The sequence below is a fragment of the Callospermophilus lateralis genome, chromosome X (assembly GCF_048772815.1).
Source record: "Callospermophilus lateralis isolate mCalLat2 chromosome X, mCalLat2.hap1, whole genome shotgun sequence".
Classification (NCBI taxonomy): Eukaryota; Metazoa; Chordata; class Mammalia; order Rodentia; family Sciuridae; genus Callospermophilus; species Callospermophilus lateralis.
The window spans coordinates 11,877,969-11,950,057 of record NC_135325.1 but is presented as its reverse complement, the minus strand read 5'-3'; the positions used below and the strand labels follow the sequence as shown (position 1 = coordinate 11,950,057).

The window sequence follows — 72,089 nt, the reverse complement described above, 5'->3', positions numbered from 1 at the left end:
TTATTATTATTATTTTTTTTCACAGTGCAGTGCATTTTAATTTTTATTATACATATGAGCACAGTTTTTCATATCTCTGTATATAAAGTATGTTCATGCCAATTTATGCCTTTATACATGTACTTCTTTTTTTGCATTACAATTCTTAATACACATATATACCACAATTTTTCATATCTCTGCCATTTTTTATTTTGTGACAAGGTCTTTCTAAGTGCTGAGGCTAGCCTGGAAGTTATTGTTATTATACATGGCTAGGGTCATGAGCCAACTTCCCCAGATCTACCCTTATCATACTTTTCTTCACAGCAAGTCTGGGGTACAAAACTGTACCTGATGGTGGGGAAGGACACAACTAACTGCAGTCTGATAATAGCTATTTGGGAAATGTTTGCTAGCCATCACTTGCTAGCCGTATTGACTTGGGAAAGTTACTCAATGTCTCTAAATCATGATTTCCTTATCTACAAAATGGAAATAATAGGAATACTGATCTCCTATGGTTTTTGTAAGGATTAAATAAATTAATTCATCAATAAGTGCTCAGTAAACAATACTTTCTCTACTACTATTTCCTCATTTGTTCAACATATCTTTATTACGTATTTGCAACACATTAAGCAATGAGCTAAGCACTGAACATATGGTAGTTATCACTGTTGCTATTTAGTTATTTGGTCAATTCATATTGTCTAATTATGGTGTATTAGATACTGTGCCAGGAATCATGGTAGACCTTTAGAGACTGGGTAAACTCTTTGGTTCTACCAGCAGGGTTCTCTTCTCCCTCCTGAGTTCTTCTAACCTCTTCAGTGAAACCTTCTCTTTGGGCTGGGGGTATAACTCAGTAATAAAGTGCTTGCCTAGTATGTGGGAGGTCATGGGTTCAATCCCTAGCACCAACCAACCAACCAACCAACAAAACCCCCAAACCCGACAACAACAACAACAAAATCGTCTTCAATGAAAGAGATCACTGTTAGATGCCTTCCTACACCATGCCAAATTCTGGCTGACTAAAAGCTGGAAGGGAGGTTTTCAAAATTTGAGAATACTTTGCCCCCACATAGGTAAGTTGGAGATAAGCTGCTCATGATGGGGGCGTATTAATTTTTCTTCCTTTCAAAAAAACCTTTTCTAATATGAAAGAAAGTTTTGTAGAAGTACTAGGGGAAAATTCTGCTGTATGGAAAAATATAGATGCAATATAGATCAAATGGTCCACTGCAAACTTACCATCAGAAAGGAGAAAAGGCTAGGGGACTTGTCTTTTTCCAGTGCATAGGGGTAAACCCAGATCTTGGGCTTCTTCTATCGTTGGCCTTCAACAAGGCATCAGTCATCCAGTTCTTTCTTGATGAGAGTCTAGGAAGTAGGAAAAGGGTGAGGATTTCCTTGGGCTTTAATCCTGCAAGTAAGTTGAAGAGAGAAGGAAATAAAGAGGCTTTTTATGGTCTTCCTTCAGAGAGGGTAAGCTTCAAAAACTCAGGTCTTTCCCACTACCAGTACTCATGCTGTCTCATGCATTATAATGCTACAGAGTTATTGTCTCTTTCTCTACTAAATGCCCTTTTCTGTTAACTGAACAGTAGGAGGCAGCAGAAAACATCTTCCGGGTTTGTTTATTTGTTTGTTTGTTTTGGTACTGGGGATTGAAATCAGAGGTGTTTTACCACTTAGCTACCCTGAGCTACAACCCTAACCCTTTTTATTTTTTTTTATTTTGAGGCAGGGTCTCTCTAAGTTGCCCAGGTGGGCCAGAAACTTGTGATCCTCCCTCTTGCCTCAGTCTCCAGAGTAGCTGGAATTATGAGTGTGTACTCCTGTGCCTGGATGAAAACAATGCTTTATAGCAGTAAGAAAAATAAGTTACTTTAAAAATTTGTTTTTAGTTGTTGATAGAACTTTATTTTATTTATTTATATGTGCAGAGAATCAAACCCAGTGCCTCAAACATGCTAGGCATAACCCCAGCCTGTGAAGTTACTTTTAATTTTAAAACATCTTGAAGAGTTTAGTTTAATGCCCAGATAATAGATCAATACATTAAATTTAGAATTCTATTGAAGGTGGCTTTTGAGGTTGACATAACAGATGATGTTTTCCCATATAATAAATCATCCTTGTGTCACTGTGATGGAGCCAATTTTCAATTGGATGGACCATGGATATGATTTATAACATGGATCCTTTTGTTTCCATATCATTCTCTTATGGAATGTTTTTTAAACCCAGGTCAGCTGGAATTTGAATGCTATATTTAAACCAAACTAGCCCTTGAAGATGGAAGCATTGCTTACCATTCTTCTCTCTCCATTATTAGTCTGCTCAAAATCTTGTTTCTATTACCCAACAAAATAAATAAATATTGAGAACTAACTATGTGCCCAGAAGTAAAGTTTAGAAAATAATTCCTATCTTCAAGAAGCTTATAATATCAACGGAGTACTAAAATAAACACAATTATTGAAGAGGGCTGGGGCTGTAGCTCAGTGGCAGAATTCTTGCCTAGCATGTGTGAGGCACTGGGTTCTATTCTTAGCACTACATAAAAAAATAAATAAAATAAAGGCATGCTGTCCATTTACAACTATAAAGAATTTTAAAAAATTACCGAAGAAATAACACAAAGAAAAGAATAATTAAATGAATTTTCAGGTACAGACTTTGTGAAATAGAAATTTAGAGAAAATATAAGCTAATTATAAGCTAATAATGATTATAGGAATCAGGAAATCCTCTTAGAGATAGAGTTTTAGTTGAGCCCTGAAAATCCATGAAGTAAGGAAGGTAATCAATAAAGGGAGCACAGCATGACCAGATTAGAGAGAAAAAAACAGGATGTTCAGAGCCTTGGTTTCCTCATCTGTGAAATGATTCAGGAAGCCAGATATGAGCCCTTCTGTGGCAGGGAGTGTTGTTCTGTATTTATTTATTTACTTTTTTGTGGTATTGGGGATTGAAATAAGGGGGGCTCTACCGCTGAGCTATATTCTTAGCCCTTTTTATTCTTTATTTTGAGATAGGGTCTCGCTAAGTTGCCCATAGTGGCCTCAAACTTGCAATCCTCCTGCCTCAGCCTCCCAAATCACTGGGGTTACAGGTATGTACCACTATACCTGGCTGTTTTCACTCTTTCTTTTATGTATGTATGTAAGTGTTGGGGATGGAACCCAGGGCCTTGTGCATATTAGGCAAATACTTTACTACTGAGCTGCATGCCCCATCTGCTTTTACTCTTAGAACTCTAGTGTCTAGCAGAATTTCTCACCCAAAATGGGCACTTGATATGTGTGTTTTGGCTTGTACAAACATGGTATATGGAAGAGATAGTTTGAGAACTATGTTACCAGGAGACAAAGTTCTTGTCAGAAAGCAATAAATCTCCCTTTGTGAATTGGGATTCATCTCAGAACTATCCTGAGTAAGGCATGCTAAGTTCTAGAGTGTGGAACTAAGTTCTCTGAGTGAAGCAGACTTCTCTTCTTATGGAGCTCACTTCCACTGAGAACACAAAGCTCTAGTTGCCTCCAACACAAGATTCATCTGTGTTGGCAGTGATAGTGACATTGCATAGGAGATAGACAACTGAACCATGTGTACCTTTAATGAAAGTGACAGATTTTAATTAGGCTGGTATCTAGGGGTATGATAATGTGAGATATAGAGACAAATAATGTTTTTGAAAACTTTCCTGGTTTATTTATAAAGGGTTTAGTTATGAAACTGGAAAATTCAATTTAGATAATTTGGTTTCATTTTCCCTAAGGGAAGAAATTTAGCAAATATCGTCATCTTCTCTCTATGTCTTTCCAGGCCACTATCCTGCCTCCTCACCAAGACTCCTCCCATACTTTACTGGTAGAAAGAATTATTTGCTGCTGCTTCCGAGATCATATTGCACATGTCACTGGAACAGTTATTACAATGCATTCAGTTCCATTTCTGTTTTTTTCTCTCCAGATGATGAATTCCTAGAAGTTAGGAACTCTTCCTGTTTTTTTTTTTTTTTTATGTTCACCTGTCTTAATCTTTTCTAATTGTCAAGCATAAGAGAGACAGAAATGCACTAAGTATAAATAAGGAACTTATCAATGTGTTATGAATTGAGAAGACACTTAAGAAGTAAGGCTTTTCATATAAAAACTAGATTTCTGGCTTCTCTTGAAACATTGGCAGTTCTGACTCACTGGGCACAACTTCCCGCACAGCTGGGAACCAACACCTGCTACCTGCTATCCACATGGCCTAAAGCTTAGCTCACTTTCCTCATCTGTGTAATCCCCACCTCCATCCTCCCCTTACCCTCATCCACACACCTACTGCCTGAGAAGTGCTCAAAGTGATGCCCTGAAGTTGGTCCAATATCCCCTCTCTCTTTGGCTAACATGCCCAGGGACCTGTTCCATGAACTGAACCTGTTTGATATGTGTAGGCTCAGCACCCAGCATAGTACCTAGCACATAGGTGCTCAATAAATGAGTTCAATGGAATTGAATAATACATTGGTTTTCTTGATTATTTTTAAAGAAGTGAAGATAGAGTTCATTAGAAAAATTCTTAAATTCATTAACTTTGTTTTCTGTAGCTCAGATTATAAGAGCCTCTTGGTCAAATAAAAACCATCAATAAAACTGGCAGATGATTCTGAAAAGAAGCTAAGAAAAGAGGGACGAGGAAGGAAGTTGACTCCTTGTGGGAGAGGATAATAATTTGAAAAAAAATGGAGAACTAAAGACATTTGGAGCTCGAGGTGTAGCTTAGTGGTAGAGTGCTTGCCTAGCATGCACAAAGTCCTGGGTTTGATTCCCAGCCCCACAACGCACAAAAAAGACAGAATTGACTGAATTTCAATAATACCAGGTCTTGCCAGCTGGACCGGCTGTCAACTAAGAAACCACACAAACACAGAAATACCTTTTTCAGGGGTCAGGGACGGGGCGTGGAGACCTCAGCTTCCACCCTGGAGGGCAAGGGGAGCAAGGAAGGCAAGAGGCAAGAGAGCGAGCACATCCTAAACCCCTATTTTTATTTAGGGGAAAGACTTTAGATAGGAAATTCCACCCAAATAAGGCAAGGGATTGTGTTACAGCAAGCACAGCGGGTGTAGCCCAGTCCCATTGGGTGATATCCAACTCCAGAGCTGTACTTCCTTGCTGAGGGAAGGTGAGGCCCACCTGTCTAGCACTGTATGCGATGCCAGTTCCACACCCTCATTACTCAAGGCTAAGGGGCATGCCCAGCTCCTGTTCAGGATGGCCCCTGACAATCAGGATAGAATCATAATTCTGAGGAAAACAAACTCAAGGTATGCAAACCTAAAATGTTGAGAAGTAGTATTTCTGAAGCAAAGTTCTAGGAGTCACTGGGAAGATTTACCTGGTGCTAGAAAATACACTAGTGATTATCTAGTTGAATACTCTTATATGGATATATAAATTGTAGCACAGATTCAAGTTTTAAATACAGTTTGCAATTATGGTGTTGAGGTAAAAATATAAAATAACTTCTTTCTAATATGACATATTGGTTAGGACTTGGAAACCAGGCATGGCAACATATTAAAGTTATAGATGAGAAGAATGACTCAAAATCATGTACATGAATATTCATAGCAGTGTTGATAATAGCTCAAAAGTGGAAACAACTTAAGTGTCTATTAACTAATGAATGGATTAAAAAATGCAATATATCCATACTATGGAATATTGTTCAACTATAAAAAAATGAGGGGCTAGGGATACAGCTCAGTTGGTAGAGTGCTTGCCTTGTATGCATGAGGCCCTGGGTTCAATCCCCAGCACCACCAAAAAAAAAAAATGAGGTAACAACACATGCTAAATATGGAAGACCCTGGCAAACATTATCTGAAAGAACAACCATGAAAGTTCACACATATTGTATAATTTGCCACCACACCCAGCTAATCCTGTAATATTTATTTTGGGGGCTTAACTACATTAGCCATCCATTGAAATATAAAAATTCAACAAGAACCCCCCTTTTAAAAATAAAAACTATTAAGAGTCTCTTTTGGTGGGTATTTGTAAAATTTTTTAAAGTTTTCAATGGACCTTTATTTTATTTATTTTATGCAGTGCTGAGAATTGAACCCAGTGCCTCACACATGCTTGGTAAGCACTCTACCACTGGGCTACAACCCTAGCCACTAGTGGTGTTCTTTTATGAGTTTGCTGAAGCCAAATGTAACCACTCCTACCACCTTGGAAAATACATTGCTTTTAACCAAAAGGCCTTACCCCTTGTGCTTTGGGACTAATACACTCCTTGGCAATGGAGGGTTCCAGCTTTGGTGCTTTCAACTGTTAGTATTTACCTTGTTTCCTGACTTCTTCTTGCCCAGTGCTTATATATCTAAGCCCTGGATTAAGACAGAAATGGACATGAAGGGCTAAGGCTAAGACTCTGGCAGGAGGTGACACATGGAGTTGCAGTCCCTTCCCTGATGAAATCCAATAAATTCTAGTGTGTGCAGGGATAGGGGTGGGGGAGTCAGATAAATCTTTTAACTGAATTGGAAGGCTATCACTCAAAATGAGCTCTTGTCTCTTGACTAACTCCATCTCTTGGCTCCTGGCCTCACTGGTCAGCCCAACATGTGAATAAGGGCCAAGCTTAGAGTGGGTCAAGTGAATCATTCACTTCAGTTACAAAATGTAAGGGGGGTATGCACACAATAAAATGGTAAGATAAATAATATTTCAGTGCAAATTTTTTTAAATCAAATTTTGTATTCAAGGCATATATGTTGCTCACCTTACCCTATTTCCAGCCCTACTTGACCAACTGCCTCTTTGTGAGGTCAGCTGTAGCCTGGGCTTCAGATATCAGAACAATCAGGGTTGGGTCTCTCAAGTGACAAGGAAGGTGAGGAGTTAAGCATGAAATAGAGGATTGGCATGGGAGGGTATAGAACAATCTGCCCTGTTCTGTACTTGTGTTGAAACATTTACCCAATGTTTGTTATTGTTCTCATTACATCGGCAGGCATATCTTCCCCCCAGACACATGGAATAGAGTCAGCCAGTATCTTATTCTTGTGTGTGTGGAATAAATGTCGATAACAGCCTTTGTGGACTGTTACCTGGGTTTAGGGCTGAAAACCACACTGTAATTGAAGAAATTAGCAATATTTAGCAATATTTAGCCTGAAGTCAAGAAGATGGAGGGGAAGCCCAGTACTGTGGCACATGACGTAATCCCAGGACTCCAGAGGCTGAGGCCAGAGGATTGCAAATTCAAGGCCAACCTCAGCAATTTAGTGAGATCTTTTCTCAAAATGAAAAATTTAAAAAAAAGGACAGGAAATTTAGTTTAGTGGTAAAGTACCCCTGGGTTCAATCCCCAGGACAAAAAAAGAAGGAAAAGTAACAAGGCAAGGATTAAAAAACAAATAAACAAACCATAAAGAGCTGTACAATAGAGTGGAATTAGACTTGTTCTGTGTCATGTCAAGGGCAGCTACCAGGAAGCAAATATAAAAAATATTTTTTTGGTACTAGGGATTGAACCCTGGGGTGCTTAACCACTGAGCCACATCCCCAGCCCTTTTTTTAAAATTTTGAGACAGGGTCTCATTATTGCTGAGGCTGGCTTTGAACTCATGTTCCTCCTGTCTCAGCCTCCAAAGTTGCTGGGATTATAGGCATGTGCCACCATGCCTGGCCCAGGAAGAAATATTAACTCTATATTAAGAGAATGCCCTTAAAGAAAGGGGAATATCTGGGAAAAGGTTGCAAAAGGGTACTTCTACTTCATGGGACAGGCTTGAGGAAACTGATTTTTAAGAGTCCTTGCCAATTCCAAGATTCTATTTTTTTTCTTCCTAGAATGGCTGCCAGGAAGCATTTGACTCTTACTATCTTACCACAAGTATTTAGGTTACTTCCATAAAAATTAGCACTCTTGAGTCAGAAGGGAGACCAAGACTGACTCAAGAGTGCTAATGTCTGTCTGTTCCCTAAATCACAAACAAAATTTACCTAACTGATTAATGTAAGAAGTTTGGTTACCTTGTATATCTTCTTGTACTATGTCTTTCTTTTCTGAAAGACCACAGTTTGATTTACTAATCAGAAAACAGATCCTGTTGTCTCATAACGTGTACTCAGTCATGCAAATTGCTGTTTTGTACATTCACAGTCTTTTTGAGACAGCAAATGGGGCTGAAAAAATGTCTTGGCTGGGTTTTCGGCGCCTTGGATTTTATTTCTGGCTCTGCCACTATAGTCCAATGCAAGTCTTTTAACTTCCTTAAGTCAGAGTTTCTTTGTAAAAGTTTTGTTAAAAAATATATATGACATGAGGCCCTGGGTTCAGTCCCCAACACCACCACCAAAATAAAACAAAAAACTCCAAAAAACCCCAAACCAAACCAAAACCAAAGCAAACAATTATATTATACATATAAGAAGAGGAGAGAAAGGAATAAGATAGTTTTCTAAATTCCTTACTGCTCTGAAATTTACTGTTTATATCATTGTTGAGCTGAGTCAAGCAGTGAGGTTTCATTTCATGTTTTTTTTTGGTACCAGGGATTGAACTCAGGGGTATTCAGCTACTGAGCCACATCCCAAGCCCTATTTTATATTTTGAGACAGGGTCTCACTGAGTTGCTTAGTGCCTCACTGTTGCTGAGGGTGACTTTTTTTTTTTATTGGTTGTTCAAAACATTACAAAGCTCTTGACATATTTCACACATTAGATTCAAGTGGGTTATGAACTCCCATTTTTACCCCAACTGAGGATGACTTTGAACTTGCAATCCTCCTGCCTCAGTCTCCAAAGCTGCTGGGATTACAGGCATGTGCCACCACGCTTGGTTGAGTTTTCATGTCTTGATCCCTCTTCTCTCCCACTTCCACCCCCAAACAAATAATGATGGACAGTGTGGGTCAGATGAGCAGGAAGCACAGCATGGAGCCTCAGCAAACCACATTTAAATGAACTGAACCATAGTCTCCTACATTGTTGGATAAAACTGCTTATGGGACAATATTTCAGTCATGGTTGTTTATACATAAATTGCTTACTCTCTGTCCTTTTCCTCAACTGGCAATTTGCATGTTGTCTCAGAGACTGGCCCCCAAGCATGGGGCTTCAATGTATTACACATGTTACAATTGCAGTTAGAGTTTAGGGATGCTTATAGCTCCAAACTTTGACAATAAACTTTTTTTAAAAAAATGTTTATTTGTTTTAATTAGTTATACATGATAGTAGAATGCATTTATGCACTTTGATATATCATACATAGATGGGATATAATTTCTCATTTTTCTGAGTGTACATATTGGTCATGCAGTCACATATATACATACAGTAATAATGTCTGTTTCATTCTACTATCTTTCCTATCCCCACATCCCCTCCCCTTCTCTCCCATCACTTCCCTCTACCTAATCTAAGGTAACAGTATTCTTCCCTAGTGTCCCTCCCCGCCTTATTGTGAATTAGCATCCGCATATTAGAGAAAACATTCGGCCTTTGGTTTTGTGGGATTGGCTTATTTTGCTTAGCATGATATTCTCCAATTCCAACCATTTACTGGCAAATGCCATAATTTTACTCTTCTTAAAGCTGAGTAATATTCCATTGACTATATATACCACATTTTCTTTATCCATTCATCTATTGAGGGACACCTAGGTTGGTTCCATAGTCTAGCTATTGTGAATTGAGCTGCTATAAACATTGACGTGGCTGCATCATAAGACTTATTTATACATGTTTGAGAATGCTGACTTGAATATGGGTCAACCTGAATTGACTGCATGGCTTTCCTTTAGGCTAATTTTAGTGGATAGGGGATATTTTGGGGCAACTTATGGCCTACTGTATTAGTCAGGATTCTGCAGTGAAACATAATCAATAAGATATCTGTATCTATGATTTTGTTCTTTTAATCATGGTTCATGATACTAAATGGGGGCAATCATGTTAGTTTAGCTGCTTTTAAACGAACAGAAATGGTGACAATACATTTCAGAAGGACTTTGAGAATAGTGACAGTACATTTCAGAAGGACTTTGAGACCAACTTCCAAGATGTTTCATTCACATAGCTGTTGGCAGGAGGCCTCAATTGCTTGTCACATGGGCCTCTCCATAGAGCTACTTGAATATACAAATGGAATGGCAACTGGCTTGCCTCCTAGTGTGCAATCCAAGAGAGCAAGGAGGAAACTGCAATATATTTTATGATTTAGTAGTGGAATCCACAAGCCTTCACTTGTACCATATTCTATTTACTAGAAGTGAGTCATTAGGTCCAGCTGATATTCAGGGAGAGGGAAATTAAGCTCCACCTTTTGAAAGAAGTGTCAAAGAAATTGTGAACATATTTAAAATCCATTACAATGAGAAATGGAGGGTAGTTAACAGACATCTGAATAGTAAGTGTGCAATCAGAGGGATTCTTTGGTAGCTTACAGACATTCTTTCTCTCTTGCAGTAGGAGAGGAAACCCAGCTGAGCAGCAAACCCAGGAAACCAGGAATAAACCGCAGATCTGATAGTTGCATCATCAAGCTTTAACAATGATTGAATGTTCAACAGAGACTTGTCTGTAATGCTGAGGTTAGGTCTCTAGTTAGGAAAACCTGAGACCCTAAAACATGAGATGATAATATTAGGGTGGGTGCCCATAAGGACTTAATTCTGCAAATCCTCTGAATTTTTAGAGCCCATAGAGGTGGGCCACCCTACCCCATTAAGATCTAGTCCTTGCTGCTTGTGGGAACACACTATCAGGGCCTCTTCTCCCTCAGGCAGCAGCTTCTCCCCCTTTCAAGGCTGCCCCTACATTTCTTCCTAGCTGCTAGACTTAACACTAGAGTTAAATTCCAGTGTAACCCATTTGGAGATGCGAAAGACTTGATAAAGGGAAAACAGATTTCACAAAGGAACTATAAGAATTAACTAGTATGCACTAGCATAAGCTAGAGTGTACCTGTGGGGTTGGATATTGAAGATGCTTGGTGACTGGAGCATAAGACTGCATAAACAAGACTTCTCTGACTTGGGAGTATTCTTTTGGAGTATAGCATTTAACACTCTGGCAGGTTCCCCATGGGATAGAACAAATACTGCATAGGGCCCTTAAAAGCCTTGTGAGGCAGGTGGAAGCATAGTTCAGAGGTAGAGCACTTATCTAGAATGTGCAAGGTTCTGGGTTTGATCCCCAACAACACACACACACACATACATACACACATATACATACACATATATACACACATGGCTTAGAGATAATGTTGGCTCATGCCAAGCAAAGTGGAAATTCCTGAGTTGCTACAGTGGATGGTAGAAGAAGGGATTAAAAGGCTGAGGAAATCAACATGCTATGATGGGTACATTTTGTGAGGCCAAAAGTTCTACTAGAGGATTATATCTCATAGGAGAACCCAGAGGACATATAATTCATTAAAGCCATAGGAATGTGCTGGCGAGAGGAACAGTAGTGGATGAGAATCAGTTGCAACCCCAAGACTGACTGCAGTGATGGGGACTGTAGTAGGTCCTACTAACCTCCTTCTTCTGAGTTTCTCTTAAGGAAGAGAGAATCATAAGAATCATAGAGGAGTTGTTCTCTGAACATGTATGCAGAATCAGATCTGCCCAGTGCAAGGGGTGATCTGCAGCAGCCATGGAGGTGTCCCATTTGGACATCCCTACAGAAGAGAACCTGCCACAAGGGGTAGAGTTAGTTGATGGCCTTCAGGATCTGCCTCAGCATTTGAGCTGAGGACACATGTTTCTCAGACATCTCCTAAACAAAGAATGGGCATGGCAGTGGTGTAAGTGTTCATCATTTCTGGTCTTTGCAGGATTCTTCTGCATCTTAGAAAACCCATTTTGGAATTTGCCAGAATTCTGAACCTTCAGAGGCTACAGAGGTAGCCCATTCCACCCTGTTAAAATTACAGGGCCACCTATGTACCAAGCTCCCTATTTGATGGGCTGAGACTTTCTCAGAGCTGCTCTGCAGTCAGAGTCTTTCCCCACCCACATATCTTTCCTAGAACATCTTCTTTCTCAGGTTTCAGTCTTGTACATGAATTAAAGGATTACATTGCTGCTCCTTCTCCCTCTCTTCTTTATGTTTCACAGGTGTCACCCCAGTAAACCTCTCACATTCCTTACTCTGTCTTCCTGGAGAACCCATTCTTGAAGTTTGGGAGTAAGTATGGAACATTGGGCAGTGAGAAAAATCTGATCAATGTCTTGGCAGAAAACAATTCATCCCAGATGGTTCAAGTGAGGAGGTTTTAAAAATAGCACTATTTACAAAGGTATGATTAGGGTTAAGGGAACAAACAAGGGATGACAAGGCACCCGAAGACTTTAACAGCTGGAATCCACTACCCCAAAGGTTGAAGGGAAAAGAGGAGGAAGCTGTGGAAATTCTACCAGAAGTCTGAGGGACTGGAGCCATAATGGAGGGGTCAACTGCATCAGTGGAGATTGGAAAGACTGCTAATGTTTGAGTTTTATTTTTGAAATGCCAGTTTTTACCGGGGATGTGAATATATATGTGTTTTTTAAAAATATTTTTATTAGTTATTGATGGACACTTATTTATTTATTTGTTTATATGTAGTGCTGAGAATCAAACCCAGAGCCTCACACATGCTAGGCAAGTGCTCTACCACTCAGCCCCTACCCCAGCCCAGTGAATATATGTGTGTTTTTATATATTTATAGAATTTTTTTCTGTGGGTATGTTAGGCAGGATAATGTATCCTTAAAGACATCCCCATCCTAATCCCAGAACTCATCAATATCTTAGGTTACATGACACAGGGGGAATTAAGGTTACAGATGGTATTAAGATTGCCAATCAGTTGACCTTAAGCTAAGGAGATTATCCTGGTGGGTCCAATGTAATCCCAAGACTTCTTAAAAGTTGTAGAGAGAAGTCAGAAAGTGACTTTGAAGATGGTGAAAGAGTTAATGAACCAAGGAGTGCAGGCAACCTCCAGATATGACAAAGGACAAAGAATGGATTATTTCCTAGAGCCTCCTGGAAGCAACAGCCTATTGACATCTTGATTTTAGCTTGGTAAGACTTGTGTTAGGCTCCTGAACTATAGAACAGTAAGATAATCAGTTTGTGTTGTTTTAAGCCACTGTATTTGTGATCATTTGTTACAGCAACAATAGAAAACTAGCACTTATTATGCATGAGAAAAACATTGCCCATATCATACTGTTTAGAGTCAGCTCTTGCTGTATCACAAGTGCTTTCCATATTTCTCTATTAGAGTGTTATGGTTTAGATATGAAGTGTCCCCTAAAAGCTCATATGTAAGAAAATCCATGAGCATTCAGAGGTGAAATGATTAGATAATGATAGCTGTAATCTTATCAGTGGACTAATTCCCTGATATAGATGAACTGGGTAGTAAATGTAGGGTGTGGCTGGAGGATATAGGCCACTGGTACATGCCTTTGGGTTTTGTATTTTGTCCCTGGTGAGTGGAGTTCTCTCTCTGCTTCCTCGTTGCCATTTCTGGGCTGCTTTTCTCCATCACACCCTTCTGTCATGATGTTCTGCCTCATCTCAGGCCCAGAGCTATGGAGTTGGCTGTCTATGGACGGAGACCTTTGAAACCTTGAGCCAAAATAAACTTTTTTAAAATATATTTTTTTGTTGTAGATGTACACAATTTGTCTTTATTTTTAATGTGGTGCCAGGGATTGAACCCAGTGTCTCACACATGCTAGGCAAGTGCCCTACCCCTGAGCCACAACTCCAGCCCTGCCAAAATAAAGTTTTCCTCCTTTACATTATTCTTGTCTTGTCTTTTGGTTATAGCTATGAAAAACCTGACTAAAACATAGAGTTAATGTCATTACATTATATTGATTTGTTTCTATGTTCCTCCCTCATTTAGGCTTTATGATTTTCCTGGTCTAGCACTCTGCCTTATCCATTCTTGTATTCTTAGTCTGTCAAATGTCACTGAATCTTTGTGTGGTTTTTGTAGTGAAGGTGTCAGTGGGATGCATATGGGTAGGACACACAATGGTATTGGCATCAGCATTCAGGAAAGAAAGCTCAAGGAACTAGTAGAGATTGAATCTGGCTGAATTTAGTTCTCTGTGACATGAGCTAGGTGAACTGGATTTGGAATACAGAGAATCAGCAGATCACCTTTGGGCATGGAGAGGTAATACCACAAGTACCTTGGTCTTGGTGGGGCTTTTGGTGCAGGAATGATTCAAGAGAATTCTTAGCCTCACAGATAAGCTCCATCGACAGTGAACCTCCTTCTAATTCCCTCCTATCCACTCCCTCACTTATCACCCTTAGTATTTCTTAGCACTTACAGTACCAGAATGGAACCCATGTATATCTGTTAGAAGTGGAGGAGCTCCAACTATAACACATTCAATTTGGGCTATCCATGAATGACACCCTCTAGTTTCCCAACACTAGATACCATATGCCCACTTAATAGCAGACTCAAGCTCTGGCAGGCTTTGTCTGAGACGTTTATTCTAGTACAATACAAAAGATTGAGTTCTCCTTACCCCCCTCAGTACTGGGATTAAACCCAGGGGTGCTTTACCACTGAACTGTATACCCTTAGCACTTTTTATTTTGAGACAGAAACTCACTATGTTGCCAACACTGTCCTCAAATTTATGATCCTTCTCTTTCAACCTCCCAAGTTGCTGGGATTACCTGCATGTGCTGCCATGCCCAGCTCAGTATATATCCCTTGTGATAATTTTTTGTAGCAGTGATAGAAACTAATTTCTATCTCTATGCCTGTTATCTATGCCTAATCTGTATCTACCTTCTCAGAGAAGTCTTGCAAGAACTTCCAGGGACATATGAGGGAGAAAGAGAAACCAAACAATACACAGGGAATCAAGAATTGTGGATAATTGCAAGAACAGGAGTCAAGGAAGAAATGTCACATTGAAGAGACTTTTGAATTGTAAAATAAGGATCTTTTCTCCCTCCAGGCTTGCTTTCTGTATCTCCCAGATAAGGCCAAGCAGAAGCGGTGCAGTGCCTTATACAAGGTATTAGTAAATTACCTATATAAATAGAACAAAGCAGCCTAACAATCCCATGAATATTAAATATAAAGATTATCCAGATAGACTGAGGTCAAAGTTACCACCCTGATTTCATGCAGCCCCATCTCCAAACAGCATAAAATTCATATTTACTCCAAAGATCATGTTAAATTCAAACTGTCAGCATTATTTTAGCATCTGTAAAGTATACAAGTCTTTACTGTAAAGTATGTTTCAAAAGTTCTCTGGAAATAAATCCACACAGCTATAGCAATTGATATTCCACAAAGAAGCAAAAAAACACAATGGGGCAAGGATAATCTCTTCAATAATGGTGTTGGGAAGACTACATATCTTCATAAGAAGAATAAAATTGGGGCTGCGGTTGTGGCTCAATGGTAGAGCACTTGCTTCTCACACATGAGGCACTGGGTTCGGTCCTCAGCACCATATAAAAATAAATAAATAAAATAAAGATATTGTGTCCATCTACAACTAAAGAATATTTTAAAAAATAAGAATAAAATTATACCCTTATCTCAACTCAAAATGATTAAAAACTTAAGATCCAAAACTGTGAAGCTACTAGAAGAAAACACAAGGGAAAAGCTCTATGACAATGATTTGTCTACTGACTTTTCAGATATGACTAAAAAAAGCAAAAATAGATAAATAAGATTATGTGAGGCTAAAAAGCTTCTTCACAACAAAGGAAACAACAGAATGAAGAGTCAACCTACAGAGTGGGAAAAATAGTATTTGTAAACTACAGATCTGATAAGGGTATAATATCCAAAATATATCAGGACCTCAAACAACACAATAGCAAGAAGACAAGTAACCTGATTTAAAAATGGGAAAAGTACCTGTGTTGACATTTCTCAAAAGAAGACATACAAATAGCCAACACATTCATGAAAAAAATTCTCAATGCTGGCTTAGTGTGGTGGCACACACCTGTAACCCCAGCTACTCAGTAGACTGAGGCAGAAGGATTACAAGTTTGAAGCCAGCCCTGGAAACTTACACCCTTCTTGAAATAAAATAAAAAATAAGAAATAACCAGTCATGTAGCTCAGTGGTACAGTGTTTGCCTAGTATGTATGAGGCCCTTGGGTTTAATTTCCAGTACTACAAAATCAAAAACAAAACAAAACCCAAAACCCCTCAAGATCAGTAATATCATATAATGCAAAATAAAACCACAATGAGATATCATCTCACACCTGTTAAAATGGCTATTGTGAAAAAAGACATGTTCCAGTCCCATGGGACAAGTGGCATCTGGGACAGCAGCAAGCAGCCTATGGCATTCTCCCATAGTCACTATGAGTTTACTGTCTTCAATCCCAAATCTTTTCTCATTGGATTAACAGGAAAACCAGTGATGATGATACCTATATCTGTAGATGGCTACGTAAACGTATGTGTATATGCAGCTTGCAAATACAGAATACATAGATGGGATGTTGTTTGGATATCTGAGTAAATTTTTAATAATATGTAATGATGCTCTTGATATCAGAAGTGTTGAAGAAGTTGAGGAAATAAGAGAATAACATCTTTTGTGGGGGATTTTTAAAGAGTATATTTCTAGATTATAAAGATTTGCTTTTCAACTTAAAAGAAGACAAAGGGTAACAAGTGTTATACACTGCTGATGAGAATGGAAATTAGTACAATCATTGTGGAAAACAGTAAGGAGTTTTCTCAAAAAAATTAAAAATAGAACTTCCATATGACCCAGAAATCCCACTCTTTGGTATATATATATTCAGAGGCAATGAAATCAGTGTGTTGAAGAGACATCTGTACTCCTATGTTTATTGTAGCATCATTTACAATAACAAAGATGTGGAATAAACTTAACTGGCCATCAATGGATGAATGGAGAAAGAAAATGCCATTCCATTTGAAAAAAACTCCAAACATTTGGAATAAAATGAAGAAGCTGGAGGACATTATGTTAAATGAAATAAGTCAGGCAAAGCAAGACAAACACTGCATAATCTTATCTTTTTTTTTTTTTGTACTGGGAATTGAACTCAGGGGGCTCTTAATCACTAAGCCACAACCCCAGCCCTTTTTATTTTTTAGTTTGAGACAGGGTTTCACTAAGTTGCTTAGAGCCTTGCTAAGTCCCTGAGGCTGGCTTTGAACTTGGATCCTCCTGCCTCAGCCTCCCAAGCTGCTGGGATTACAAGTGTGAACCACCATGCCTTTTTTTAGTTGTTGATAGACCTTTATTTTATTTATTTATATGTGGTGCTGAGAATCAAACCCAGTACCTCACATGCCAGGCAAGTGCGCTACTGCTGAGCCCCAGCTCCAGCCCCCTGGCTATAATTTTTTAGAGAAATTGGATTAAGTAAGAGGGAGGTTGGGCGTGATTAGGAAAAGACTGATTGGAAGGTTAAGCATGAGTAGAGGAGCATGAAATTTTACTGTTTAAACCCTATATTATCGAAACATCTTTATTGCAGTTGATACCCTGAAATGAAGATGTCCTATCCTAAGGAGATACCTGATCTCCATGTCACTCATAATATTACATTTTAAATGTTTGCCATTTTTTAAAAAAACATTTTTAGTTGTAGATGGACACAATACCTTTACTTTATTTATTTATTTTTATGTGGTGCTGAGGATTGAACCCAGAGCCTCACGCAAGGCAAGTGCTCTGCCACTGAGCTACAACCCCAGCCCAAATGTTTGCCATTTTTAAGCATGAGAAAATTGTTAGAGGAAAAAGAGAGCATTTCTAAAGGCAAGAACCTTTCTATGCTTGGATTTGATGAGCAATCATAAAAATGGGACTCGGGAAAGGTAGAAATGAAAAACACCCATGTTTATAAATTTCCTAGTGTTACAATTTTTTTAGTTGTGGATGGACACAATGCCTTTTTAAAAATTTATTTAATATATTTTTAGTTATACATGAACACAATACCTTTATTTTATGTGGTGCTGAGGATCAAACCCAGTGCTTCACAGGTGCTAGGCAAGTGCTATACCACTGAGTCACAACCCCAGTCCCTATGATTTGGGTCTTAAAAAACCCTCCACAACTCCTGCATTGAAGGTTTGGTCCTCAATTGATGGCACTATTGGAAGGTGGTGGAAAATTTAGAGGTGGGGCCTAGTTGGAGGAAGTAGGTCATTGGGGATGAGACTTGAAGAATATTTTGGGACCCTAGACCTTCCCCTCTCTCACTTCCCTGCTGCCATGAGGTGAGCAGGTTTGCTCCACCATGCACTCACTGTCATAATATTCAACCTCACCCCAGGTCCAAAGCAATAGGACCAAAGGCTTCAGCCTCTGAAACTGTGAGCCAAAATAAATCTTTCCTCCTTTTAAGTTGTTTATCTTAGCTATTTTGTCAACAGCAGCAGAAAGCTGACTAACACATATGAGCTGGATTTTGCTTCTGTTAGAGTGAGAGGGTATATATACTTTCACGTGTCTATTGGTCTTTCCATTTTTTTCTTTAATGTTTATGGGGAAAATACTTTTCAACTGTTTCCTCCTTTCCATCCTACTTTATTCTGGAACTCTTTCTGGTTCTATATGAAGGGTTATGGAAAATAATATTCCTACAAGACAGCTCCCCGGGAAAAACAGAGGGACAGTATGACTCAGGAGGCGGGAGGGGAAATTAACTAAACATTAAACATCTCCCAGTACATCATTTCCCAGTAACAATGGGCCCCGAGGGAAAAAGCCAACTTTAAAGCCACTTTCATCCCTTCCTGGGTTTATCCCTTCCTGGGGTTCATCACCAGTATCTCCACCGAAAGCAAACATTCACCCCTTCCCAAGCACATTGGGTCCTGAAGGGAGGAGGCAAATACTGAAACACTGGGCCCTGGACTTCTACCCTTTCCTATTGCCAATGAGTCCTGGAAGGAGAAAAGCAAATGGTGAAGCTCTAGGTAACAATGGGTCTCAGATGACGGAAGATAAGCAGTGAACACTGAGTTGTGAACTTTTCCCAGTGACAATGAGTTTCAAACTTTTTTACAACTGCCTTCCTGAGTTAAAATTTTAACCTGCACAACTAGGTCCCTGACTGTCCGAATGGCATGTCCACAGTCTACAATGATTAATTCATCCTCATTGTAAACTATAAAACCCAGACTCTTTATATAACCTGCAGGCCATTTCCATACCCAGAAAATGAATCCTCCTGTGCCTAATTGGTTGACTTCACTGCAGAATAAAGAAAAGTTTGCTGATCTGAGTCTGCTTCCTGCCTTGGTCATTTGTGCATCGTGCTTACACTATGTAATTCAGGAAATAAGCTAATATTTAAAAAGTAGTTTCCCTATCTTATGAAATTATAGTATAAATCAGTTTGCCTGAAAATTGGTGACATAGTTTTTCAAGAACATTCTCTACCTAAAATCAGATATTCAGAATTACATATGGTTCAGCAGGCCAAAGAGAGATGGTTATTGATATTTTTCACTCATAATATTACTTGGTAAGAACCTAAATAAACCCTCTTCCTTTACTTGCTCTTAGCTGATTTAAAAATTACTAATTTTGGAAATCACACAGCTGGGCAATGCTCTGATGTGTGGGTTATGATGCTAAAAGTTGCCTAGGTTACCCTTCAGGGAACTGAAGGCTGCTTTTGCTGAAAACATTGACTCATCACTTGGGCCTATAGATGTCTGATGGGTGATTGGAATGAGATTAAATCACTTGGGGTCTCTCTCTCTCTCTCTCTCTCTCTCTCTCTCTCTCTCTCTCTCTCTCTCTCTCTCCCCATATTATGACTGTCTCCTTTTTTCCTTTGGGTCAGATTCTATTTCAAATCTAAAGACCCTACCCACTATGGTAAGAAACACCAAACCATGAAGGGAGTGAAAGGAGGTGGCACCTGAGTTCCTGAAAGATCGCTGCTTATTCTCCCTCAAACCATGGATATTCCTCCCTTTTGTTAGCCTCTCTCCTCCACTATTCCTATCCTATGTCTGTAACCTCCCGACTCCCTGGAGTAGAGAAGCTGATTTTTGAGCTAATTTACCACTTCTCCATTATTTGACCACTGAATAAAGCCTTCCTTTCTCCCCAACACTTGTCTCTCAGACATTTTTTTTTTCCTGTGGGATGAACTTCTGGACCTGGGTTCAGTAATGACAATACATCAGTGAACTGATGATGTATTATTAAGTTTTGTTCTACTTGTAATAATGAAACTAATAATATCTTTTATATCTGTCAGTGTATGATTAGGTGCTTTTAATTTTAATTATGCAGTATGCAGTTGATACCATCTATTTCCCTGAGACCACAAAAAATAGAACTAATGGGACATAACAGGAAAACAAAAAGGTGGGTTGGAGAATCTGTTACATAAGAATGGTGACTAGTCTTACCATTACATGATTACATGTTTTCTGGTCTGATTTTGTGTCCACTTTGCTTTCCATCCTTGCTATCCAAAATGCGATGTGGCATATATGCTTAACAACAACAACACACAAAAATTAGGTTTGCTAAGCCATTTAAAGAATTAAAAAATATTTTTAGTTGTAGGTGGCCACAATACCTTTATTTTATTTATTTGTACATGGTGCTGAGGATCGAACCCAGGGCCTCACACATGCTAGGCGAGTGCTCTACCACTGAGCCACAATCCCAGCCCCCATTTAAAGAATTTTATGCATGCTGCAAATTGAGATACAGATGCATGGATGAATGCTGAGCTGACTGGGTTTAGTGGGGCATCTGTGAGGTTAAAAATATGGTGGGATAAAAGATAAGATAATTTCCCCCCTCCAAATAACATCTGACTACTATGGGGTTGGTTGCTCATAACTCCTTTTCTAAGAAAGTGCTCCATATCTCCATCTCTATGGTTACTTATGGAAATAGCCACATTAGTAGATTGTGATCCAGTACTTGCCATGGGACTGGGAAAGAGGGTTCCTGGTAAATCAACAAGACCTTGCCCTGCTGCCACAATTGACAATCTAGGAGTGGGTGCCTGATCTCAATAAATATCTTCTCAGGAGTTTTTGTACTTGGGATGCAGAAATTTGGGTCAATTTCTATGCATATGGCTGTGTTTTGAGATGTTAAATTCGGAAGCCTCTTCTGCCATGTGGAGGAAGCCATTATACAGGGAGAAAAAGGAAAGAAGCCAGTATGCAAAGGAAAGCAAAGATAAACAAAGGAGAGAAGGCATTTTCATGGCATCAAGTCCTGGTTCCAATGGTCCCAGATGAAATCAATGCTGTTTATATACTGATGAGAATGTGTCTGGCTATATATTGGAAGTTGATGGAAGGTGACTTAATTTCTCAAAAATCATGAGCTGTCCTTACCTATTATGCCATATATGTAATCTAAAAAAATCTCTTAAATTTAATTTTCCCCCTGAGTTTTCTATTTGTTCAACCAAAAATTCAAGTTAAAAAAGAACAAAAGAGTATTATTCAATGTAGTATTATTGCCCTGTGTGCTAAATGTGGCAGAGTAAATGTGGAACCAACCGAGATGTCCTCCAATAGATTAATTGATAAAGAAACTGTGGTATGTATACACAATGGAATATTACTCAGCATTAAAAGAAAATAAAATTATGGCATTTTCAGGTAAATGGATGGAGTTGGAGAATAAAGTAAGCCGATCCCAAAAAGCAAAGGCCAAATATTCTCTCTGATAAGTGCATGGTGATCCATAATGGAGGGGCTGGGGAGAATGGAGGAACTTGGATTGGGTCAAGGGGAGGGAGGGAAGGGGAGGGAAAATGGTGTTAGGAAAGATGGTGGAATGAGACAAATGTCATTACCCTAGGTACATGTATGCCTACACATGTGGTTCGACTCTACATTGTGTACAACCAGAGAAATGAAAAGTTGTGCTCCATTTGTGTACAATGAATGGAAAAGCTTTCAGCTGTCATTCATAACTGATTAGAACCAATAAAAAATAAATTAAAAGAAGAAATATAGCTGACACAAAGCAAAACAAAACAATCACTGAAACGGTATAGAGAATATGTACAGAAATGAGGGGAGATTTCTGAAGGTCCAAAGGTGAATGTTCTGGATGACACTGATAAAAAAGCAGGGAAGCTTAGGAAAAGAGGAAAGTGAACGCCAAAGACTATAGTCCATTTATAAGTCATAAAATAATCAAAAACAGCTAGCTTAATTCAAATAATATTTTTATTAAGTATGGGATATTCTGAAGAATTATATATGACCCCTGCCTCCTAGAAAATTAGTATCTTTAAAAGCAAAGGAATACTTACATATATTCTCATTACCTTGTTTTATTTCCTTTTTAGATGCTTTACCACGTTTGAAATTGTTATTGCTGACTTGTTTGCTGATTTTTCTTTCCTGAAACATAAGCCCCCTAATGGCAGTGATTATTTTCATTTTTTTGCATCCCTAATATCTACAATAGTGCCTGGCACTAGGCAAACAGATAAATAAAAATTCATTGAATGAAATGTAAATTCAGGTCCTAGGGTAAAATCATCTGAACTCACTGGCCTTGTAATTCTGGATTAGCCAAGATATCCAACATTCAAACACTAAGGGGCAGACTGAGAAGAAAAAAAATTCCCTCATTAGATCACTTTTGGTTATGTTAGCATCAACTGCGGCAATTTCATACATTTCAAAGCCCAGGCTGCTTCCATGACCAAAATCAGAATCTCCAGAGGGTGGGTCTCAGCCATCAGTACATAGTCGGAAAGCTGCTCAGGAGATTCCAACGTGCAGCCAAGGGCAAGAACCTCAGACTAGGAGCGGAGGCACCAGGGCCAGGGATAGGGAGAATTCTGCAGGTCAGGCCCCGCCCCGCCTTGCCTCGGTGTCACGCTTCGGCAGTACTTCGTGGTTCATTCACTCAACAAGGGCGGGAAGAGGCCTGTCCTTGGGTTAGCAATACGCCCGGCGCAGCTGATTGCGTGGAAGCTCTGTAGAGGCGGGCTCCAGCTTTCCACCAATGAATGGACAGAGGGGCTGCCAGGCACAGCGTGGTGGTCCCGCCCCCACGCCGCGCGGCCCCGCCCCCGGCCTGTCATCGCTGCCCCGCGCAGCCTAGAGTACAGAGACTCCCACTGCCGTTTTCACTCGTGCTCGCGCGCCCGGACTCTCGCACTTCTGTTACTTCAGTAGTCAGTCCTCTGCCGATCAGTACGCGGGGCTTGGTTCTTGGCCAAGCAGCCAAGCATGATGAGGCGGGCAGCATTGCGGTAGGTAACAGGACGTGGGAGAGCTGTCAGGGCGCTGGCTGAGAGTGCCCACGCCCTTTCTTGGAGCTCTGAAAGGACCTGGGCGGAAGAAGCGGGCCGAGGCGGGTGGAACCTATGTTGTGGCATTTGGGCCTGGAGGGAAAGGGTGCCTGTTCACCGCCACTCCGCCCAGAAACAGACCTATTGGCCTGGGGTTGGGGCACACCCGCCCAACTTTAGTGATATCTGGTGAGGAATTTTGATATTAAAAGCCAAACCATACTTTTAGGGGAGGAAGTTGGGAGTTCCCTGAAATTTCTTTCTGATTGCTCATCAGGGGTGTGGTTGGAAACTGTTTTGGGGTAGCCCCTTGTCAGAAAACCAGTATCTGGAGTTCCACCTTACCTTGCCAGCCCTTTACTCATCTTTGTTTTTAGGCTTTAAGCGCTTGGCACACTTAGAATCCGAGTGTATCATAAAGTAAGCCAAGATTGCAGGGTACATTTTGGCTCTCAGGACATTAGACTGTGTGAATAGAGCCCCAATGCGGGTTGGAACTACACCTTTAATCAGCAGAAGGGCCCTCATAAGTGTGGTGCTTTGACTGGACCACTTGGGCAAGGAAAATGAATGCCTTTTAGTATATGTCATTTTCCCTGCTGGCACAGTTAAGGACTGAGGGCTTTAGACTCTGGGGGCATTTCTGGCTCTCTCCATCCAACCCACCCTTCCAGGTTCTTTCTGCTTGACTGAGTTCCAGGGGACTTACACCTGCTCTAGTTTTTGAAGTCATTCTGGGACAATGATCCACATTAGTTCTGACTGATAATGATCTCATCAGTTCTTCGGGGGGGCGGGGGTCCTGGATCTCTCTCACTGTTCTTGGGAACCTTGCTGTTAGTTTAAAGGGATGGATGGTATATCTTTCTACCTCTCTCTTTCTCTCATAACACTTAGAAAAAATAAAAGCCTTTTCTATACCATTTGAAGACAGGTTGAAAATTATTACAACAAGGGCCACAGCTGACTTAACGTTTGCATTAGATACGCTATGAAAGACTTCTGCAAACTCCACAATTTTGTCCATGTGTCTTCCCTTGAATTCCTCTCCTCCAGTTTGGAAGTCTTTCTGTGCACTGAACTTCCATAACCCTGAATTCCTTTCTTGTGAGTTCTGTTGAAATGTAAGCAGGTACTTTGTCAGAGTCTAGTGAGAAAAAGAGCTCATAAATGAATACAAACTGAAATGGTTAGGTTGTGTGCAACCTGTGTAGTTTCTATTTTTTTTAGATTCATAGAAGAGTCACTTGACTTTGTTTAGTCTCTAAATTGATGTATTTCCTTAGAGTAGAGGGCCTTTTAATGGCATTGCTTATATTGCACTGAAAATTCTTCCTTGCCAGCCACTCTGAACTTGGGACCCAAGATGGAGCTAAGCTGTGACTTCTTAGGCAAGTCAAGGAGAGGTTGAGATTCTTGGTCTTCTTTCTTTGGAAAAGTTCCATCATGGGTTTCTGGTGCCCAAGTGTTTCAAAGGTCTCATGACCTTTTCTTCTTTTAGAAGAAAATGACTCCTGTGGGGTTTTCAGGGGATAAGCCAGTGACCCTGAGGAATTGAGATGTGGGATATTAATCCATTCTCCCACCTCTACCTCAGTGCTAGCTTATACAATCATGCATTGCTTAACAGTGGGGATATGTTCTGGGAATTGTGTTAGGTGATTCTGTCATTGTGCAAACATGATAGAGTTTATTTATATAAACCTAGATAGTATAGCCTACTACATATCCAGACTGTATGATATACAAACCTGTACAATATGGTACAGTACTAAATACTGTCGGCAATTTAATGAAATGTAAATATTATGTGTCTAAATGTAGAAAGGACACAGTAAAAATATGATAGAAAAGATTAAAAAACGGTACATTTGCATAGGGCACTTACCACGAATGGAGCTTGTAGGACTGGAAGTTGCTTTGGATGAGTCAGTCAGCTTAAAACACAAACATGTTGTACACCTGTGAAAAATACTTTCATTTTTTTGTATCCTTATTCTGTAAACTTTAAAAAAAAATTAAAATGTGTGGCCCATTGTTTGCCTCACGTGGTGCATGACTATATATAAGGGAAATAACCTGAAATTGTGAAAAGTGCAATGTGTATGTGTTGGGTGGGGGGATTAAGAAGTGAGTTCCATATGGACTCTGCCATGGTGCTAATTGACCGTCACTGGGGAATATCATCTGAAAATTAAGCCTCAGTTTCCTCATGTTGGTTTTAATTAGACTTTTTAATATAGAGGCCCATGGGGTATTAAAAGGAAGTGGTGTATGGATCTCTTGAAGTAGTGCATACCATTTTGTGTAGGGCAAAAATGTATTCCTACAACCCCTGGCACAGAGGTCCCCATTTTTAACCAGATTATCAGCAAATGGATTACCAAATTGTAGTACAAATTACCATTACTTGAATGCTATGTTTATAGTATGATAATTTGTTAAATTGATTTATAGTTGATATAAGCAGCAATTTTTTAAAAAAATTTAGATGTTGATGAAACTTTATTTTATTCATTTATTTATATGTGGTGCTGAGACTTGAACCCAGTGCCTCACACATGCTAGGCAAGTACTCTACCACTGAGCCACAACTCTAGCCCATAAGCAGCAATTTTTAAAAAGGGTTCAATTTTTAAAAATGCCTTTGTTGTGCTGCAGGAATATATTTTTCAGTTTCTTAAGGCTGCATGCAAAGAATAGGGTTATAGGACCATCTTTTTCCAAATAAATTGACCCAAGTGTTTCTCCATTCATCAATTCCTTCCTTCATTTCTTTCTTTTTCTTTTTATTTCTTTATTTTTAAAATATTTTTTTAGTTATAGATGATCAAAATACCTTTATTTATTTTTTATGGGTGCTGAGGATTGAACCCGCAGCCTCACATGTGCTAGGCAAGTGCTCCACCACTGAGCTACACCGAAGCTCTATTTAAAATTTTTTTATTTGTTCTTTTTACTTATACATGACAGTAGAATGTACTTTGACATACATACATGGAGTATAACTTCCCATTCTTGTGGTTGTATGTGATGTGAAGTTACAAATGTCTGAGTCTCCCTCCCTTCCCTTCATTCCCTTTGCCTAATACAAAGTACTTCTGTCCCCCCATCCCCCTTATTGAATTTTTTCACATCCACATATTGGAGAGAACATTTGGCCTTTGGTTTTTTGGGGGATTGGCTTATGTCACTTAGCATGATAGTCTCTAGTTCCATCCATTTACTGGCAGATACCATAATTTCATTCTTCTTTATTGTTTAGTAATATTCCATTGTGTATATATACCACAGTTTCTTTATCCATTCATCTGTTAAAGGGCACCTACGTTGGTTCATAGTTTAGCTATTGTGAATTGAGCTGCTATAAACATTGATGTGGCTGTGTCATTATAGTATGCTGATTTTAAGTCCTTTAGATATAGACCAAGGAGCGGGATAGCTGGGTCAAATGGTGGTTCCATTCCAAGTTTTCTGAGGATTTTCATCCTTCTTTCCAGAGTGGTTGCACCAATTTGCAGTCCACTAGCAATGTATGAATGTACCTTTTTCTCCACATTTTTCACCAACATTTATTGGTACTTGCATTCTTTTTTTTTTCTTCTTTTTTTTATTATTAGTAGTTCAAAACATTACAAAGCTCTTGAAATACTTGCATTCTTGATAATTGCCATTCTGATTGGAGTGAGATGGAATCCCAGTTTAGTTTTAATTTGCATTTCTCTAATTATTAGAGATGTCAAACATTTTTTCATTTGGGGGGAGGGTACAGGGGATTGAACGCAGGTGCACTTGACCCCTGAGCCACATCCCCAGTCCTATTTTGTATTTTATTTAGAGACAGGGTCTCACTGAGTTGCTTAGCACCTCACTGTTGCTGAGGCTGACTTTGAACTAGTGATCCTCCTGTTTCAGCTTCCTGAGTTGCTGGGATTATAAGTGTGCACCACTGCACCTGGCTTCATATATTTTTTGACCATTCATATTTCTTCTTCTGTGAAGTGTCTGTTCAGTTCCTTTGCCCATTTACTAACTGGGTTTTTTTGGTATTAAAAGTGTTTTGAATTTTTTATATATCATGGAGATTAATGCTCTATCTGAGGTGCAGGTGGCACAGATTTTCTCCCACTCTGTAGGCTCTTTCTTCATGCTTTTGATTGTTTCCTTTGTTGTGAAAAAGCTTTTTATTTTTATACCATCCCATTTATTGATTCTTGATTTTACTTCTTGCACTGTAGGAGTGTTGTTGAGGAAGTCAATTCCTAGGCTGACATGATGGAGTGCTGGGCATACATTTTCTTCGAGTAGATGTAGAGTCTCTGGTCTAATTCCTAGTTCTTTGATACACTTTGAGTTCAGTTTGGTGTGGGGTGAGAGATAGGGGTGTAATCTCATTCTGCTACATATGGATTTCCAGTTTTCCTCACACCATTTGTTGAAGAGGCTATCTTTTCTCCAATGTATACTTATTGTGCTTTTGTCATCAACTCTTCTTTACTATCACCATTGATTCTGCACTCAGAGATGGTGAATGATAGTGTCTGGCTTACTTTCTAAATTTCTGGTCTTTCTCTTTGACCTATAGGGGAGACTTTGGAGAAACCTGGCTTCCTGGAATAATAATATCTAAAGTTTCTGAGGACTTCTTAGTATACTAAGAATGTCCCTAAAGGTTTAATATGTGGTTACCTTCTTTTTCCCTATGACAATTCTAGGGGATAGATACTATTATTATCCTCATTTTACAAAGGAGGAAACTGAGGCTTTAGGAGGTTAGATAACTTACCCAAAGTCACTAAGCTAATAAGCAGCATGGTCAGGCTGTTAGCTTCTTTACTCTGTGGCCACTGATATGGATTAGCGGGGGTGGTAATTGTAGGCAGGTAGCTGAATGGGTGGGCTATCAGGAGATAACTATATGCAGGGGAGGTGTGGCTGGAGGAGGGGACAGCCCGTGAGAAGATCTACTGCCTAAAGAGCTAACATGGACTAGCTCCTGGACACCAGGCAGGAGGTTGTGGACTCTAAAGCAGTTATCTGCTTAGAAGCCCATCCCATGTTCTATTTTGCTGCAATCCATGCCTGTTCAGATGAAGCACCATTCAGCAACTACTGAGCATTTTTGTATGGAGAGAAAAGTAGAAAAAATGGTGTACTCATAAAGAAAGGGTAAATGAATGACCAGCTCTAGCTCTGGAGCACATCAGGCATGACAAGAATCCCTACCCTAAATGTCCCTGGCTCTCCACCCTGCCAATTTGGTAGCACCTTGCTTCCCTGATCCTATTCTCCTGATACCATGATAGCAGAAAGCTGAAGGAAATTGGAGGTGTTGCCCAGCATTTACATTCTGCCCACAGGGACAGACATACAAGGTAAGACTCATTAAAATTGTCAGCCTTCCTGATTTTGGCTCTACAGGCTGTTTAAGAACACTTTTTACTGAGAGTGCTCTGCTGGTCTTGGAGTAGCATAGAATGATAAGGCTGACTTTATTGGTGACAAGAATGACCCTCTTATACCACAGCTACCCATCCCAAATCTATGGTGATCAGATGAACTGTGGTTTTTTGTTCTGGTTGGAATATGTATTACATACCACCTACTTTAATAAAATTGCTTTTCTTAAGTTACACTGCTTTGTAAATTCACATTTCATGTATGCTCATTAGAATTCATAAACTGCCAGCCCCAAATGCAGATGGCTCCAACACTGAAAAAGCAAGTAGTTGTGGATTCTAAGGTAAACTTTAGGATGGATCAGTCCTGCCATCATTCACTGTGAAATATAAGCACAAAACTCTTTCTAGTTCTGAGAGAATAGGGCTTCACCTATGAATATCATTACTTTATCACCGAACAGGGAACAAAGGCCTCTTTTGACTTTGGCAGTCTCTGTTCCTGGAAGGACTTCTGACAGGTGAGGCAGAGAGGACAATGGGTGGTCCAAAGTCAATCAGCAGCCCTGGATCTGGGCCAAAAGAACATCCCATAATTCAACCCAGAGATGGAATTAGGTTAAGAGCTGCTGTCAGATATCATCAAATAGCACAGCATAGCCCATTTCCTGGCCCTTTCCTCAATCTACGGCCCAGTACAGGGGAAACTGTTTGGGAAATGAGAAAAAGGGAAGTTGGTGAAGGCCACCGCTGCTTCCCAAAGGCCTCATTTTTTAGGTTATACCAAACATAGTCAAGTGTGGAATGTGAGCCCACCTAGAAAATGAATGGCACTATTTTAAGAGTAAAGCTTCTTGGGAAAATCCCAGATGCCTACTCTGAAGCTTGATCAAGAATGTTGAAGCCACACCAGTATGCAGGTATATTATACTAAAAATCTAGATGGATATTTTAGTTTTCAGGTCCCATGTGAAAACTTTAACCTCTCAGGTTTAGTGGACTTTGGAGACACATCTAGAATGGTTTAAGCAATCATTTTTAACCATTTAGTGAAAAATGGTCACCTCTGGGTTTTTTGATATTTGAGATTAAACATGAAACCAAATTATGTTTCCCCCAACATATAACTATCCAAGAGGCATGTAAACATACAAATTTATGCAGAAATAATGCCCTGATGAAACTATTCAGCCTTTCAAGTTAGATGCATAGGGCCATCAGCCACCCTGCATATACTATCAACAGCAAGAGCAATACAATGTGGGCAGAAATTATATGATGTAAAATAGAGGTCCTTCCATAAAGTTTAAGACTTAGGGTAGGAGAAGGGAAGACAAAGACAAAATTCCCAAGAATTCAAAATAAGTCCATATTCTTCTTATACTCTGTGAAACCCTGAGATGAACAGTAGTCCTCAAATGCCTGTGCCTGGATCCAGACCCACCAGGACACTTCAGTATGCTTCCAGCTGGATCATCATCAACTTCTTGCTGTATTCATAGGCCAAGAATAGTGACCCATTGGCAGGGAACACACGAATCATAGTAGGTTTCAGTCCAGAATATAAGGCCGTTATTCCTTCATTTTTCATAACACCAGAAAGGTTTTGATAAATCCCTCCTGTTTTCCAGACATGGAAAGAACTTGAATTCTGGATTTGATACATTCACTGGGTACACAGCAAGCCACAGGCAAATTCCACCAATTCTACCACTTAACATCAAAGACACAGGGCCTAGTTCATCTTTTGCTCTCCATCACTGATGCAAAAAACGACCGGCTCAATTAATAGCCACCAAAGATGAAGAAATATCCCAGTACTTCTCCAAGTAAAGTGCTTGAGGGTCTATTGCTATCTATCCTAGCTGGTGACCTATGCTGGGTTCACAAATCTGACTTTTCCAATAACTTAAGAAAATGGCAAACAGAACATACAAACACCCAGAAGTACCTTTTCAAAATCTGGGAAGGCTCTCCAACCTTAGAGGTCCATGGAAAAAGAGAGAGCCACTGGAATTCTTTATTATATAGGAGACACACAGGAGAGGTTCCATGGAACATTCTATCCCAAAAAGGGCAAAGGGGGAGGAATACAAAGGAACACATGAGTGTAACTCAACTCCACTGGGTGACGCCTACACCTGGAGCCATGCCTCATTATCCTAGTGGAGGTAAAGCCCAAGTTATTGTGGGGCACAATAATTGTTCAGTATCTCTTCCTTAGGATATAAGGGCATATATTTCCAGAGCGGCTTCCGACAAGAATCCATGGTAGAAGCCCAAGGGGCCATCCTTTCTAAGTGTAGTCTTCACAACAGATCAAACTGTATTCTGGTTCTTGGCTATCCTCCCTGACGTCACCATTTCATACATGGTCTGTAGCCGGCACTTGATGAGCTCAGTGGGGCAGAGCACCAGTGCAATGAAGGGAGAGGTGAAGGACCCCAGCAGCTGCATTCTTCAGATCACTGCAGCCCCTGCCTTGAGGTCACGCGCAGCTTGGATGGCAGGATTGAATTTCATGGTGCTGCTGGGCTATGTGGAATGCAACTCTTAGGAACTTATGATGGGCACCACATATCCTGCCACGCTGGCCTCCCATGTCCTGCTCTGGCTCCGCTGCTCTCTCTGCTCCTCCAGTGCAGCCAAAGCAGCCGCTTAACACTCTTCAAAATTAATTTACTCAGTTTTTTGCCAAATCAATTCTGGGCTTCTGAAGCTAATAAAATTGAAAGAGCAAGATTATATCCTTAAAACTGGTTCATATCTGTTATTTATTTTTTGTATATTTTAATTAGATAATTTTCTCTGCTCTCAAGAAACATTTGTTCTAGTGGGCTGGGGGTGTAGCTTAGTGGTAGAGTGCTTGCCTAGCATGTGTGAGGCACTGAGTTTTATTCCCAGCAACACATATGAATAAATAAATTAAATAAAGGTCCATGGACAACTAAAATGAATTAAAAAAGAAATATTTATTCTAGTTGGAGAGATGATTTATAGACTACCCTTAAATGCAAATATGTATATACTTGTGAAACAACTACAGATTCCTCTAAGATAGTGTATACTAAGGATGTGGTATAGCCAGATACTCTGGAGGAGGTGTAGGTCTTTGAGATTGCCAGGGGAGAAGCCCTGGAACTAACTTTAACTATGTTTTATCTTGTTTTATAGGCTTTGTGCCTTGAGCAAAGAGCTGCTTACTCCTGGCAGAGGACTGACTCAAGGATCCCAGGATCCTGGGAAACAGGGAATCTTCCACATTCAAGAAGGCAAGCATGGGTGTTGACCTTTTATGCTTACGCAGTAGAAAACCCTGTTTTACTTTTATTTGAATGGGGTAAAGGATGCTAGTTTAGGGCTAATGAGACATACATATTAAAGGTAGATGTTTCATAAACATCTCGTTTATAAAATGACTACAATAGCTGCAAAATAACTTTGGGTAGAAATCACATTTAGAATTTGAGTTGTTGTTTCTGGGAGCATTGAGGAATGAATTATTTTACTCAAATTATTTCTATTTACTGTGTGTAAGTCCTGAAGTCATGGAAGAGACATGGGAGAGATCTAATGCTTGAATAAGAGGTGGATTCATTAGTTGTACCAACTAATGATTTGTAGTCCATAGTTTTCTTAGAGGAACCCTATTAATCTATGCTTAATAGAGTTAACTTCACTTACTTATATGATATGCCAACTATGGGTTACCTTTAGAGTATTCATTATAGTTAAAATTGTGGCTTCATTAAAGGGTCCAAGTAAATACACATATTTACTAAATATGTTAATAAAATTTTAAAATTCTACTTTTCTTCCTGACCCCTTAGTACCTGCCTCTCTTCTTACTGACTAAACTAGTAAGAATCATTTCATGTCAGTGAGCATAATTTTTCTGTACATTGGGATATTATATTTCCATTATTTTATTTAGGAACTCAAGAGGAAAAAAATAGAAATGACTTATTTACTGATGATTGTTTTTTGCAGTTCTTTATGATTTAACTGTGATTCAAGTGTGTACCAAATTTGTGGTTTTTATACAATTGTTTCCTAGAAAACAGTACATTTTTTTCATGAAAGTTAAAGTCCGTGTTAATCTAACCATATTTGGTTTTGATCATTTAGTTATTGAAGGACCAAGGATAATTTTAAGTTAATTTCCCATAACTGGAATATATATTTTGAAATGCTAGAAAAAACTCCTGAACTTAATATATGAAATATGATAGACTTATTTTTTAGTTTTGAGTTACTGATGATTATCTAATTGATTTTCCCTTTATCCATACAGCATGTTCACCAGTACATGTGAATCATGGTGTGTGTGGTAATTAGGTCAATTTTTCTGTTATGATCTTACATTTTGTTTTAAGCTAATTCACTCTTGCACAGTGGGCATTAACTAAAATTAAATTGCATTTTTAACTTTACCTTGATTTACATCTTTGCTTAATTTTTCTGGCTTAACTGTTCTAACAATTAGTATGTATATACATAGTAATAAATGTATATTAGTATACATGTATATATACTTATATATAATAAAAATTAGCATATATGTGCATATATGCTATGTATAGCTATATATATCAGATATGAATATTACTATTGGCTCCTGAACCAAATAATTTGGTATAATACTGCCTATATGAGGATGAGTGGGAATCCTGTTCAAAATATTTCCATCTTAAAGGGACTTGACTCCTGACAGTGATAAAACCCCATTGGATGAATAGTTAACATTTTTTGTTTGTTTATATAAATGCCAATGATTAGCACAAAGATATTTTTATTTGAAATAAGAAGATAGTATAGTTGTTTCACATTTTCAGGGAGCAGAGGCCTGATTCCTCCTCTGAGCTGTTAAGGTATTAAATGGGAATTTGAGTCTTAAAGTCTTGAGTGCATGAATTGCTTTTCATAGTTCTTAAGCTCATTGTCATAATCTACTTCTCATATTTCTTTGTTTCATAGACTAACCTCTTCATTTTTGTTTTAGTTCGAGATAAGTTGCGGGAGATAGTAGGAGCATCTACAAACTGGAAGTATGTACTCTTGTGTTCCTTCATTCTTTCATCCAAAGGTTATACTATATTTGGACTCAGTTGATAGTCCTATTGTAGGGATGGGAAACCCTGCATTTGGAGATAGGTTGAGAGGCTTTTTAATTGGGGAAAAGATTAACATTTTATTACAATGATAAGTTGATGCAACATTGTCATAAAATAATATTATTTGCATGTATTCATTTTTCAAAGTGCATTAAGGTACATTACCTCACTGATTCTCATAACAACATTTTTGACATGCTTATGGAATATGTATCACTGAGCTACATCCCCAGCCCTTTTTATTTTTTTATTTTGAGACAAGGTCTCACTAAGTTGCTTAGGGCCTCAATAAGTTGCTGAGGCTGGCCTTAAACTAGTGATCCTCCTGACTCAGGCTCCCCAGTTGCTGTGGTTATAGGTAACACACTGCAGTTGGCTGAATGACACATTTTAAAAATTTCAATATGAAAAATTTCAATTTACTGAAAAGTAGAAGGAATGAATACTCACTATCTGGATTCAATACAAATTTACCAATATACAGGTATTGTCTGACAAGATCAGCCTTTATGTATCTCCAACAAATAAGACATTCTCTTATGTAATGAAATAGACAGTAATTCTCCAGTAGTGTAATAGTCATTCCACATTCAGATTTCCTCAACTTTATTCTCCCCTAATCTTGAACAAGTGACAGTTATCCTCCCCTTTTTCCCCCATTTGTGTGACTTTAAAGAGACCAAGCCATTTGTTTTGAGAATGTTCCCTATTCTGGGTTTCCTTGGTATCATTTAACTTGTTTCTATATCTATATTTTTTGCAGGTTAAACATTCTGGCAATAATACTTCATAAGTTAAGCTTAGAAAGACATCTTAGTTAGTTAATAATATTGTGAATATTTCAGTTCTTTATCCCTATGTTTCTCCTTTCTTTTCCTCCTGAATATTTTCTTCTTTTTCCTCTCCTTTATCTCTTTTTCATGTTATTTTCCTCTTTACCTTTTGTTCTGTCTTTCATTCTTCATTTGGATATAGTCCATTTTCCCTCCTTAGTCTCTCATTCATAAAATTGAAGGGGAGAGAGAAGGAGAGAGGGGGAGAGAAAAAGAGAGCAAGCCAGCCAACCAGCCAGCCTGGGCACAGAGAATCTGAGAATTTTCAAAGTGAGAAATGGCAACCTGGAGTTCAGGGAACAGGCTATTCTTTATCTCACATATAGACTATTCTGTCCATCTCTGTGTATTTTTAGTTTGATTTATATTATATTCTTTTAATAAACTCTTTGATCAAGGTGAATATATGATCCATTTGGATATATCTGAATAACTTCTAAGTATGTTTTTCTTATCTATAAACCTAAGAAAAGTTACCTGAAAATTTCAGTTTCACCAAGTAGTGGGAGGAAAAGAAGGGAAGGAAGAGATGAAGTAAGTAGGTCCAGACTCCTTCTTTCCTCCTTTGATGATATCTGACTGGCCTGGATATCACTGGAATTGTGGGATACTGCTGCTCTTGTTTGTAAAAAGTTTCATCTTTTCTTCTCAGAGACCATGTGAAAGCAATGGAGGAAAGGAAGAAACTTCACAGTGTTTTGGCTAAGTCACAGAAGGAACTGCCACCTAGGAGAATGAAGGACAGTTATATTGAAGTTCTCTTGCCTTTGGGTAGTGAGCCTGAATTACGAGAGAAATATTTAACTGTTCAAAACACTGTAAGGTAACATGATGTATTTTTTATTTATTTTTATTTTTAGTTCCTTTCTGTATAATTGTTTTAAGAAAATTCACAAGCATACAATTCACCTATATAAACTATGTAATTATGTGGTTTTTGGTATATTGAGAGAGTTGTGTAACTATGACCACAAATGATTTTAGAATCGATTTTTATTGCCCTAAAGTGCCTCATGATTTTCATTTAATTCATAGTTTGCTTCATTTCACAGATTTGGCAGGATTCTTGAGGATCTTGACAGCTTAGGAGGTACTGGTACTATTTTAGTATTTCTTTCTCTATTTTTTTCTGTTTTCTATTTCTTTTCTCTCTCTCTCTCTCTCTCTCTCTCTCTCTCTTCTTTTTTTCTTTTTTTTTTGCAGTACTGTGGGATTGAACCCAGGGCCTCATGCATGCTACACAAGCATTCTTCCACTGAGCTATATCCCAAGTTCTTAAAATTTTTTTTTGAGGCAGAGTTTAGGTAAGTGGCTGACCTTGAACTTGTGGTACTCCTGCCTCAGCCTCCTGAATAGCTGGTATTATAGGTGTGTGTTACCACTCTTGGTTTATTTAGTATTTCTAATACATACATATACATTGGATCCTGTGACTACAAAGGGCCTTTAAATTTTTATTTTATTTTTATGTGTGTGTATGTTTGGTTCTAGAGATTGAACTTAGATATTTTACCACTGAGTTACATCCCTAGACTTTTAAAAAATTATTTTTTAAATTTGAAACAGGGTTTCACTAAATTGCCCAGGCTGGCCTCAAACTGGCAATCTTCCTGCCTCAGCCTCCAGAGTTGCTGGGATTATATATATGTGCCACTCTACCCAGCTATTTTATTCTTTCTTTTAGATTATTCCACATCACATGCTTTATTTGGGCTTAAACACTTATAATTTTATTTTAAACACTTGGTTGACATACATTTTGGTGTGTATAGTTAGGCAATATAGACTATACAAACCAAAGCTGTTTGAATAATATATAGGTTTCAAAACTTATGTTTCAAAAAAATAAAGAGAAAGAAAAAATAACCACATATCCAGTATCTCACAACTTCTAAAACTAAAACTACAGAGATGTTAAATATAAACAAATCAAACAAAACACAAATCATCAACCTTGAAAGAAAAATTCCAGGCCAGCATCAGCCACTTTTTTAAGAACTAAAATTATTAAAGAAAACACAAATTTATTACAAAGCTGTGAATGTACTAATATACAAAATAAGCAGTATAATTCTACATTAACAAGTTTTTCCACAACATACAGTAATCTCTCTAATCAGTCATTTCTTTTTTTTTAAAGAAAGAGTGAGAGAGAGGGAGAGAGAGAATTTTAATATTTATTCTTTAGTATTTGGCGGACACAACATCTTTGTTTGTATGTGGTGCTGAGGATCGAACCCGGGCCGCACGCATGCCAGGCGAGCGCGTTACCACTTGAGCCACATCCCCAGCCCAAATCAGTCATTTCTAATCCTTTCAAATATGAATTTTACTACTGGCTTTAATAAATGGTAGCCTACATATAAGGTGAAATGACATATAATTTAATTAAATTCAAAATACTATAAAAGTCAATTTTAAACTATCTTATAAAGATATATGCAAAGGCCTTTTTAAAAAACAAGGCTACTTGAATATAATAAAACTAATTTTCCAAGATTCAAATAACAAAATGGTTATATAAGTGTACACATTATACTTCCTAAGTAAAAATCACCAAATCAAAGATCACAAAAATATTACCAAAAAAGTAATATTTTCCACCACTCATCTTTGTTCTGTGTCTTCATTACAGATGTCTAATTCAGCAAGACCACTTTCTGATTCAGTATCACTTTCCTGCATTGTCACTGGGTTTCCTGCATCACTGTTTGAGGAAGTAGCTGCAGCAACTGGTTCAGCAGGGCTTTCTTTTCCCTCTACTTTAGCTAGCCTGTAACTAGTCAGCATCTCCTCCAGAAGTTGTTGGTAGTTTCCAACTATGATTAAGTCTCATTTGCCTGAGAGCTTCCACCAATTTTCCCTGTAATCCACTTTCCTCTGCTTCATCAGAGGCCCCATCACTTTCTCTATGTGGATTCAGTCTACTATAACAACTTCAATAATATTGAACTTGCCAGCAAGACCTCCTTCAGGAGGTAAATTTGAGGTATTTTCTGCAGACAAAATGTACATGACATAGGCAAGATCAGGCATTCCTTCCTCATCAGACTTCTCCATAATTTCTTCAACCTTTGATTCCAAGTGCTTATCCAACTCTGAATCCTTTTCTGACTCTTTGTCTGAGACCTTAGGGGGATTTGAAAAGCAAACTAATACAATATTCATGTTATCTGGACTTCCCTACGACAGCTGTGTGTGCATCTTCCATTTCCACTCTCTATCCTTGCATGCTGCTCTGGTCATAATGTTAACCATTCCCAGTACCATGAGCATTATGTTTTTCAGTTTTGGGTTTATCCAAAAATGCACCCATGTTTAGTAATGAAATCAGCTACTTTGGAGGCTGAGGCAAAAGAATCCCAAGTTTGAAGACAGCCTGAGCAATTCAGTGAGACCTTGAGGTGAGGGAGGCAAGGTCTAGGGTGCTAGCACAAAAGGACCAGACTAGGCCCAATGCAAAGTCCATGGATCATCTCAGCCTTTTATTCAGGAATGGGATTAAACCCATGGGAATGGACCCACTCTCCTGGTGGAAAATGAGCCCCCAAACAAAGGAGGGGACTGGGCTTATGTAAATTATACTGAGAAGTGACTTAATTAATAAGCATGTCAGTTTGGGCACTCAGGAATTTGGAGTCTGTTTTACTGAGTAAATGGGAGGGAATGTGGGATCACTGGTCAGTCTCTGGGATTTATCTTACTGGACCAGATTGAGGTCCTGGGGTCAGTGGTTGGTATGTGGAAAGGATTTGTTTAGGGAAGGATTAATGCTTTGGCCTCTTCCCAGAGACTACCTCTCTAGGTTTGATGGACACCTCCTCCCCAGGGTTTGTTTTATCAGTGGGAAAGAATGTATTGGGAATGCTCTCAATGTGTGGCTTTCTTTCTCACTCTCCTTTACCCAGGTCTCACTATTTTCCATATCTAATATTCCAGACTCTGAAAGGAAGCACGCAATTGGGTGTTGAGGTCTCTAACTGCTTCATGCTGGGAGGGGGTGATGTAGGGAAGAGGGGCTTCCTTTCAGAGTCCTGGAAGTGAATATGAGGGTCATGCAGAGGGGGATATGTGGGGGAAGTTCTGAAGCCATTGAGAGCGATGTCAGTTCTCTCTATGTTGCTCCAGAAGATTAGGCAGTGAGTGGTGGGAGGAGAGATGCCCTGAGATATTTCCCAGCTGTTGTGGCTGAGCTGATCACTTTATTAAGAAATTGTAAAACTAAAAATGGGGAAAAGAAAAAACATTATAACAATGTGTGAAGATGAACTGGTTTGTTAGCTTAGGGGAAACAATTTTAGCATCTAAAATGAAGACTAGCTTACTAGTGGTAGGAGAATAATTCTAGCATGAAAGGTGAAGATTAACTAATTTGTTAGTGCTAGGAAAATGGTTTTGGCATGTAATATATCTGAGGACTCTGTTATTCTTAATTAAGGCCCAATCAGATTTGAGAGTCTCATGACTTCAGGGATCCAGTTCCTTTGGAGCATAGCAAGCATGATTTACCTCGGAACCATATTTTCCTGGTGGTTTAGTTATTTCCATCCTTCTCGACAAATTATGCAAAACAAGAACAGGGATACAATTAACAGTATAGTTAGGGCTAATAATCTAGCTATATGTGTAGAAAAGTACCTGAAAGGGTAAAGGGAAGAAATTTCAGCTAAACTGCACCAAATTTCTTCATTATCAAAATTAGATGTTTTGTCATTAACCATGTTCTGGACCTGAGATTGTGATTTTAATACATCTAAATAAACATTGTGAAATGATTTAAGTCCCATTATATGATTGTGTACACTTTGCCATCGAACCTCAGTTTCATTGTATGGAACTCTAGTAACACAAAAATGAGTAATATTATAAAGGCATTGAAGTCCCTGGGTCTACCATAAATTTTGTATTTGTTCCCCCAGTCATATAACAGAATCTTTTATTTTCTGGACTTCACTCAGAATTTCCTGATCAATATGTACTTGAGTTTGCCAGGTTTCAGTATAATTTTTATGGAATTGCTGAAGGTAATGTGTTGTTTGGGCCTCTTGGGTAAGGCCACTGCTGCCATGAAGGTAGAGGCAATGATACTAGTCAGACCAATAATACCAGCTGTTCACAACCCAATAAATCATTTAGCCTGGTGCTTTACATGTCTTAGCAACGCTTGCATGAATACTACTGAAGGTGTTTCCTGCCACGGTTCTTTTAATTTTACAGGGAGATAGATAGCTATTGGCATTTTAAGAATAGCAGTTTATTCTGGGTTCTTCCATATGGTTTGATTAATACAGTGCTGCAACATATGGTCTTCACATTTAACATAATATATATTTTGTGAAGCATTATACTGTATTTGAATGGGCCAAGATAATACAACATAGGGATTTAATACACATGCAGTGGGGTGGAATTTTTTATGAAGGGAAGAGTTAAGATGGATGACGATTTTTGATTTCCCATATTGAGACTCACCATTCACTTCCAATTGGTTTATATAGAAATAGCATTCTTTCCTAAGTGGTTTTATAGGACGACAGATGCCAGGGAGTCCAATTGATTTTGTAAATTGGTACCCAATCAGTGACCTGTTGAATATCTGCAATAACCTGTGAATTTTATTCACTATTTTTATAGTGAATAGAAGTTCCTAATCCCACTGTTCCTGTGTTAATCCTGGTGGATGTTTCTAGCCCTATGAGAATGGGAATAATTTGGGGACTCTCCTATTCTAGTGTGTGCCATTACTGGAATAGGTAGGCTTTGGTTGTGGGGTTAAATGTCAGTTTGAGGAGTAAAAAAAAATTAAGGTACAGAGGTCAGTTTAATTTTGGTAGGCAGGGGCAAATATGAGCCTTGCAAAGCATAAATCTCAGAAGTTTGGGAGCATCAGGGCTGTGAGACTGACACAAGTGTACAACTTAAGTTCTATTTAAAATAATTATTGTTTTTCTTTTAAAGTGCCCAGGTATGGCGGTATTTTTGTTATAACTGTTTTTGCTAAGTGTTCAAGACCAAGCTGCTCAAATTGACCTTGTTCCTATCTGCTGTTAAGAGTCAGGGGTCAGTCTCAGGGAACTTAAGAGAGCTTCTTAGCTCTTTTAGTGCCATCTCCTTGGTGAGGTGGCTTCCCTTGGAAGCATCATGGATATCTCCCTTCTCCAGTGACCCTCCTCTTTTCAGCAGGTGCACTGACTGGCTTTCCATTCTCTAGTGGTCTCATTAATCTCCTTGATCAGGAGGTCATGTGGCCCAGAGTTGCAAAGCTCCTTAGGGAAGTTCTCTCATTCTCAGGGTTCAGGCTAACTCAGAGGGCAGGAGCCAAATATTGTTTTTCTTGGCCTTTCCCCCACCCAACCTTAATCTTTAGCCTTGGTGTTAAACATCTAGCAAGGCAGTTTCACCAGTCTTAAACTAACAGTAGTGGACTTTAACTTCAATGTCTATAACTTTACAGTCATTTACTCCTATTATTTAATTGGAATCTGTGTTAGCATTGGAAATTAGCTTTATATACTATCTGTTCTGTAGGTGATTGCTTATTATCTCAAATTAACCCAGACTGTTTGTTCTTTAAGCAGTATCTCTGCAAAACATTAACAAGCAACAGTTATAGAGTTTACAAGGAAAATACATAATGAATTAACAAGAGTGAAAAGATATTCAGTTTGTGTAATAGCTATCTTGAATTTTGGCTGAGGTATAAATTATATCCCCTGTTTGAGATCCCAGTAATCTTTACAACAAACATCAATCTTCTGAACACAACTTTAAATGAGCTCAAGTCTGGCCTATTTTGGAGCTATTCTAACATGCAGTATGGTGGGAGGCAGAACCTTATCTCAAGTAAGGTAGGGTTTTTCACAAATCTTAGGTAAAGTGTTCTAGTTCTGAAGTTGATCTTTGCTTCTTTCTTAAATGTCATTTTACAAAGTTTACACATATTATTTCCTGAGTCTATATGTACATTAGCTAACACAATATAACATCACATTTAAAACATGAATTAAAGAGAGGCTGAGAGAGCTTTTAACTTTCGTTTTGTGAGGAAAAGTGGCACAATGCTTTCATGATATTAATCTTTAAACAGATTAGGCTCTCATTATCTTTTAGAAATATATTACATTTTTACCCCAGCATAAAAAGTAACATAAGATTTAGATTCAGTTACATAACATGAAATGATATACATAAATCCCCAATTAAATTTGTTTTTTGGGGGAGTGGATACCAGGGGACACTCAACCACTGAGTCACATCCTCAGCCCTATTTTGTATTTTATTTAGAGACAGGGTCTCATTGAGTTGCTTAGTGCCTTGCTAAATTGCTGAGGCTGGCTTTGAACTTGTGATCCTCCTGCCTCAGCCTCCCAAGCTACTGGGATTATAGGCATGTGCGACTGTGTCCAGTCAAATTTCTTATTCTTATAAGTCTAAAATTACCATTACAGACAACTTTAGTTTGGAGAACCTCAGTTTATAAAATGTTTTTTATTTTAGACCTCCTGCTTAAAGACTGGTATACCTGGAAAACATGAACATATTTAGTATGCTATACTGATGTTTTTTATATTAACCAAGTTTAGCTTTTAAAGAAAAATTTAGACTCTGTAATGTAGTATAAAACCTAAAATAACAGTTGTTTAACCAGAGTTGAATAAACTCTAATTTCTTTAAGACCAGTTGCTCTAGAGAATAAAACTTGATAGATGCAATGTTTATAGCAAATTAATGTTTTAAGAAATCCTTGTCAGGTTAACATATAGATTAAACCTTGGTTTTATATTAGTCCATTAGTTTTTGACCTTAGGGAAAAACCTTAAATAGTTTTAACTGATTGTTCCACATACATAATAACCAACTTAGTTACACATAAACTTGTTGAAATTTGCCCTTTACTTACACAAACTTTCTTATCATTTATTTAGATTCTCATGTTGTTTATTTCATCACACAAAGACTTTGTTACCCAGAAACATTTTCTTCCTTCTACTATATATATATTTTCTTTCATACCTAGAACCTTTTAATTTTCTTTAGCTGTTGACCCCCATTTTTAAATTCACACTCTGAAACAACCCTTGTAAATTTCTGAATTTATATAAATTACCTTTTTTATACCTTTATCTTATTTATTTATTTTTATGTGGTGCTGATGATCGAACCCAGGGCCTTGCACGTGCTAGTCGAGCACTCTACCACTGAGCCACAACCCCAGCCCCAGATAAATTACTTTTAATAAGATGAAATACTTTGTTATTTACAGTACTGTAATTGAAAACACAGTTGAAACTTTTGAACCCTTTGTACATAAAATTGCAATTGTTTATCAATTTCTGAAAACACAAAGAACGTTTTAGTATATATTCCATGGAATTCAAGAAATTAAGTGTGGTTGATATTATACTTTACAGTTAGCATTTTGACTGTGCAAATTAATCAGATGTGTCTAAAAAACACATTTATATACATTTTGAAGATTAATTCCATATATCTGAAGTCTAATTTACTTTCTGACTATAAGAATAAAGATGTCAGATGAGTGTATTGAACAGCATTCACTTAGTAACTTTAAAGACATCCTTTACTCTCATTTGTTTATCCAGTTCAAATTGAACCTTTCAAATCATGTGAGTGAAAGGTATTTGGATCCATATTTTTGAATTTTATTTTATGAGTGCTCTATATGTTGGTTTTGATACACAAACATATGTAGATAAGACAATACACTGAACAAGCCAGCAAAGGCCTTATAGCTTTTTAAAACCTGTTAGATTAAGAGTCAACCCTTGCAAATTGGCTTCTGAACAAAACAGAGTGTAAAAAAACCTTTATAGTTGCATAAAATACAAATTATTAGAAATTTTAACTTAGGCATGCAGAATCAAAATTATGAGCTCCAAAAATATACAATTTATATAGTCCTAGAAAAAATAATATGGCCATTAATTTATTTCAGTAAAGTAGTATGAGAGCAAGAAAGAGAGAGAGGAGTGGGGAGGGCTGAAATAATTTTTCTGTGTCGCATCCAGGGAAAAGTTAAATGGACACTTTTTTTCTTTAGTTTCAGGCCTCATATTGAGCTCTCCTTGTGCATTCCGATGCAAACTTCAGTTCAGTCTGGCCTGGGAGATGGTTGCTTAGGGCTTTTTAACCCTTTGTTTCCCTGGTTGATAATCAGGCCAAGTTTGGATGCAGAAAATTATGAAACATTATCTCCTATTACTTTTGAGGAGTGAAGCTATTATGTCATGCTCCTTACTGAGACATGCCACAAGCTGTTGGGCTGGTCAGGGTTAAGGGAGGACATTTACCAGCTAGTTATGCCCTTAAAATCTCTTCAGAAGGGGAATATTTGCCTGCTGCTTGGGCATTCACCATCCCTGTAACATGGGGCTCCTAGGATGTGTTAGGAGACTTGGGAAGCTGACTGCACTCTCTCCAGGTACATAATGCATTCCTGCACAGAGGTTTAAAGACCTTCATGGGTGTTGCTCATCAGGCAGAGGGCCTGTGGGAAGTAGGGGAAGGGCCTGTGGGGAGAAGGGGAAGGACCCGCAGATCTTGACTCCCCCAGATTCTGCACCCACCTTGGGGCTCCTACTGTGTCTCAAAAGTTGGTGGCTACTGGGAGGGGTTTTCCATGGGAACAATCTACTTTCCATTGTCCCTGCTACCCATAGTTGAGACCGGGCTTGGTACATTTGGTAACTGACAACCTTGCCATTCTGTAAATTTTAGACAATTTTGCCAGTTGTTAATAGGTAATTTTTAAATTTTGGAGATCAAATTTCTTGATCAGAGGTTTCATACTTGAGCTGTTATTGCTGATTATCTAATTTGTATTGTGGCCAAATTTGAGTGTTGTCCTTAGTAAGGCATTTAATTTTGAGATCAGTTTGGGAGTAGAGGGTCTTAAAATCGGTAGAAAGACAGACTGGGTAGTTCCCATATTTGGGGAGATTTGACGTAGGTGACAGTTTAGGGCAGAGCATCTTCTGCACTATTTTGTCACTAATGTGCCAGTCCTGGACTGGACTTTTCCCACTGGGGATTGGAGAAACGTTTTTACCCCAATCTCAGTGGTGGGGGAACCTTAGGGTTCCTGTTAGCCAAAAGGTGGAGTCTCAGAGCAGGATACTTATCTGCTAGAGACAGCATGGAGTCTTACCTCTCTGGAGAATGTAAAGGCTGGTATTGAATGTAGGAACAAAATGGAAAGTAGGTCCCTGATCCGTGAGATTTTCTGGGTGTGTAAGGGAAGGAAAGATTGGGGAGGCAAAGAAGGGCATGGGAAGGGGGTCAGAAAGTGGATGCCCTCAGCATCAATAAAGGATTCAGTACAAATCCTTGCTCTGACCACATAGAATAGGCTGCTGAAACCTAGCCCAAGGTTGCTTACGGGCAGGAGCCTTTCAGTCAAAGTGGACTCAGAGGATGTGGAGGGTCTTTTTTGTAGGGTGGGGAGGGCAGTGGGGGAGCAGTCAGTCTGAGGATGCAGCTATAGCTGCATGAGCCATGGCCGGGGGGGTTCCCCCAACCTTAGAGATCCTTGGGTGTGCCGGATGCTTCAATGGTTATTTAACTGCAGGGGAAGGGGAAGGGTGAGGGAGGATGGGGAGGGGTTTATTTCACTTTACTCCTGTTCTGGTCCAGGAACCAAATATTAGCACAAAAGGAACTGGTCAGATGCAAACTCCACAGTTCATCTCAGCCTTTTATTCAGGAACAGGAATAGGCCCACTCTGGAAAATGAGCCCCTAAACAAAGGAAGGGACTGGCTTATATAGGTTATACTGAAAAGTGACTTAATTAATGAGCATGTCAGCTTGGGCACTCAGGACTTTGAGGTCTGTTTTACTGGGCAAAATGGGAGGGAGTGTGGGGTCACTTGTCAGTCTCTGGATTTATCTTCCTGGACCAGATGGAGGACCTGGGGTCAGGGGTTGGTATGAGGAAAGGATTTGTTTAGGGAAGGATTACCTTCCTAGGTTTGATGGACACTCCTCCCCAAGGTTTGTTTTTATCACTGGGAAAGAATGTATTGGGAAAGGATCAATGCTGTCAGTGTATGGCTTTCTTTCTCACTCACCTTTTCCCAGGTCTCACTATTTTGGGGGTTTGTCATTTTCCATATCTAATATAGAGCATCTTGCTGGCACCCACCCACTTTGCTCAGCCCAGACTTCCACCAGAGGTGCGCAACCCTGCGTCAGCCTCAGATTTGCGGTCAGGTCTCCGCCACTGCCTCTGCAGCTTCCGGGTCTGGCCCCTCATGCTGCCGCCACACCTTATCTCCACCCCACTGCTGCTGCCACATTCTACGCAGCCTCTTCTCTCTGGGGCATCTTGCAGCCACCAAACACTGAGAAGTAGAGACTCCAGCCACGTGGGCAGGCAACTCCCCTGCTAGGGGAACAAGGCAGTCAGAACACAGGCAGCTTTTCAGCTGTTGAGTGGGAGCACACTATTTTATTCTCTAATCTGCACAGATTAGGACATTCTAAAAGAATAGAAAAAGAAGAGCATCTACTGCCTTTGAATTGTCATAATTTCCCCCTGTTAATAGATTCCTAGTTAATGGAATTGTAATCTGAATAACCATTTCTAATAATTTTTCTTTCTTTTATCTATCTATTTTTCTATCTAGCTATGTGTGTAGAACACTGGGGATTGAACCCAGGGCTAAGCATGTACCCCACCACTGAGCTGTAACCCCAGCTCTCTGATAATTTTTTAAAAAAGTCTTGAACTTGAAGAAAAGTTGCGAAAACAGTATAAAGAATTGTTTTTCCCTTAGTCATATTTAGTAGCTTTCTGACATGATACCACATCATCCTGAAATGTTTTAATGTATAGTTCCTACAAAGAAGGACATTCTCCTATATAACTACAATACAACCATCAAAATCAAGAAATTATTACTGATATGTTATACTGTCTAATCCTCAGAACCCATTCAACTTTGGCCAGTAATTCTTTATGGCAGAAAAGATCCAATTCTGAATCACATGTTATATTTAATTGTTGTGTCAGGAATAATTCCTCATTCTTTCCTTGACCTTAATAACCTTGACATTTTAAAGGTGTAGGCCAATTCTTTTGTAGATTGTCCCTCTATTTGTGTTTGTCTGATGCTTTCTCATGATTAGCTTCAGGATATGCATCTTTACAGGAATGTTACAGAAGGTATGCTCTTATTGCATTCCCATCAAGTGGTACATGATTTTGATTTTTTCCATTACCGATAATGTAAGCTTTGATTGCTTGATGAAGGTGATGTTTGCCAGACTTCCGTACTGTTACTACTTTTGCCTTTGTAGTAGATAAGTACCTTATAGAGAGGCACTTTAAGACTTGTAAATATTTCATTCTTCATCAAACTTTCAATTTATTATTTTTAAATCACTGAGGACTCAGATTCCTATTTTATTGAGGGATTTATCTCACTATCATTTATTTTGATGCTCAAATCATTCCAGTCTATAATTCCTTCAAGCTAATCCACACTTTGGAAATAGCCCATTCTGCTTGTTTGTATTCTTTTTTTTTCACTTATCCAAGTGAGAAACCTGGGTTTATTCATGCCTTGTCAAGTTTACCTTATTAGCTCTTGACTCTTTTCTCATTTCTACTACTATTGTCATAGTAGGACATTGTCATAGGTCAGACCCACATGATTTCTGGGAACCAGAAAGGCTCTCAAATGGAGTTTCTTGCTTTTAGTCTGTCTTGCTTCCAGTGTGACCTTTAGCAGATGCATGGATGGAAGGATTTAATATTACTCAAGAAATATTTATTGAGCCTATACCCTCTTCTGAGGGTAGGTGATAGACATTTGAATGGATCCTGGGGGAGGGGGGAACCAAGTAAGCCAATTAACAAGTAATTACAATACAACTTTAAATGAGTTAACATTTGTAAGGTGCATATTATCATGATTGGCCTATATAAATGCTTATTAACATAATAAAGGATCATAGGACAGTGTGTGAGCCAAGGGTATTGGGAAGGGGGGATAACTAAATGAAATAATTGCTTCATGATTAGAAAAGTCAAGAGGAAAATTGGTAGCTGAGTGCTTGTGATTTGCTTCTCTCTTCTGAAGATGTTTGCTTGATACTCAGACTCCTGTTGGGTTCTTATTCTAATTTAGGTACTGTTTCTCTATGGAGTGGTGCAGGACACTTGGTGGGCCTGGGCTTTGAACTTTGGTTTCTTCATTAAATCTAAAACTGAGGGTGCAGTCAGATTATAGGACCTCCAAGTATCTTCAGTTTATTAAATTCTTTGGACCTAGGTTAAGATCAGTAGTGGAATATTGAATTTGATCTTCAAAACAAGATAAGATTTTTTAAATGAATTTCAGGAGAAAATTGTAAATGATGAGAAATAATTTTGCTCTTCCTTTATTTGATGTTTTCCTGGTTTCCTACAGTTCTTGTTTGCTACATGCACACCAAAAATGATTCTTTGAAGATGTCTCCTTTATCTATAGTTACAGCTTTGGTGGACAAGATTGGTAAGCAATATCAATATCTATAAATACTTAGAATTTTTAGTAATTATATTATTGATATTAGATGAAACAATCTCCTTTATGTGTAGTTTTAATGTATGTATGCATATTAAAATATCTAGAATGCAATATACCAAGAATTTATTATAATTAGGTAGGATTTTGCATGATTCCAGTTTTAATTTTTATATTCTTTGCATTGTCTACATTTCTCAAAATGACATAAAAATTTCTTTTGTATGTCAAAAAAGTTATTTTAGTTTTTAAGATGAGAAGAAATGTAGTAGAGTTTACCAAATCTTCAAATGATATTGTCCATTTACAGTACAGAAATTTCTTGGATATGGTTTGGACATGGATTGATTTCTGTTTTGCAGATATGTGTAAGAAAAGCTTAAGCCCAGAACAGGACATTAAATTCAGTGGCCATGTTAGCTGGGTTGGAAAGTCATCCATGGAAGTGAAGATGCAAATGTTCCAGGTACATATGTACGTGAAGATTGTCCACTGTTCAAATATAACCCTGTGTCTCAGCATAAGGAAAGCTTGTTTACCTATCTGTATTAGTCAGCTTTGCATCACTGTGACAGAAAGACCTGACAAGAATGACTTAGAGAAGGAATAGTTTATTTTGGCTCATGGTTTCAGAGGTTCAGTTCCATAGACAGGTATGTAGCTCACTACTTCTAATAAACAATTGAAAGTTCATGTTGGGCTGGGTATATAGTTCAGTGATAGAGCACTTGCTTAGCATGTGTGAGGCCCTGGGTTTAATTACCAGCACCACCAAAAAAAAAAAAAAAGAATGAAACATCATGGTACTTTAACAATAATATTCAACTCCATGTTAAGATGCTTGTTTCTCATGTTACCCAGGAAGCTTCATGAAAGTCTGAATTATGTTAGGGCTTCATCAATCCATGAATGGGATTGATTACTGTATTAATTTCCTAGGGCTGCTGTACTGCAAAGTACCACAAACTGTGGCTTAAAAACAATGGAAATTTATTATCTCACAGTTTGGAGGCTGTAAGTCCAAAATCAAGATGTCAGCAGGGCCATGTCCCCTCTGAAACTTGTGGGAGAGTATCCTTCCTTGTCTATTCTTTTTTTCTTGTGCTTTGCTTGCAATCCTTGGTGATTCTTGGCTTGCAGCTGTAGTACTTTATTCATGATGATGCCTCCATCATCACATGGCTTAGTTCTCATGTCTGTGCTGTGTTTCTGTGTCTTTTTTTTTTTTTTTTCTTGTTAGGACATCGATCATTGGATTAAGGGACCACCCTATTCCAGACCTCATCTTAACTGATTGTGTCTGCAATGATCCTATTTTCAAATAAAATCACATTCATGGATATGGGATTTAGGACTTCCACATACCTTTTTCAGGGACACAATTCAACCCTTAATAGGCATTTGAATAGCAGTGAGAGCTTCTCTGATGAGCAAAACTCAGAAGAGCTTTTTTTTAATATTTATTTTTTAGTTGTAGTTGGACACAATACTTTTATTTTATTTATTCATTTTTATGTGGTGCTGAGGATTGAACCCAGGGCCTTGCATGTGCTAGGCAAGTGCTTTACTGCTGAGCCACAACCTCAGCCCCCAGAATAGCTTTTATAAACAAATGAAGAAAATTGACAAGAAAAAAGTATCTCAAAGACAATAATAGCACAAAAATCAAAGAATTCAGAGTATGTCCAAGATTTCATTGTGAAAAATTTAAGAGTGACTTATTCAGTTATGCCAGGATATTCAATAGATGTATTATCCAGATGCATTTTTTCTGCTATGGAATTATAAAGAATTTCATGTTTTTTAGTGGTTAAAAATTTCAGCTTTCAGGAAAAGCTGAAACTTACTATTTAGTAGTTATTTGTCAAAATAGGTAAGTAATTTTTTAATTTGATATGGAATCCTTAAACTTCCATGATGTAATTAACAGTAATATTATGTGTGTGTATGAGTACTGGGGATTGAACCCAGGACGTCATACTTGCTAGACAAGTGTTCTACCACTGAGTTATATATCCTCAGCCCTAGTAATACTGTTTTTTTTTAAATTTGTCCTTTCTTTTAGTAATACTATTTTTGAGACAAAACATAATAAAATTGCTAGGGATGTGTCTATAATTTGTCCATACTTTTAATTGCTAGCCTGTTCCCTGTCATGGACAGCACAATCTTGGCATAAGACCTACCTTCTAGGAAATCTTGACAATTTGACTCTTGGACAAATAGTTTGGAAAAAGATATACAGGAATTTTTTAGAGCACATCAATTAAAATCAGAGCTAGACAAGTAAAGGCCTTTGTTTTAAACTTGCATTTATTATTGGCCATTTGACTAATAATTCATTACTTGAGTGATCTTTTTTATTCCTGAGAGGTGGCAGGGGTGATAAGCATTTTGCCTCTGGTTGGATAGACCTGAGATATAATCCCAACTCTGCTGCTTATTTTGGGGTTAACAACTTTTCTTCTCTAAGCTTCTATTTTCTCAAGTGTAGTCACAATACCATGTTATATGTTGTAGTATGGGTGAAATGAAGGAAAACCCCCCATTTATACGAAGTGCTTAATGCTATGCCTGTCACACAGTAACCACTGTTGGCAGTAATGTTAATTTATTAGTAGTATTATTGAGGTATTCTCAAATCTTTATTCTAGGCTTGACCTTCACAACCACCTTTCTGAGTGTCCATTCTGTCTCTCCACCTTGATGTGCTATTGCTACCTCAAGTTCAGTGCCTTTCAGACTAAAGGCATCATCAGATCCTGATCCTCCTCCAGTCTCCCCTTTGCCAGCCTCCTATTTCCCCAAGCTCCAAACCTTTGCTGTGGCTTTAATTTTTCCCTTGCCTATGCAGTCTTTTGCCAAGTCTTGCCAATTCGTCTTCTACAGACAGTCACCAGAATCCTTTCTTTCCTATCTTCTTGGCGCCTGTGTTTGAATTAAATCTTTATAGCCTCTTGTGCAAGTGACTCCTTCTAGTCTGTCCTCTTTCTGAATTTTATCCATTTAAAAATATTTTTAGTTGTAGACAGACACAATACCTTTATTTTATTTATTTATTCTTATGTTGTGCTGAGGATCAAACCCAGTGCCTGACACAGGCTAGGCAAGTGCTCTATCACTGAGCTACAGCCCCAGTCCGTGAATTTTACCTACTTTTATCAGATAAATCTTCCAATGCTGATCCTGAATCACATCACTCCCCTTCTCAAAATGGATTCTATTGTCATGCATAACTAAAAACAACTAATAAAAAAAAACCTTCAATGACTGTTATATGTGGATTAAAATCTAAACTCCTTTGACTAGGTAGGTCCCAAGATGCTTCCTAAACTAGCCTCAACCTACCTTTCCAAGTATATTCCCTCTGACTTACCATTTATTTACCTTCTTAGTTCTCATGGCAGACACTAAGCAGCTTAAGAATAGGGAGTTACACATCTTTGCATTCCCAGTGCTTGGCATTAATAAGTTCACTATAATGAACTATAATGTAAATAGTGAGTCTCATTGCTTATGCTTTTTCCTTTGCCTGAAATTCCTTGTGCTCTGGCACCTCTGTGTATTCACATTCCCTTTGTGCTGCTGGATCACTTCATGTTCAACCCTTTCCCTGATCCTCCCAGCTTAAAGCATTTGTTCCTTCACTAGGACTCTTCCTCAGGACCTGCTTTCTGACCCTCTTTCCTAACATCTGCTACTCTCTGTTCTACAGAGTTGTACTCAAACATGCCATTTCTCTTCCTCTAGACTATATGTTCCTCAACAGCAGGACTTGGGTTTGAGTCTCCCAGCCTACTTCCTGATATCCACTCATTCAACTTTCATTTAGCAATTACTTATTGAGCACATGTTCTGTGCTGAGCGTATAGCAGTGAGCAAAATAAACAAAGTTCCTTTCCCTTGGAGTTTACTTTCTAGTAGTGCCCATTAATGACATGCTTCAATCATTGATTGGCAAACATTGATTAGGTTTTTGCTCTCTGGCAGTTTTAGTTCTGAGTGCTAGAGATGCATATGTGAAGAAAAATAGTCTTTGTCTATGAGGAGTTTGCTATACAGTAGGGAGATAGCCACACAAATAAATGAATATGATATATTATTATACAATATTTCTTAGCAGAAACACCATTAGCATTTTGAACAGGAAAGTTGTTTGTGCTGAGGGCCTATACCCTGCATTGTGAAGTTTTTATCTCCCTGATTACCATCCCTGTAGATTCCCCCTCAGAATGCCTCTACACATTTCAGAATGCCTCTGCACATTTCAGAATGCCTCCCATAGAGATGGCATCTTCTTCTCTTACATTGAGAAGTCCCATCAAGGGAGGACTTTATGAACTCAGCCTGGGAAATAGGCATGGGGCAGGGAGGAACAGAGTGTTTTGAAGCATTAGACCTATGATATGAAGAAGGCATCAGGTAAAGGCAGGCATGACTTGAAGATGATCCACAGCCATCTGCATCCCAGCACCTCTCACTTGTGAGCTGTGACTGGGGTAAAAGGTACAGGTATAAGGGCAGTGTTAGTGAACAAGTAGAGAGGAATCCCAGGCTGTGTTGCCCTGGGCTTTTTATGTTGTGCTAACAGGATTAGCATTAGTGCTGGAAGAAAAGGAGAAATAATTGGAAGGTTTGAACAGGGCAGAGGCATAATGAGATCAGTGAGACTGTTTCCACAGTTGAGGGGAAGGTGGTAAGAACTTGAACTGGCAGTAGTGATGAGTCCTCTATCATCTGTTGAGGAAGAAAGTGAATATACCCTCAGGTTATAAATAGCTTCTGTCACTACTTTATTATAGGACTTTCCCGGAAATGCAAACTTCTAGGGGATAAAGAAACACCTGAAAAACTCAAAGGCCTGTACATTGTAAAGATTTAATCTACAGAATCATCACTGCTATTTCCCTCCCTGCCTTTTTTTTTTTTCTGGTACCAGGGATTGAACTCAGGGGTGCTTAACCACTGAGCCACATACCCAGCCCTTTTTTGTATTTGTATTTAGAAATAGGGTCTCAAGTTGCTTAGGGCCTCGCTAAATTGCTAAGGCTGGCTTTTGAATTTGTGATCCCAGCCTCCCAAGCCACTGGGATTATAAGTCTTCACCACCACGCCTGGCTATTTACCCCTTCTTGAGAGGTCCTGTGCTTGGCTAAGGAGGCATCACCACACTGGCAATTGGCACACTACATTCCCTGACAATGCTAGTGTCTGTGAATGTGGTCACAGGTCCACATGGATAGATGCCATCAGGAGGAAGGGGAAGCCCAGAAAGAAGCCCAGATTCTGTGTGTTGCAGTCAAGTTTAGTGCTGATGATGCAGAAGGTCCCTCCATGACCTTTGCCATTGAATCCTAGTCCTGCACAACCCCAAAGCCCATCCCAGAACTTCTCTCACAGTGTACTGTTTGGGCTTTGAACTATCTTTCTCCTCTGCTAGACCATTGGCTCCTTGGATAGCCCCTTAGCAGATGGTGGTTAATGAGTGCATTTTTTCCTCTTTTATTTACTTTCAAACTTTGTCAAAACATGTATACTTTCAGAGTTGTGGTAGGTTTTCCTAATTAATGCATTTTTTTACATCTGCATTCTTTCCTTTGTTTTTTTAGTTGCATGGTAATGAATTTTGTCCTGTTTTGGATGCAACATTCGTAATGGTGGCTCGTAATGCTGAAAATAAAGGGTAACTGCTATTTTTCCATAGTTCTTTATTTTGAACAATTTAAAAGATACATAAAACTGGAAATAAACTATAATGAACTTCCATACATTCATCATCTGGACTTAGCAGCTGTAATTGTAACATTTTTTTGCCAAATTTACTCCATTTATTTTTTTCTTTAAAGAAAATTTATAATGTTTTAAAGCAAATCTCAGACATAATGACATTTCACCTCCAAATACTTCAGTGTAGGCATCTTTATAAAAATGGGGATATTTTATTTATTAACATGTATTCATGTATTAATTATACATCTTAATGGGGTTCGGTGTGATATTCTCATATATGCATACAGCATGCACTGATCAAATCCAACCATCCTTTTGCCAACAATCTCTAGTAATCACTAATCTACTTTCAGGTAACCTCGTTTAGCTTTCACCCATTTCACTACAAATGACTATGTGGCTGAATAATACTCCGAATACTGAATAATATGACATATTCTTTATCCATTGATCAGTTTCTGCGTATCTTGGCTGATTCTGTATTTTAGCTATTATGAATAGTGCTATAATAAACATGGGTGTTCAGATATCTCCTTTGTATGCTGATTTTATTTCCTTTTTTGAATATATACACAGAAGTGGGAGAGAGATATAGTAGATTCCTTCTTTCCCTTTCTTCTTTCCTTCTTTCTTCACCCCACCCCCCTTTTTTTGTACTGTAGATTGAACCTATGGAAGCTCTGTCACTGAGTTACATACTTAATTTCCCCTTTTTTGAGACAGTGTCTTGCTAAGTTGCCCAAGTTGGCCTCAAACCTGTGATTCTCCTGCCTCAGCCTCCCAAATACCTGGTATTGCAGACATGCATCACTGTGTCCAGCTTGATAAATCTATTTCTAAAAATATGTTATGTATTATGTTCTGCATAATGGCTGTTCTAATTAAAATTTCCAACAGGAGTTCACTCTCCTCCATATCATCACCAGCATTTTTTGTTTTGCAATGCTGGGAATTGAACCTAGGGTCTCACACATACTAGGGAAGCACTCTACGACTGAACCACACCCATAGCCCTACTTTTTGATAATGGCCATTCTAATTGGGGTGACATGGTATCTCATAGTTTTGATTTGCATTTTTCTGGTGGCTAATGATATTAAGCATTTTTTCATATATTTGTTAGCCATTTGTATCTCTTCTTTTGAGAAGTGTTTATTCAGATTTTTTGTGTATTTTTAGTTGGATTACTTATTTCTTTTAATTGTTTGAGTTCCTTGTATTTTGTGAATATCAACCACTTGTCAGATGTACAGTTCTTGTCAGATGTACAGTTTGCAAGTATTTTCTCCCATTCTTTTTTTAATATATTTATTTTTTTGAAGTTTTTTTTAGGTGGACACAATATCTTTATTTTATATTTATGTGGTGCTGAGGATCGAACCCAGTGCCTCATGCATGCTAGGCGAGCGCTCTACCACTGAGCCACAATCCTAGCCCTCTCCCATTCTTTATGTTATGTCCATACTGTTGATAGTTTCCTTTGCTGTGCAGAAACTTTTTAGTTTGGTGTACTCCTATTTGTTTATTTTTGCTTTTGTTTCCTGTTCTTTGGGATGTTTTAAAAAAATCCTTGCCCATTCCAGTGTCCTGAAGTGTTTTACCTGTTTTCCTATACCAGTTTCATGTCTTATACTTAAGTTTTTAATATATTTTCAGTTGATTTTTCTAACTGGTGAGAGATAAAGGTCTAGTTTCCTTCTTTTGAATGTGGATATCTAATTTTTCCAGATCCATTTATTGAAAAGATTGTTCTTTCTGTGGTGCATGTTCTTAGCACCTTTTTTGAGAATCAGTTAGCCATAGATAGGTGGGTTTGTGTCTAGGCCTTCTATTCTGTGTCTATTCTGTGTGTCTGTTTTGATGCCAGTACATGGTGTTTTGTTTACTGAAGCTTTATGTGTATTGAAATCAGGTATTATGATGCCAAAAATGAGGATATTTTCTTAAATAATTACATTACTGGGCTGGAGATGTATCTCAGTGGTAGAGCACTTGCCTAACATGCATGAGGTCCTAGGATTGATCCCCACTACTGAAAACAAAAACAAAAAAACCCTCAAGATTACATTATCATTGTCATGCCTAACAAATAGCAAGTCCTTAATATAATCTGACATTACGTTCATATTTAATTTTTCCCAAATCTATTTTAATGATGTTAGTTAATTAGTTAGTGACATGGTTTTCCCACCTTTTTGCTTTTGAAAAAAGGTCATTTGTGAGCCGGGCATGGCTGTTCATACCTGTAATCCCAACAACTCAGGAGGCTGAGGCAGGAAGATTATAAGTTCAAAGTCAGCCTCAGCAACTTAGTGAGGCCCTAAGGACTTAGTAAGACCCTGTCTCAAAATAAAACACAAAAAAGGGCTGGGAATGTGGCTCAGTTAAGCAACCCTGAGTTCAATTGCTGGTACTAAAAAAAAAAAAAAAGTATTTGTGAACCTATGGTTTTATTAGGTGTATTTAAATACATTAATGTCATTGTTCTCTTTTTTTTAGTTGTAGATGGGCATAATACCTTTATTTTTTATTTTTACGTGGTTCCGGGGATCGAACCCAGTGCCTCACGCATGCTAGGCAAGTGCTGTACCACTGAACCACAACCCTGGCCGATAATCATTGTTCTTGATGCTCAAGTGTTTTAGTCAGCTTTTTCACTGTTGTGACTAAAGGATCTGACTGAACAACTATAGGGGAGGAAAATTTTATTTGAGGGCTCACAGTTTCAGAGGTCTTAGTTCATAGAAGGTTGGCTCCATTTCATGAGGGGCTCGAGATGAGACTGAACATCATGGCCCGAGGGAAGTAGCTCACATCATGGTGATCAAGAAGCAGAAAGAGACTCCACTCTCCAGATATAAACATATACACCAAAGCCACACCCTAATTCCTACCTTTTCCAGCCACACCCTACCACTTCAGATATTAGGCTAAGGCTATAACCCAATCATTCTCCTCCAAACCTTCTTCCATTGTCTCACAGGTGAGATTTGGGGGACATCACATCTAATCCATAATACTCAGTGTGTGCTATCTTTTGTCAGTAGGGGCTCCCATGTCCTTTCAATCTTTTTCCACTAAGTCTTTGATACCTTCTTGCTCTCTGGTGTGACAAGAAGTCTTGGGCAAATTTTACACTTCCTGCCCAGGCCTGGAGTCAGCCATTTTTCCAAGGAATCCTGAAGTACTTTTTAGAAGGAGCTAATATTCAGAGATCAAAATCTGGGCACTGGAACTGTATATTGCTATGATTTTGTCACTGTTTCTAGGGCTTTGCAGGATACAGAGCTAGGATATACATCAAACAACAACAACAGCAAAAAGTCCCTACAAAATCTCATGAGCAGATTCAATCATTTTCAAGTCAAATTTAACTGTACAGACATTTACTTATCTTTTTTCTCTTAAATTGAATTTTTGGCTCCCAACAACAGTTTTATCCAAGGCATCCAAACAGAAAAACTGTCTAATTGTGGGCTGAGAGGGAATGTTATTAGATTTCTCTTTGTGCAGGACAGAATCCAGCAGCCTATGAGAGATCTCATTTGTACTAGAAACTTGATTAAGCAGCAAGAAATGAGAACGCTTTCCTACAGTATAGCAAGCTTGCTTGGAAAACCAAGTCAAGAATGGAATATACCAAGAATATATACCAATATATACTAATGAAATGTAGCTAAGGATAGCTCCCATCTACACCTATCCCTCCCTCTATCCCTTAGCTGACCTACTGTGGACAGTGGCTGGCCTGACTCCTTTTCTTTTTTTTTAATATTTATTTTTTTAGTTTTAGCTGGACACAATATTTTTATTCTATTTTTATGTGGTGCTATTTTATTTTTATGTGGTGCTGAGAATTGAACCCAGTACTTCACGCATACTAGGCGAGTAGTGCTACCACTTGAGCCGCATCCCCAGCCCCAGGCCTGACTCCTTTTCAAACAGCCTGGGCATTGGTCCAAATTTCTCTTCCAGCCGATGCATTACAGTTTTCAAAGCTGCTATTTCAATTCTTTTATTTCTACTATTGTTTCATAAAACCTTTGGATTCTACTACAGAACAGGGCTCTTTTCCCTTTTTTATTTTGAAAGATTTGATGCTTACAGAAAAGTAGGGAGAATAATGCAATGAACCCCCATTGTGCTTGTCACCTGAATTCACCAGATAACATTGTACCTCATTTGCCTTACTTCCTTGCTCTCTATAAATACACATATACACACATTTTTCCTGAATTATTTGAAAGTAAGTTTGAGACTGCTTCACCCCTTAGTAGTTAAGCATGTATCTAACAGAAACAAAAAAATTCTGCTACACAACCTCAATGCCTTTGTTATAGCCAAGAAACTTAACGGTGATGCAGTTATATTATTTAATATGATTCACATTCACATTTCACCAGTTGTCCCTAAAATATCTTTATAGCTCCCCCCCCCCCATTCAAGATCTGATCAAGGATTTTGTGCTGTAGTTGTTTATGGTTCTTTAGAAGAGTGCCCCTACCAATTTTCTGTTTTCTAAGACACTGACATTTTTGAAGAGTCTAAATTAATTGTCTTATAGAATGTTATACCATCTGTATTTGACTTTTTTCTTGTGATCAGAATTACACTTTTTCAAAAGCATCAGTATTCATTTTATGTGAACTTTCCATTGTACTGATGAGTATGTAATCAGAAGTCTTCCTTAATTTTTCCAATATTCTTGTGTAAGCAATATTCAAAATGAGTGGCAGAAGTCTTTAAAACTAGTAATTGTTCACCTTCAATTTTTATTAGATAAAGGCACATCTTAAATTGGATTCTTTTCTTTTCTTCTCTTTAGGCCAGCATTTGTAAATCCACTCATCCCTGGAAATGTGGAGGAAGAAGAGCTCTTTAGACAAGGAGAATGTACATAAACTTGTTTATAATAAAATAAGTTTAAGAAGTACATTAATTATACTGCAGAAGAAATTATTTAAGATCATTTTTGGAATCCTCATACCAATCAAATGTCTTACTCATACCAAGAATTTATTGAAAATACCTTTTTTTTGTTCTTTGGACTCCATGATTTGAGCAATTTTTTTGACCAGACGAAGTTAAGTGAAGGCATTTGTTTTCTCATTTTTAATGCTGGTCAGGGCTCTAGACCAGGATAATAACAAGTTTTCTCTCATTGAACTGATAACTGCTTTAATTTCCATCTGAAAGCAAAGACTCACTGAAGAAATTTGGGGAGGGGACATGTTGGGGATTGAACCATGGCATTGTGCATGCAATGCCAACGCTCTGCCATTGAACTCCGTCCTGAGCCCCTCACTAGAAATTTTATGTGGCCTCTGTAGCCTTCTCTTGGATATAAGTATTCTGGTAGAATTTTTTTTAATTTTTATTTTTTAATTTGTTCTAATTAGTTATACATGACAGTAGAATGCATCTTGAAACCTCAAAATACTGCCTTTGTAGGCCCCAAGGCACCCAGGTCAGGACCCCATGTGCCTTAGTGTGACCCTCCTAATCATAGCTCCTTATTCTCCTATGTTCTAGTGAATAAGGGGAAAAGAATTGCTTTCAGTTCTACTTCATTACTCAAAATGGCTCCCAGTGCCGAGGAGAGGAATACCATACATGAGATGTTTCTTAGCACACTGGATCCAAAGTAAGTTAGTATGACGAGAATCCAAGAAAGCACTTAAGCTTTGGCCTTTTCCAGAGCCAAACCTCCCTGAGTGTATTGGGAGTTATTTGTGAATGTTTTCCTTCTCAACAGTGAAAAAATATTGTTAACAGGGTTTAATCAATCTCTGTTTGTATAGGACTATAAGTTTTCAGAGTCGAGTTTTGCCTCCTAATGCAGTGTGGATGGAGAGTGCAAAACTGAAGAGCTTGGAAGTTTGCCACCCTCAGGTATTTAGAAATTTGTGAGAAATCTTCTGAATAGGCTAGCTTTGCAGTCATGATATTTGTCTGAGATTTGATGAACCTTTTAAACTGACTATATTTTGTGGTGTAGTTAATTCCCTTGTTCTGTATATGAAGGTGAACATAAACTTCTTTTATCAGTCTTTATTTATGTCCTATAGGAACGGAACATTTTCAATCGTATCTTTGGTGGTTTCCTTATGAGGAAGGCATATGAACTTGCATGGGCTACTGCTTGCAACTTCAGGTGAGTTAAATTTAAATGGTCTTAATTTTTAAAAATATTTATTTATTTTTATTTATTTTTTAAATACACGACAACAGTGGAATGCATTACAATCCTTATTACACATATAGAGCACACTTTTTCATACCTCTGTATATAAAGTATGTTCATGCCAACTTATGCCATTATACATGTACTCTTTTTTGCATTGCAATTCTTAATAACCCTTATGCCACAGTTTTTCATATCTCTGTTTGTATATAAGTATGTTGGCCCCAAATTCAAATCTTCATACATGTATTTTGTATAATGATGTCCATCACATTCCACCATCCTTGCTAATTCCCTTCCTCCTCCCTTTCCCTTCCATCCCTCTTCCCTATCTAGAATTAATGTAATCTTCCCATGCTCTCCCTCCCTACCCCACTATGAGTCACGCCCCTTGTATCAGAGAAAACATTCAGCATTTGTGGGTTTTTTTTTGGATTGGCTAACTTCACTTAGCATTATCTTCTCCAATGCCATCCATTTACCTGCAAATGCCATGATTTTGTACTTTTTTAGTGCTGAGTAATATTCCAGTGTGTATAAATGGTCTTAATTCTGAGAAGCAATTTATACTACTTTTGTTAGTCAGCTTTGTGTCACTGTGACCAAAATACCTGACAAGAACAACATGCAGTGGCGCATGCCTGTGATCCCAGCAACTTGGGAGGCTGAGACAGGAGGATCGTGAGTTCAAAGACAGCCTCAGCAAAAGTGAGGCACTAAACAACTCAATGAGACCCTGTCTCTAAATAAAATACAAAATAGGGCTGGGGACATGGCTCAGTGGTTGAATGCCCTGAGTTCAGTCCCTGGTACCACCCCCCCCCCCCCGCCAACAAAAAGAACAACTTACAGGAGGAACAGTTTATTTTAGCTCATTTTCAGAAATTTATTCCATGGTTGGCTGACTTCATAGCTCTGGGCTCGAGGTGAGGCAGAACATTATGGCAGAAGGGTATGAGAAAGGAAAGCACTTTAGGACATAGCAAGCAGGAAGCAGTGAGAGAAAACTTTGCTCACCAGGGATAAAATATAAACCCTAAAGGCATGCCCCTCTGACCTACCTCCTCCAGCCACACCTCCCCTGCCTATAGTTATTTCCTGATAGCCCATTCAGCTACCTGCCTATAGTTACCACCCAGGTAATCCATATCAGTGGATAAATCCATTGATTAGGTTACAATTCTCAAAATCTAATCATTTCACCTCTGAACATTATTGCTTTTTCTCTCATGAGATTTTGGGGGACAACTCATATCTAAACCATAGCAGGTACCATTTCATAGCAGGGTAACATTTCAGATCCAAACCATAACACCATCCCACTGAAAAGAAACATTTTGAACCAGTCTGGATATATTTAAGAATATGTTATATCTTTTCATTTCCTTATTTGTGGTGCTAGGCATTGAACCCAAGGATTTGCACTTGTTAGGCAAGCACTCAACCATTAAGCTACATTTCCAGCCCAGAAATGTTTCTTTTAACATTAAAACTTTTAAAATGTGTTCTTTTTAGTTATACATGGCAGTAGAATCTATTTTGTTGTTTTCAAATGAATACCACACTGATACCAGCTGAGTTTGACCTTCATTTTTTAAAAATATTTTTTAGTTGTAAAGGGACACAATACCTCTATTTATTTATATGTGGTGCTGAGGATCAAACCCAGTGCCTCACACATGCTGGGCAAGTGCTCTACCACTGAGCCACAACCCCAGCCCATGACCTTCATTTTAAGAAGGCTGTTGCCCTGAATTAGTAAATTAATGCATTAAAGACCTGAGAAAATATGGCAATAACATGTAAAAGGGTAAAGATAGTGATTTTGGCCCTATGTGGTTGAATTGGCATCTCTTACCATTTATCATTGGTGTGATGATTTCCCCCTTCCCTAAATTTATTCTATGTTCATTTTTTAAAAAATATTTTTTTAGATGTTGACAGACCTTTATTTTATTCATTTATTTATATACAGTGCTGAGAAACGAACCCAGTGCCTCATACATGCTAGGCAAGTGCTCTGCCACTGAGCCAGAACTGTAGCTCCTCTTTGTTCATTTTTGTTTTGCTTCTGTTGGTTGGGAAAATTCAAGATCATCTGAATTTTGTAATTCACCCAAATTTTACTTTTCTCCAATAGTGGTTCCCGATCATTTGTGGTAGCAGTGGATGATATCATGTTTCAAAAGCCTGTTGAAATTGGCTCATTGCTCTTTCTTTCTTCACAGGTAGGTGAGAGGTGAAAAGCTTTTTTAATGTCAGTTGGGCTTAAGAGAGGTTTCTATATTCTGAAGCCATTGTTTCTTTTATGACTGCCTTTCTTCCCCTTTTTAATGCAGTTGACTAACTATAGCATTTCTAATCTGTTAGGTATGTTTTACTCAGAACAATTACATTCAAGTCAGAGTACACAGTGAAGTGGCCTCTCTTCAGAATAAAGAGCATATGACCACCAATGTCTTTCATTTTACATTCATGTCAGAAAAAGAAGTGCCCTTGGTTTACCCTAAAACATATGGAGGTAAGCAGTGATTATTGCTTTTCCCTAATGAAAGGAAGAAATTTTAAAAGAAAAAAAATTTCAATTCTTGGGATTGAACCCAGGGCCTTACACATGCTAGGCAAGAGCTCTACTGCTGAGCTACATCCCCAGCCTTCTTTTAAATTGTAATAGGAAGTGCAACAATGCTTGTCAGTCCAAGAGCATGTCCTTAAGAAATTTTGCTTTTGAGGTTCTATAGCCATGAAAGCCAAAGACGCCTCCATAATCCTCAGGTGGCTGTTGCTGCTCTTCCCACCTGTTATCTGTAGACAAGCAACCACTGGTAGTGAAAACCTAGTCCTGCCAAAGGAAAGGGATGGGAGTTATGACCTGTTTTCTTAGGAATGCTGCACACGTCCATCCCAGTAGTGCATCCCTATTGCTGGTTTTGCATGCTTACTGCTGCCTGAGTGTTCCCAAATAGTGTCTTGTTTGTATGCTTTTATAGTATGTTTCAAATTTCTCCAGGGTTATCTTTCTTGTGTTTCAGAGTCCATGTTGTATTTAGATGGGCAGCGGCATTTCAGCTCCATGAGTGTCCCTGTGAGCTTGAAAAAAGACTACCGTGTGGAGCCCTAGGAAAACCTCACTTGTTGCAAACCAGCACTCCACCTGCAGTGACATAGTGCCTAATGAAAGCCAATCAAGTGTATTTGGTTTTAGTATTGCTTCTTATCCTTCATATACTAGGAGAATGTATTCAGCTTTTAGGATATTCAGAAAAGCAGAACAAGAGCAGCTGGGTGAGGCTGAGACGATAAAGTTATTAAACAATAAATACTTTAAAAACTGTATTAATTGTGAACCTACATGTTGGCCCTCCATCCCTATCTACTAAAGGAATTAGGGCAGAATGCCTTTATATACAGTTGGACACATTCTTTTCTTACTCATACTGCAGCAATCAATATATAGTTTCCTGCCAGGGTAATTGGATGACATTCTCTAAACCTGACCAATTCCCCTATGTCATCTAAAACCCCATCAACCTTACATGATTGTATTTGCTTCCATTTACTTATCAGCTTTTTTTAGCAGAGGGTGTATGAAAAATTAGAGTGAAAGGATCCAACAAAGGATATGGCATCTGCAAAGACTTGTGGGAAGATTTAGTTTTAAAATTCCATTAGGAGGTATTTAGAGATGGCATAGATGAAGAAACACAGGAGCATCTGTTCATCCTTTCATTCATTAGACAGTTATTCAGCACATTGTGCTAGGGGTTGGGCAGGATACATCTGATTTTAAAATAATAGCTGAATGAGCTTATAGAGCACTTACCATGTGCTAGGTAGACACCACCCTTGGTATTTGACATGTATTAGCTTATTTATTTCTTCCAATCAGCATTGTGAGGCAGGTTCTGTAACTTTTGTAGGATTATTCCACTCAGAAAACTGAAGCACATATAGGTTAAGTAACTTGCTCAAACCCAATATTACAATATCACCTAGGAATGGAAAGGAAGGCATTCCAAACTTTTTTTGTGTGTGTGCTAGGGACCAAAACCAGAGCCTTGCATGTGCTCTACGTTGAGTTACAACCCAAGCCAGCATTCCTATTAATCTGCAGCCAAGACAAGACAGTTTATTACCTGAAGGGAGGAAAACATGATCAGATTTGGAAGAGACCAAAAAAAAAAAAAAAAAATCAAAACAACAACAAAACACTACATAGAAGGAAAAAGAAATCTTTGAAAATGCTGTTCCTGAGATGAAAATAGTCTCCTTTGGTATGGGTTCCAGGTCACAAATGTGCCTCTGACTTGGAATTAGCTAGAGTTTTTTAAATTTTTTTATATTAATTTATGTAATTTTATTAAAATCACAATATCATTCACCTCTGGCATAAAAAGTCCTGGGAACAAACAGCTTTCTCTCAGAGGCATGCAATTTAACTCAATGGGATCAAGCCAGTGCCTGTTTCTGCACATTGTAATATCATCCAAAGATATACCTGGTCCTTCAGTATATTTTTCATAACTACCTATAATATGGTGGGAACTGGTGAGTCTAGGTGGCTAATGGGGGCCCTGGGAACTTTTGTGGGTATGTTAAGTGGAGCTCAGTTAAGAGATCTAATACATACTATTGTATATATTATGCATTATATAATTAGCCATTTGTTGCTGTGCAATGAAGCTTTTTCTAGAACCTTTTTTTTTTTTGCTATTATAAACAGTGCTGCAGGAACTATCCTAAATATCTAAAACATTTGACTCCTAAATTATTTCCTTAGGCAAAGTGTAAAGAAGTGAACTATTTAGGTTAAATAATATGTATACAATAGTATGAAGGCTTTGAATATGTATTTTATTTTTATTTACTTATTTGCTTTTTTTGTGGTACTGAGATTGAATACAGGGGCACTGAACCACTAAACCACATCAGCCCTTTTTATTTTTTATTTTGAGACAGGGTCTCACTAAATTACTTAGGGCCTCTCTAAGTTGCTAAGGCTAGCTTATAACTTGTGATTCTCTTGCCTCAGCCTCCCTAATGGCTGGGAATACAAGCAAGTACCACTACATCTGGCTCTATATGTATTTTACATAAGCCTCTAGAACAGTTACACAAACTCACCTATCAGCAATTTTTCTGAACTTTGCTATTTTGTCTTTTCTTGTAAAAACACCTTTGCTGTTTTTGTATTCATCTTTGCTGTTTTGAGAGGTGAAAAATGACATTTGTTAATTTCCTTTCTTTGAATTCTCCTGAGATTGAAATGAAATTGCTTTTGTCTTTTTAATTAATTTGTTCAAGCCATTCTGGAGATCAGAATCTTAACCCAAAATTGTTACCATCTACCAATACAGGAGTAAGAACTATGGGTTTTAATTTTTAATACAGGACTTTAAGTAATGAGATGCAGCAAATTATAAAGGATATAACAATTGGTTCTGGATTATTAGTGTTTTTTCACTCTCAAGGAACACATAAGAAGTTTTTAATTTTTAATAATTCTTTTAATTTTCAGATTCACAACATTTGCATAACTATGAGAAAACATTTTCATGCCCTTCCAACAAAATAAGAAAACATAGCAGTACCTTCTAATAAGCAAAACAAAATTTCATTATTAACAAAAAGTCATACATACTAATTGGGAAATTAAAGTTTATCTTAGAATCGACTTCAGTCAGGAAGGCTTCTTTTGGACAAATGAAGAGTTAATGTACATATCCTAGTACATATCCTAGTTAAATAAAAAAATGTACATATCCTAGTTAAATAAAAAATACGTAACACAATGGGCTATTCTAAGATTTATAACCCTTTTAATTTGAGGAGTTCCAACAATGTCTATTCTAAAACATATAGTAAAATAGCTCTTAGCAAAAAATTGATGAACAGACTTTAGTTTGTTTTAGACAAACTTGCCTACTTTCTGATTATATCATATCACCACAATCAATACAATGCATTTTTTCTGAGAAAAAGAAAAACTAAAATTTAAATTAATACAGAATTCTTCACATATTCACCCAATCTATTAAATATAACTCATATAATAAAACCTACAGTACATATAATTATGCATCAAAAAATGTAGATCTGTCAAGTATACAAAAATTAACAATTTCATTTACCCAAGTCAAAGAAAAAACTTTAATAACATAAAAACACACATGTAAGCTATATCTACTTTGAGGACATTTTATCATATTTTTACATCAAAAGGATGTATGCTTGGACAACAGAAATGCTGTTAAAACTGTTTGCTATAAATTAAAATTAATTAAATAAAATATCAAAAAGTCTCCAAGTTAAACTTCACAAAACAAAAGCACTATCTTCTGATTTAATTTTCAGGATAAGACAGGGCAAAATGCAAGTATCTTGCTTTCTATTTCTGTCTATAATCAAAAGTCCAATGTCAACATAAATGATATTATAAGGAAATAAACACATAGTTGTGTTTCAGGTTTCACAACATAAAAAATACTGTGATATAATGCTCTCACAGTAAATTTTCATTTTTCTATTGTGTTATTTTTTGTTTGTTCGTATTGGTGGTTGTTCTGGGGAAGAAACCCAGGGCACCTCACAAGAGCTAGGCAAGTGCTCTAACACTATTACACTCACAAGCTCTTAAAAAAATTTTTTTTTTAACAAGTAACAATTAGTGAATGAATTGGGAATAGAGAACAAAAGTGAAAGATATTTTTATATCCATAAGAATCAAACTTAGTTAATCACAGCTGTTAGCAATACAATAGAATAGCTGTGTGTGTGTGTGTGTGTGTGTGTGTGTGTGTGTGTGTGTGTGTGTGTTTTGCTGGGGCTTGAACCCAGGGCCAACTAAGCCATCTCTCCTGCCCCAGAGTGGCTTTTTTAAAAGACAGCAACATAGCTCTGGCATTTACTCTGTTGCTATGTTTTTGCCCTGGATTGAACCTAGGACCTCACATATACTGGACAAGCACCTTGCCACTAAGTTACACCTAAAACAGCTATTAATAACAGAAATGATATGGATCCTTATTACTCCCTTTTACAGAAACATATTTGTATATTCTCTGTAATCGCATGGTCCTTTAAAGACTGTGTTTGCTTACAGAACAGATGACAATTTTTATAAAGCTTTAAACCATAAATTTTTAAGGATTCTGACAGAACAGACAGCTTCATAATACAGCTTCAGTACATCAGAAAATACTCCCTTTACCCATGTATTACTTTGTATATTTCTCACACTTTTGAAAAACATTTTTTTCTGTAAGAAATGAGCACTTTTAGATAGATTATAATTACCTCTAGTAGAATTTGTCATTGTCGTATCTTTTTTTGATCTGCTTCACCTGGATCTTAAAAGAAGGGTGCTCATTTTAATCTGTTGAATACCTTATGTCAGTTTATTTTCTGGACTTTTTTTTGGACTTCCCTTCTCTTACCAAGTTGGATGCAGATGAGGATGCAGCTCGGAAAGGATACCCATCTGGGGATCCTTTTTGCCGATTTGGATACATTTCTTGTTTATCCACAGACTTCTGAAGTTGTATCGCCAACAACCTATCCTCTTCTTGTTGTTTATGTCTCTCAAAAAGTTGGTGCTCCAAAGTCATCATTTTTTGGGTGAAGCTTACTTCTGATTCCTCTTGATCCGAGGGAGATTTCTGGAACAGTTCTCTTTTTGCAGAACAGCGTGGATTGTTGACTGCTTCAGATGAAGATTCCTCATTTTTTCTTTTGGCAATATTTTTGCTGATCAGTAGGTGAGACCCTTTTTGTTTCTCAAAGGTGTTGTTTCCAATTTTCGGTGTAGTGCTCTTACTCTGAGTTTTGTCATAAGGCTTGACTGCAGCTTCTATAGAGTGGTGAGCTCCAGGTTTAAGTCTTTCAAGCACGACAAACAACTCTTTATGACAACAGCTTGGGCTGGTTTGGGCTTTACCTTCAAGGTGCTTTTCCATACCAGAGACATACAACCGTGGCACAGGTGTCTCCATGGAAGACTTTGCACCTTGTTTTTTAATTTCAAGGCCTATTTGTGAAGAAACTGTTGGCATGTTTTCTTCAATTTCTTGCTGCATTGGGCTTTTACCATCACTGTCCATGTTCTTGGATACATAGTTTTTTCTGACTTCTCCTACAACCTCAGACTGTGATGCTGGCTCAAATTGATGCAGAGGTGACAAATACCTGTCTTCAATATGTCTTTGTTTGTTCTTTCTTTTCTTTTGTGACTTTGTTGCAACTGGTTCAGATTCTGCAGAATTCAGAGGAGAAGCCAAGATACTTCCGTCAGAGGAACTGTTGGCAGTTAGGTTTCTTGCCTGTTCCTCCGTTTTCAAGTCCATGTCACTTTGCCTCTGTCTTGTCTTTTTCTCTAGCTCCTCCTCCTCTGCCAACAATTTTTGAATATATTCTTCACTAGCTTTGCATTGCTCTTCTTCCCGGGCCCGGCGCTCTGCCTCCATCTTGCTCATTTCCTCTTCGTATTCTTTTCTCAGTTCCCCGGGAGTACTTAACACGCGAACTGGTTGGTAGTCTTCAACTTCTTTCTCTGATTCTTGCCCAGAAATTCTGAGCTGGCATTCCTTTGGGTAGTGTTTTTGAATCATCTCCCACAGTTCCATATTGACAAGAGAATTTCTTCGAGTATGGTACCGAGTCCATGAAGATATCCAGAGGCGACAGAAAGGACAGCATAAATTCGCCTTTTCTATGGTCGACTGGAAGCACGGCTTACACAGCGTGTGGTTACAAGGCAGAGTCACAGGTTCTATTAGAATTTCCAGACATATCTGGCACTGGTATTCCGACAATGAAGGAATGGCGTGTTTGGATAGCGCCATTTCAATCCGTTGACAAGGTCTACTTATCAGTAGCCGAAGACGAAGAAGCTCTCGTCAAATAATTGCTTCGCCTCGAGGCCGCGGCTCAGAAAAAATGCTGTTTCCGCTGAGAAGCCGGAACTTCCGTTTGACACCTATTGTAGGGTGTGCTGGAGTTTTTTTGTGCCCCGTCCCACTGAGCCCCGCCCCAGTCTGTCAATCCTCAGCATGCCTGCTTCCTTTCTGTCAGCCACATTTGAGAACTTACAAACCAGTGAGTGTACCCCTTAGTGTCTAGCATGGTTCCACCTGTTGAGGGTTGAAATTGTTCTGTATTGATGTGCGGAAATCACAATTTCTCTTTAGGCATTTATTACCAAATAATAATTAATTTATTACCAAATAATAATTAATTTATTACCAAATAATAATAATTCCTAGTTTGGGCTGACATATTTCTTCAATGTATGGTCTTTGAGGATGGTAGGTTGCTACTGTTGTTTACTTTGCAGCATTGGGGATTCAACACAGGGGTACCATTGGGCTACATCCCCAGCCCCTGAGCCCTTTTTATTTTTTAGATAGGGTCTTGCCAAATTGCCAAAGCTGGGCTTGAATTATAGATGCGTGCCACCACAGCTGGTATGTTGTTTATGTATTTAAAGATATTTGCATGCTGTGGCACACACGTTTTTCCAGCATCTCAGGAGGCGGTGACAGGAGAATTGCAAGTTCAAGGTCTTTCAGCAACTTGGTGAGAACCTGTCTCAAAATAAAAAGTTAAAAAGGGAGGTTGGGGGGCTGGGGATGTGGCTCAAGCGGTAGCGCGCTCGCCTGGCATGCATGCCGCCAGGGTTCAATCCTCAACACCACAAACAAACAAAGATGTTGTGTCCAACGAAAACTAAAAAATAAATATTAAAAAATTCTCTCTCTCTCTCTCTCTCTCTCTCTCTCTCTTTAAAAAAAAGGGGGGGGGAGGTTGGGGATCTAGCTCAGTGGCAGAGCACTTGCCTAGCATGCACAAGGCCCTGAAAAAAATTAAAAAGGGCTGGGGATGTCACTCAGTGGCAAAATGTCCCTGGGGTCAATTCCCAGTACCCCCCTCAACATATAAATAATTACAAAAAGTACTGAGGATGTAGATAGTGGTGTTTTTGCCCCAGGATTCAATGCCCAGTACTGCAAGCCAGTAAACTCACAAGCCATATTTGATTTTGTGGGATGGCTGGGCTTACCTAGGCTTTATGTGGTAGTCCTTGGTAGTCAACTGTGTTCAGCTGAGAGCTCATCTGGGACTGGACCATCTGGCTCCTCAGCTGGGGTGTATTGAATAGGTGATGCTCTCTAGCAGACTGGTTGGATATCTTCAATGGCAGCTGGAGGGGACTAGAAGCAGCCAAAGATTTTCAGGTCTTAGCCACATCATTGCTCTGCTTTTCATTGAGGGAATGATCAATGGTATCGCTGAAATTGACAAAGGTGGGTAGGGGAAAATGGCATTGATTGGACGACTGAGAAATTGCTGGTGGAAAAAACTTTGAAAAAGTGATAGTATCTTGGGTTACACAGTGAAGGGCCAAGTCATTTCAAGCTTTGTTGGTCTTTCTTCAGTGAATTCCTCACTGGTGTTAGACAGATATTCTTTTACAAAAGCTTTATTGTCAGGTAACATTAGGAAATACTGCATGACTTTAATACTTCATGGGTATTTTATAATGCATATCAGTTTACAAAAGATTGAAAATAGGGCCATAAGAAAACCTGCTTCAGCTGACCTGGTGGCACATATCTTTAATCCCAGTTACTCATAAGGCTGAGGCAGGAGGATGACAAGTTCCAGCCCAGCCTGGGCAATTTTAGTGAGACTAGCTCAAAGTAAATCAAGTCTGGAATAGTGGTGCACTCCTATAATCCTAGCAAGTTGGGGGGGCTGAAAGCAGGAGGATCACAAGTTTGAGGCCAACCTCAGCATCTTAAAAGATCCTCAGCAACTTAGCAAAACCTACTCTCAAAATAATAAAAAGGACTAGGATGGGGGCTGGGGATATAGCTCAGTTGGTAGAGTGCTTACCTTCCATGCACAAGGCTCTGGGTTCAATCCTCAGTAATACACACACACACACACACACACACACACACACACACACCAAAAAAAAAAAAAAAAAAAAAGGACTGGGATGTAGCTCAGTGGCAAAGCACCTGTGGTTCAATCCCCAGTACCAAACAAACAAACAAAACACACACACACACACAACTAAACAAAACTGTCTGGAGCTGCTCTGGAAATACATGCCCTTAAGCAAGAGAACAATTATTGCACCCTGCAAATTTATCTCTGCTTGGATAATGAGGCATGGCTTCAGGAGTAGGCGTTACTTGATGCGGTTGTGTTACACTCACCTGTCCCTTTGTAATCCTCCCCCTTTGCCTTTTTTTGGGATAGAATGTACCATGGAACCTGCCCTTGTGTGTCCCCTATATAAGAATAAAGAATTCCAGTGGCTTTCCCTCTTTTTATACGGGCCCCTAAGGTCGGAGAGCTGTCCCAGATTTTGAAAAGGCATTTCTGTGTGTTGGTGTGTTTTTTTCGCCATTTTCTTAAGTTAATGGAATAGTCAGATTTGTGAACCCAGTATAGGTCGCCAGCTAGGAAACATGGCGATAAATGGGGGAGTCGCCGCTGGGATGTTTTAAGGTAGCTGATATATGGCTAAAGTGTAGCCCTCTCTCATAAGCACGCTTTTTATGACTTATTGTGAAACTAATGTGGATTTTTTTGTGTTTTGAAATGTTTTAGATAAGAATTTTTGAATTTATGTGCTGTAAATTAATGTTTAGAGAATGAAGGAAGAGAGGAGAGATTGTTTTATTTGTGGGATGTAAAATTCCAGAAGTTCTCTGCTTCTAAAAAAGTAAAGTATTTTTCAAACTTTTATTTGATTCTTACTTTCTAGAATTATTTAGACAACTTGAATTGGGCAAATAAATCTGCTGAGCCTCTCACTGCATCCCTACCAAAATTTAAAATCGAGTGAGCTATAACTCTGCGGCTGTCACACAGATGCAGGGCTCCAACCTGCCATTGGCAATACTTTTAACCTTTAGATAACCTGGCCTGGGTGCCAAACGCATGCCCGCTAGCACCTGCATCTGCCACTG

General features: G+C 38.4%; 1 protein-coding gene and 3 pseudogenes across 3 annotated transcripts; 1 reads left to right on the top strand and 3 right to left on the bottom strand.

Annotated features, from left to right (window-relative positions):
- The first annotated feature begins 23,091 nt into the window (after nucleotides 1-23,091).
- On the top strand, nucleotides 23,092-63,444 carry Acot9 (acyl-CoA thioesterase 9). 3 transcript variants are annotated; one of them, XM_077107540.1, is made up of 16 exons: nucleotides 23,092-23,278; nucleotides 31,891-31,988; nucleotides 33,011-33,037; nucleotides 33,719-33,764; nucleotides 35,316-35,486; nucleotides 35,716-35,753; nucleotides 48,099-48,182; nucleotides 48,557-48,660; nucleotides 53,804-53,877; nucleotides 58,750-58,817; nucleotides 59,457-59,568; nucleotides 59,726-59,816; nucleotides 59,993-60,078; nucleotides 62,249-62,336; nucleotides 62,479-62,629; nucleotides 63,141-63,444. In XM_077107540.1, exons 1-16 carry the CDS (start codon nucleotides 23,256-23,258, stop codon nucleotides 63,227-63,229), a joined length of 1,350 nt encoding a protein of 449 aa, XP_076963655.1. In that variant the 5' UTR covers nucleotides 23,092-23,255; the 3' UTR covers nucleotides 63,230-63,444. The 3 variants fall into 3 exon arrangements, with proteins under 3 accessions (XP_076963655.1, XP_076963654.1, XP_076963656.1); XM_077107539.1 differs by having other exon boundaries at nucleotides 23,102-23,278; nucleotides 33,011-33,046; XM_077107541.1 differs by lacking the exon at nucleotides 33,011-33,037 and having other exon boundaries at nucleotides 23,102-23,278.
- Nucleotides 30,170-31,318, bottom strand: LOC143639290 (mitochondrial ornithine transporter 1 pseudogene; annotated as a pseudogene).
- On the bottom strand, nucleotides 37,271-37,831 carry LOC143407052 (protein phosphatase 1B pseudogene; annotated as a pseudogene).
- A 4,061-nt stretch (nucleotides 63,445-67,505) lies between the features above and the next one.
- LOC143639339 (E3 ubiquitin-protein ligase RNF168 pseudogene) lies at nucleotides 67,506-68,948 on the bottom strand (annotated as a pseudogene).
- Between the last annotated feature and the right edge of the window lie 3,141 nt (nucleotides 68,949-72,089).

Bases quoted from the DNA above. Each gene is read 5' to 3' on its own strand.
- Acot9 (XM_077107539.1), top strand. From the start codon at position 23,256: ATGATGAGGCGGGCAGCATTGCG. The intron at 59,569-59,725 runs GTAAGTTAGTAT...CTGTTTGTATAG, and splicing joins CTTAGCACACTGGATCCAAA to GACTATAAGTTTTCAGAGTC. The intron at 62,630-63,140 runs GTAAGCAGTGAT...CTTGTGTTTCAG, and splicing joins TTACCCTAAAACATATGGAG to AGTCCATGTTGTATTTAGAT.